The sequence below is a fragment of the Mytilus edulis genome, chromosome 7, assembly GCF_963676685.1.
Source record: "Mytilus edulis chromosome 7, xbMytEdul2.2, whole genome shotgun sequence".
Lineage (NCBI taxonomy): Eukaryota > Metazoa > Mollusca > Bivalvia > Mytilida > Mytilidae > Mytilus > Mytilus edulis.
In genome coordinates, this window is record NC_092350.1 from 4,437,938 (window position 1) to 4,510,026 (window position 72,089).

Here is a 72,089-nt window from a genome sequence, read left to right on the forward strand (position 1 = left end):
ATGCAAACATTTTTAACTTCTTATTTCGGAAAATTATTTCTAATTCAAATCTCAAGTTGTAACATACGAATGCAAAGCCAGATCTAGAACTCATGAAAAAAAAAATTAAGCCACGTTGCAAATGTTGCTAAACCCATTCCTAATGTAACTGATAGTGTCACGTTTTTTAAAACTTTAAAGGCGTATGAAAGAAAACATGACAAAGATAGAATAAACCACCACGTGAAGCCCAACTATAATTATATTCTTAAAAAGGTAGAGGATAACGTGTGTTTCAAGGTTTTAAAGGAACATTTTATATCTACTAACTTTCTTTAATCAAAAGTTGACATTTCTTATAGGCATATAGCAGAAACATATTAAACTACTGGGAAATACAGGTATAAGAATCCTGTGTATTGGAATTGTTATACAGTAAATATATGTATAATGAACAGTAACCTCTTGTCAGAATCGGGACGTTTAAATTCGACCATTGTCTCTTATTGAAAGCCAAATTTTTGCGTTCCTTTTTCAAAATTGCTCCAAACGGTCAAAAAAAGGGGGCCCTGATCGAAGGCAAAGTGTGTGATCCCAATAAACACGCCACCATTTCCCAATGTTTGATAGTTATTGACTCGTCTTTTATAATTTGAACTCTTTATACTAAAACGTTTAAATATGTACTTTATCATTCCAATTTAAAACAGTACCCGGGATAGGACATTTAAAACTACAAACTATTTTTGTTTACCACTATAAATGTAAAAGTAACGACATCTAGATTCAGATTAGTATCTGTAATGGTAAACACTTCCCTTTAAAAATAAATTATATTTCGACTTAATTTTGTTGATTTTATCTGATAATTTGGTTACATGTAAAGTTAACCCGTCCCGTCCAGTAAAGTATTTTTCATTTCTCAAAACTAAGGGGTAAAGGGAACTCCCGAATGGTTGTAGCGGATAGTTAAACTTGGTTAATGAGATACGTTTCCTAGAACATGACGAATTTGTAACATTTACTTTTAAATTGCAATCGAATATGCTGTAATATGATATTCTTCAATGTAAAATTATATCTGATAATAATTTCGGTAAAAACCCTTTTCTTTTACGTATTGTATTATTTCTATTTAGACCACTCTGACTTAGTTACAATATGACAATGAGCTTGTCTTTTAAAGTTTTAAACACTATGATGATAATTTGTAATTTTCTTTAACCAAATAATCTACCCTTTTGGAAAACTATTCGTTTTATATTCATTTTACTTGTATATAAGTACAAGGGAAACTATTATGTTTGTCACCGGTCATTTTAATGTAGTGACAAAATGTATTAAAACTGGACTTAATAGTATTACGACGTTTATATTGTGACATTTGTAGTCTTTGACTTCGGTCAACGTCACTGTGCTTAAACGGCTGTGGGTAACTTACCCACAGCCCAAGATGGCGGACTCTAAACTCGTTGATATTTAATTCATACAAAATGTACCTTTTGCGACGTTTTTCATGCAGAATGTAAATATTTATAGGATTATTGAATAAAGAAATAACTAACAATTACCATAAATTTGTTAATATAGAGTTCACTAAAGCGCAAGGCCAACTTTAAAAAATGCATAAGACGTCCGTAACTTTTTGATCGAAACTAAGCAGACTGTCCGTAACTTTATTTTCAGATGTGGGTAACTTTTGATTTAAAATTTTAAGAATTATAATTTCAACAATTAGAAGACAATTAGCGTCTAATTTGTAACCTTTACGGCCGTTTATACTACTCATTAACCACCAAATGTGATTTTATTAACGCATCATACTTACACCACAGAAGTTTTATGTGGGGTTTGTGGTACTCGATCCTGGTTATTATTTGAACTATTATTAACTGATGTGTGTCTTATCGACGTTTACGATTCGCACCATGGCTTTGTCATACTCTTTAATTTTTTTAGTTTAATTATCTGTTTGCGGTTTATTTTCACCTCTGTTTCTTTGTATGTGTATTTTGATGAATACTCTTTGACGCGGCTCGGTATTTATACATCCCACCAGTAAGTTGTAGTGTTATGTTTTTTTGAATACGTTTCCTAGTAGAGTGGGGTGCTCATTTTCGCCGGGGACACAATTTCGCCGTTTAAGGATTTTGAGGTGTAAAAACTTCAAAGGATGGCTGAAATGAAAGAAATGTACCCGTAAATTATATTTTTATAACAAATATAATATTTTTTTAAACTGAGACAAAATTGCGGCTCCTACCGAAAATGACCGAAAAACGGACAACGATTTTCGGACAATTTCCTGATTAAAAAACACGATTTCAAAGAAGTATTTCTAAGTAAATATTTGACTGAATGCCCTAATTTTGAATTCTTTATACCTTTGAAATGTCTGCTATTCATCTATAATGCAATTAATTTGATAAAAATTGTTAAAAGCTGCGGTTATTTGGTTTGAAATAGATATGTAAAAACGGCGAATATGTGTCCCCCATTGACAAAACATCCGGAAATTTCAAACACCCTTTAATCTAACTTTTCAGATGATTTTCTTAAAACAAACCGGTTTTCAAGCTTAAGTATATTTTGCATTTGAAGTTATCTTCATATAGAAATATCAGTATACTTCAAAAACATTTAGACCTGAACATAAACTGTAGAAAACATGGAAAGATGTGGCGAAAATGAGCACCCCACTCTATGTTTTTTTTTATTTCTCTTTGTATGTTATTAGGGATTGTTAAACTATTAAATTACCCTGTTGTCTTAGTTATTTATATTTTCATATACTATTTCTAATTGTTACACTATGTTGATTGCTTTATTCCTTTTATGTCACTGAATTCTAACTATTGTGTCTTTTAGTTAAGTTCAATTTAATGATTTACGCATGGTCTACTCATGTCATTGCTGGCAGAAAATCAGTCAGTGCATACACGCCACATGCATGTGTAAAAAATACTTGTGTAGTCTACTGGTTCAAAAATAAAAATCAACAATGATGTTTCAACAGATTATCTGCAATGGTAGGAAACCACCCTCCGAACTGGGCGATTTGGGTATCTCGACGTTATAAAAAATCAGACCCGAGTTTAACGGATTTATCGTTATTTTTTTCATATTATTCCCAATTTTGTCTTCCATTCTAATTCAAATGAATTATATCATACTAGAGATCTACTTCATTTCTGATTATGTATTCGATGCAATCTCTATCATAAGTAAAACATTACATCCACGTATGTCGATTCTTTGAAAGTTACGGACATTCCTATTGGTATAATGAAAAAGTTACGGACAAGTTGTTTCTAAGTTACGGACAGCCTAAGCGTTTTTTCAAATCGTGCTGTGATCGTTTATTTTGTAGAATTTAATCACCTGTTAAGTTTAGGGGCTTCCCTAAACGATTAATACAACTTTTTAATTCAGTGGTTTAATTGGTGCATCCATGGTATTGTTATTCTATAGAAGAGAAGTCCCTAACCGACGCAAGGCGGCTCCATCTTGGGCTGTGGGTAACTCACAACCGTTTAAGTTATACAAATGAATTATACAGGTCATTCAAGAGCGGCAAAAATGAAGGAACGTGATCAAATTGAAAAACAAGATAACATTTCTCGGGTGTTTTTATCATTTAATTATTTTTCATCATTATTTTCTTCTTCAGTTTTGTTCGTTCTTTAGAGTTCAGTGATTTGATTCTAAATTAGAACTGTCTTTTTGGTTAAGAAATGTGCTAATAATTAATTACGTATACATCATGTTGCATGCAGATGTATTTTTTCAAAATATTTTATTTTTCATAGAATGATATTTCGATGTCTATTATTATTTAAGGACTCCAAAAGATTGGATTCAAGCTTATAAAAGGTGCATGGTATAGATGTATCGATAACTTCAGTATAAGCTTGTTAAAAATGTGTATTTTAATTGTTAACTTAAGTGGCTGTTTGCTTTACATGTGAATGATGTTGAATTTTAATGTGCGTAGTTATGCGTTTACTTTACTACATTGGTTAGAGGTATAGGGGGAGGGTTGAGATCTCACAAACATGTTTAACCCCGCCGCATTTTTGCGCCTGTCCCAAGTCAGGAGCCTCTGGCCTTTGTTAGTCTTGTATTATTTTAATTTTAGTTTCTTGTGTACAATTTGGAAATTAGTATGGCGTTCATTATCACTGGACTAGTATATATTTGTTTAGGGGCCAGCTGAAGGACGCCTCCGGGTGCGGGAATTTCTCGCTACATTGAAGACCTGTTGGTGACCCTCTGCTGTTGTTTTTTATTTGGTCGGGTTGTTGTCTCTTTGACACATTCCCCATTTCCATTCTCAATTTTATTGTTTCATCAGAGCTTATGTTTATATATATATCCCTTGAAGTTTTGTTATTAAGTTTGCAGCCACATCTGTTAATTTTGGAACACATATATATACTATACCTTTATTCAGAAGGAAACAAATATAAATTGATTGATATTCAAGCATAATTCTTTCATTTGGAACTAACATTAAGTCAAAGTCAAAGTCAAAGATTATATTGATATATATATATAACATCCAAAATCTGGGTTAACATTATGAGGCACCTTATTTTCCAAGACATGTTAACCCCTTAATTATGTGTCTTTATAGGAGTTTCGTTGGGTCGATGTCTTATTGACATTTAAATCAATGTCTATTTTCATATCAAAATTGTAAAAGGGTAAACAAATAGTTACGTTTGAATAAAAAATAAACAGAAAAGGGATTTTGCAAACGTATAATCAAACTGTCGAAATAATATCCAATTTAATTTTGAGAAACAGATTAATCATGTTAATTGCAAAAAAACTTGAATTTTGGTGATGGCTCCGGACATGCATAGTTGTATAGAACGGGTATTAACTGGTCATTACAATACTGTTCATAACTCTCTTATTAAAACTAATGTGAGTATAATCAGTCTTAAATACGTGAATTAGTTCCCGCGATGAAGATATAAATTATGTTATTGACCTAACACTAAAAACTTTTATTACTTATATATTTATTTGTAAATACATTCATTAATAGTATTCCAAAATATTTGCTTGCATGATTATCCTTTTATAATACTAGAGTTGTTTCATATTCAAGATTAATTTTATTGTTTTCTTTTCTCTCAGAACTCGGTTAATCCTAATAAAAACAAACATCAAAAGTTTTCTTTTACAAAGAAAAGAATATTTGGAAGTATGAATTATCGATTTCAAAAGTGATACAACTTTTATTGCTGACTTGTGTGTGGGCTCATGATATCAAAAGTTCAACCATCCAAATCGGCTGCAAATATTCAACACCGAATCATGATTGACCAGCCCATATCACTTCCCATCTCTTTATGAACGATAATAAAAGTATAAACCTAGACTGGACAAGCTATTATTCCGTGAATCATGAGAAAATTTTATGACTTCAAGGGTACTTGAAAATAATGAAGCCGTCAGTAAAGACAACATATACGATAGGTACAAGCTATATCTGTTAATTTTAGTCGTTAAATATCTATAATTATAATAAGATGAAACGACCTTACATGTACACGTGTCGAGTGGCGCCAATTCGACCTTGGAGGTCTTTGGACGTAAATCAGTTATGTCTTCACCGGCGACTGACCACATGTCAACACTGTTTAAGCAATGTCAGTTTCTTATATTTTGATCTATTAGTATTACCAATTTTACAATATTTCGTATAATACTGTTATTATTTCAGTTCATCAACATTTCTATACAGTATTCCATCGAACTTAATCAGTAAACCAGGATACAGTACACACATAGGCAGAAACAGTGTAAGAACAATTCGACAATGTTTTGAGACAATAGCAAAGTTGAGACAGGTAATCCACATTGACTCCTAGTAAGGTTGGGTGAAAGAAAAAATCACTACTAATATTCTTCGCCATAATGAGAAGCTATTCTATCACACAGTACTGTACCAGCTGAGAGTTATAACTACCATAATCTTGAGCAGACGATTTTGTTTTACTCAAAAAAGGGAAATTGACAATAGAGAAAATAAAGTATCATCGAGTTTGTACAGTCAATTCCAATGCAACAATACGAAGATTGTAATTTGAAGCAATGGTATGTTTTCAGTAATGCAATTCTTCTGCTCATTTCTAACGACTAATTAAAACAAAAGTTTTGTAGAGGCCAATATAGTCTTTGATAACACAGACGTATCTAAACCATATGTCAATCTATAAATATTCAGAGTCTATGAAGTTGTTAATAAATTAAACTGAGTTTTTTAGTGTTCGAAACAAGGAAATCAGACCAAACAACAACAAAAATAGATAACAAAAACGCTGACGACATTTCTTTACATGAACATGTGGCGGTGTGAATAATCTCGTTGTTACCAATATCAATACTTGTCCTCCCTATTTTAGTATCGATGACTGTAGCGATGGGGTATAAAACAGCAAAAAACTAAAAGTTTAGGTCTGATAGTTCCAATAGATATTAACAACGAGGTAAAGACTAAACGTTTAGGTTTGATAGTTCCAATAGAGATTAACTAAACGTTTAGTTTTGATAGTTCCAATAGAGATTAACTAAACGTTTAGTTTTGATAGTTCCAATAGAGATTAAGTGTAGGGATGGGGTATAAAGCAGCAAAGACTAAACGTTGAGGTTTGATAGTTCCAATAGAGATTAACAACGAGGTAAAGACTAAACGTTTAGGTTTGATAGTTCCAATAGAGATTTAGGTCTGATAGTTCCAATAGAGATTAACTAAACGTTTAGGTCTGATAGTTCCAATAGAGATTTAGGTCTGATAGTTCAAATAGAGATTAACTAAACGTTTAGGTCTGATAGTTCCAATAGAGATTTAGGTCTGATAGTTCCAATAGAGATTAACTAAACGTTTAGGTTTGATAGTTCCAATAGAGATTAACAACGATGTAAAAACTAAACGTTTAGGTCTGATAGTTCCAATAGAGATTTAGGTCTGATAGTTCCAATAGAGATTTAGGTCTAATAGTTCCAATAGAGATTAACTAAACGTTTAGGTTTGATAGTTCCAATAGAGATTAACAACGAGGTAGAAACTAAACGTTTAGGTTTGATAGTTCCAATAGAGATTAACAACGATGTAAAAACTAAACGTTTAGGTCTAATAGTTCCAATAGAGATTAACAACGATGTAAAAACTTAATGTTTAGGTCTGATAGTTCCAATAGAGATTAACAACGAGGTAAAAACTAAACGTTTAGGTTTGATAGTTCCTATAGAGATTAACAACGAGTTAAAAACTAAACGTTTAGGTCTAATAGTTCCAATAGAGATTTAGGTCTGATAGTTCCAATAGAGATTAACTAAACGTTTAGGTCTGATAGTTCCAATAGAGATTTAGGTCTGATAGTTCCAATAGAGATTAACTAAACGTTTAGGTTTGATAGTTCCAATAGAGATTAACTAAACGTTTAGGTCTAATAGTTCCAATAGAGATTAACAACGATGTAAAAACTAAACGTTTAGGTCTAATAGTTCCAATAGAGATTAACAACGATGTAAAAACTAAACGTTTAGGTCTAATAGTTCCAATAGAGATTAACAACGATGTAAAAACTAAACGTTTAGGTCTGATAGTTCCAATAGAGATTAACAACGAGGTAAAAACTAAACGTTTAGGTTTGATAGTTCCAATAGAGATTAACAACGAGGTAAAAACTAAACTTTTAGGTTTGATAGTTCCAATAGAGATTAACAACGAGGTAAAAACTAAACGTTTAGGTTTGATAGTTCCAATAGAGATTAACTAAACGTTTAGGTCTAATAGTTCCAATAGAGATTAACAACGAGGTAGAAACTAAACGTTTAGGTTTGATAGTTCCAATAGAGATTAACAACGATGTAAAAACTAAACGTTTAGGTTTGATAGTTCCAATAGAGATTAACAACGAGGTAAAAACTAAACGTTTAGGTCTAATAGTTCCAATAGTGATTAACAACGAGGTAAAAACTAAACGTTTAGGTTTGATAGTTCCAATAGAGATTAACAACGAGGTAAAAACTAAACGTTTAGGTTTGATAGTTCCAATAGAGATTAACAACGAGGTAAAAACTAAACGTTTAGGTCTAATAGTTCCAATAGAGATTTAGGTCTGATAGTTCCAATAGAGATTAACTAAACGTTTAGGTTTGATAGTTCCAATAGAGATTAACAACGAGGCAAAAACTAAACGTTTAGGTCTAATAGTTCCAATAGAGATTAACAACGAGGTAAAAACTAAACGTTTAGGTTTGATAGTTCCAATAGAGATTAACAACGAGGCAAAAACTAAACGTTTAGGTCTGATAGTTCCAATAGAGATTAACAACGAGGTAAAGACTAAACGTTTAGGTCTGATAGTTCCAATAGAGATTAACAACGAGGTAAAAACTAAACGTTTAGGTCTGATAGTTCCTATAGAGATTAACAACGAGGTAAAGACTAAACGTTTAGGTTTGATAGTTCCAATAGAGATTAACAACGAGGTAGAAACTAAACGTTGAGGTTTGATAGTTCCAATAGAGATTAACAACGAGGTAGAAACTAAACGTTTAGGTTTGATAGTTCCAATAGAGATTAACAACGAGGTAAAGACTAAACGTTTAGGTTTGATAGTTCCAATAGAGATTAACTAAACGTTTAGGTCTGATAGTTCCAATAGAGATTAACAACGAGATAAAAACTAAACGTTTAGGTCTGATAGTTCCAATAGAGATTTAGGTCTGATAGTTCCAATAGAGATCAACTAAACGTTTAGGTTTGATAGTTCCAATAGAGATTTAGGTCTGATAGTTCCAATAGAGATTAACTAAACGTTTAGGTTTGATAGTTCCAATAGAGATTAACAACGAGGCAAAAACTAAACGTTTAGGTTTGATAGTTCCAATAGAGATTAACAACGAGGTAAGACTAAAAGTTTAGGTCTGATAGTTCCTATAGAGATTAACAACGATGTAAAAACTAAACGTTTAGGTCTGATAGTTCCTATAGAGATTAACAACGAGGCAAAAACTAAACTTTTAGGTTTGATAGTTCCAATAGAGATTAACTAAACGTTTAGGTCTGATAGTTCCAATAGAGATTAACAACGAGGTAGAAACTAAACGTGTAGGTCTGATAGTTCCAATAGAGATTAACAACGATGTAAAAACTAAAAGTTTAGGTTTGATAGTTCCAATAGAGATTAACAACGAGGTAAAGACTAAACGTTTAGGTTTGATAGTTCCAATAGAGATTAACAACGAGGTAAGACTAAAAGTTTAGGTCTGATAGTTCCTATAGAGATTAACAACGATGTAAAAACTAAACGTTTAGGTCTGATAGTTCCTATAGAGATTAACAACGAGGCAAAAACTAAACTTTTAGGTTTGATAGTTCCAATAGAGATTAACTAAACGTTTAGGTCTGATAGTTCCAATAGAGATTAACAACGAGGTAGAAACTAAACGTTTAGGTCTGATAGTTCCAATAGAGATTAACAACGAGGTAGAAACTAAACGTTTAGGTCTGATAGTTCCAATAGAGATTAACAACGATGTAAAAACTAAAAGTTTAGGTCTGATAGTTCCTATAGAGATTAACAACGATGTAAAAACTAAACGTTTAGGTCTGATAGTTCCTATAGAAATTAACAACGAGGCAAAAACTAAACTTTTAGGTTTGATAGTTCCAATAGAGATTAACTAAACGTTTAGGTCTGATAGTTCCAATAGAGATTAACAACGAGGTAGAAACTAAACGTTTAGGTCTAATAGTTCCAATAGAGATTAACAACGAGGTAAGACTAAAAGTTTAGGTCTGATAGTTCCTATAGAGATTAACAACGATGTAAAAACTAAACGTTTAGGTCTGATAGTTCCTATAGAGATTAACAACGAGGCAAAAACTAAACTTTTAGGTTTGATAGTTCCAATAGAGATTAACTAAACGTTTAGGTCTGATAGTTCCAATAGAGATTAACAACGATGTAAAAACTAAACGTTTAGGTTTGATAGTTCCTATAGAGATTAACAATGAGGTAAAAACTAAATGTTTAGGTTTGATAGTTCCAATAGAGATTTAGGTCTAATAGTTCCAATAGAGATTAACAACGAGGTAGAAACTAAACGTTTAGGTTTGATAGTTCCAATAGAGATTAACAACGAGTTAAAAACTAAACGTTTAGGTTTGATAGTTCCAATAGAGATTAACAACGAGGTAAAGACTAAACGTTTAGGTTTGATAGTTCCTATAGAGATTAACAACGAGGTAGAAACTAAACGTTTAGGTCTGATAGTTCCAATAGAGATTAACTAAACGTTGAGGTTTGATAGTTCCAATAGAGATTAACAACGAGGTAGAAACTAAACGTTTAGGTCTGATAGTTCCAATAGAGATTAACAACGAGGTAGAAACTAAACGTTTAGGTTTGATAGTTCCAATAGAGATTAACAACGATGTAAAAACTAAACGTTTAGGTCTGATAGTTCCAATAGAGATTAACAACGAGGTAGAAACTAAACGTTTAGGTTTGATAGTTCCAATAGAGATTAACAACGAGGTAGAAACTAAACGTTTAGGTCTGATAGTTCCAATAGAGATTAACAACGAGGTAAAAACTAAACGTTTAGGTTTGATAGTTCCAATAGAGATTAACTAAACGTTTAGGTTTGATAGTTCCAATAGAGATTAACAACGAGGTAGAAACTAAACGTTTAGGTTTGATAGTTCCAATAGAGATTAACAACGAGTTAAAAACTAAACGTTTAGGTCTAATAGTTCCAATAGAGATTAACAACGAGGTAAAAACTAAACGTTTAGGTTTGATAGTTCCAATAGAGATTAACAACGAGGTAAAAACTAAACGTTTAGGTTTGATAGTTCCAATAGAGATTAACAACGAGGTAAAAACTAAACGTTTAGGTCTGATAGTTCCAATAGAGATTAACAACGAAGTAAAAACTAAACGTTTAGGTCTGATAGTTCCAATAGAGATTAACAACGAAGTAAAAACTAAACGTTTAGGTCTGATAGTTCCAATAGAGATTAACAACGAAGTAAAAACTAAACGTTTAGGTCTGATAGTTCCAATAGAGATTAACTAAACGTTTAGGTTTGATAGTTCCAATAAAGAGTAACAACGAGTTAAAAACTAAACGTTTAGGTTTGATAGTTCCAATAGAGATTAACAACGAGGTAAGACTAAAAGTTTAGGTTTGATAGTTCCAATAGAGATTTAGGTCTGATAGTTCCAATAGAGATTTAGGTCTGATAGTTCCTATAGAGATTAACTAAACGTTTAGGTCTGATAGTTCCAATAGAGAGTAACAACGAGGTAAAAACTAAACTTTTAGGTTTGATAGTTCCAATAGAGATTAAAAACGAGGTAAAAACTAAACGTTTAGGTCTGATAGTTCCAATAGAGATTAACAACGAGGTAAAAACTAAACGTTTAGGTTTGATAGTTCCAATAGAGATTAAAAACGAGGTAAAAACTAAACTTTTAGGTTTGATAGTTCCAATAGCGATTAACAACGAGGTAAAAACTACACGTTTTGGTTTGATAGTTCCAATAGAGATTAAAAACGAGGTAAAAACTAAACGTTTAGGTTTGATAGTTCCAATAGAGATTAAAAACGAGGTAAAAACTAAACGTTTAGGTTTGATAGTTCCAATAGAGATTAAAAACGAGGTAAAAACTAAACGTTTAGGTTTGATAGTTCCAAAAGAGATTAACAACGAGGTAGAAGACACCAAACGTTTAGGTTTGATAGTTCCAATAGAGATTAAAAACGATGTAGAAACTAAACGTTTAGGTCTGATAGTTCCTATAGAGATTAACAACGAGGCAAAAACTAAACGTTTAGGTCTAATAGTTCCAATAGAGATTAACAACGAGGTAAAAACTAAACGTTTAGGTCTGATAGTTCCAATAGAGATTTAGGTCTGATAGTTCCAATAGAGATTAACTAAACGTTTAGGTTTGATAGTTCCAATAGAGAGTAACAACGAGGTAAAAACTAAAAGTTTAGGTCTGATAGTTCCTATAGAGATTAACAACGATGTAAAAACTAAACGTTTAGGTCTGATAGTTCCAATAGAGATTAACAACGAGGTAAAAACTAAACGTTTAGGTTTGATAGTTCCTATAGAGATTAACAAGGAGTTAAAAACTAAACGTTTAGGTCTGATAGTTCCAATAGAGATTTAGGTCTGATAGTTCCAATAGAGATTGACTAAACGTTTAGGTTTGATAGTTCCAATAGAGATTAACAACGAGGTAAAAACTAAAAGTTTAGGTCTGATAGTTCCAATAGAGATTAACAACGAGGTAAAGACTAAACGTTTAGGTTTGATAGTTCCTATAGAGATTAACTAAACGTTTAGGTCTGATAGTTCCAATAGAGATTAACAACGAGGTAAAGACTAAACGTTTAGGTTTGATAGTTCCAATAGAGATTAACAACGAGGTAGAAACTAAAAGTTTAGGTCTGATAGTTCCAATAGAGATTTAGGTCTGATAGTTCTAATAGAGATTAACTAAACGTTTAGGTTTGATAGTTCCAATAGAGATTTAGGTCTGATAGTTCCAATAGAGATTAACTAAACGTTTAGGTTTGATAGTTCCAATAGAGATTAACAACGAGGTAGAAACTAAAAGTTTAGGTCTGATAGTTCCAATAGAGATTTAGGTCTGATAGTTCCAATAGAGATTAACTAAACGTTTAGGTTTGATAGTTCCAATAGAGATTTAGGTCTGATAGTTCCAATAGAGATTAACTAAACGTTTAGGTTTGATAGTTCCAATAGAGATTAACAACGAGGTAAAAACTAAACGTTTAGGTCTGATAGTTCCAATAGAGATTTAGGTCTGATAGTTCCAATAGAGATTAACTAAACGTTTAGCTTTGATAGTTCCAATAGAGATTTAGGTCTGATAGTTCCAATAGAGATTAACTAAACGTTTAGGTTTGATAGTTCCAATAGAGATTAACAATGAGGTAAACACTAAACGTTTAGGTCTGATAGTTCCAATAGAGATTAACAACGAGGTAAAAACTAAACGTTTAGGTCTGATAGTTCCAATAGAGATTAACTAAACGTTTAGGTCTGATAGTTCCAATAGAGATTTAGGTCTGATAGTTCCAATAGAGATTAACTAAACGTTTAGGTTTGATAGTTCCAATAGAGATTTAGGTCTGATAGTTCCAATAGAGATTAACTAAACTTTTAGGTTTGATAGTTCCAATAGAGATTTAGGTCTGATAGTTCCAATAGAGATTAACTAAACGTTTAGGTTTGATAGTTCCAATAGAGATTTAGGTTTGATAGTTCCAATAGAGATTAACTAAACGTTTAGGTCTGATAGTTCCAATAGAGATTTAGGTCTGATAGTTCCAATAGAGATTTAGGTCTGATAGTTCCAATAGAGATTAACTTAACGTTTAGGTCTGATAGTTCCAATAGAGATTTAGGTCTGATAGTTCCAATAGAGATTTAGGTCTAATAGTTCCAATAGAGATTAACAACAAGGTAGAAACTAAACGTTTAGGTTTGATAGTTCCAATAGAGATTAACAACGAGGTAGAAGACACCAAACGAAAAATAAAAACTCATCAGTATACTAGTAATTAAAATGTGTGCGCACAAAAAAAGTTTTGCACTTGTCATGTCGAAACCTTTTATGCTTTTTATGAGGTAAGAATTTTGCTCATTGTTAAAGGTGACTTTTTAATACGTCAGTTTGTCTCTCATGAAAACTAATCTCAATGGAAATCATGCACCATCTCCTTATTTTCACCACAATATAAGCCTAAGATAAAGATGAACCGTATAATACTTGTGAAGCCATGAAAAGTTGTAGGAGTTGAATACGGATCATTTGTAATATTTTATATTATGCAAGGTTATATATTATTAAATATTGTCGTAGGATAAATGGGCATTTTCTTCAATAGTATGTAACAAATATACTTACAAGAAACAAGACCTATCCCGTATTTATATTTGATGTAATTATATATTTTACACCTTGGTGATAATGTGCTCGTGAATATATAATTTCTTTTTTACGATATTAAAAGGATATTTTTAACCACTAGTAATTGTACAATCTGTCAATTTTGAATCGGATCAACTGAAAAAAGTTGAAGGGTATGTATACTAAGCCTTGTTCCGAGTAGTAAGGATGGTTTCCGAAGTATTTTATCAATGATATGACAAGTAAATACAATGTAAATCACTGTTCATATAAAGTTACTTTGGACGTGAGAGTTTCTTTATTATATATCATGATAGATAACCTCTTATGTCCTTAAAGCTCTTTATCATTCATAATGTCTTTTCATACAAGTACCAAGTACGTCATAAATAAGGTCACAATATAACCCCTTATATGTAGTATCTTATATGTACTTTGTTTGTTGGGAATCCATTTTATATAATTATTGCAGAAGCTTTAACCACGCCTGTTCTACCTTCCTTCTTGGTTGTGCTATTTTTGTACTTTTGCTTGGTCTTGTTTGTTATGGAATGTCTTCTGTAACTGCTTAATCTTCAAATCGGTTCAATCTTCAGCTGTGTTGATTTTCTGAACTGCTTATATTTGATACTTTTCTTTTTACCCGTTGTTATTTCGGTGATTTATATTAAAATCAGGAGAATTGAGAATTAAATCAAAACTGTCCTTCATTCACAAGTCGTAATGATAATGTTCAATCATAGTAACTGTTGTACATAAAACAAAATGTAAACCTTTAGTTTAATTGTTTGATTTTTGTTATTGTTTTGTTGCTGTATACCCAATATATTTTTTTTTATTTAATAGATATAGGAAGATGTGGTATAAGTGCCAATGCGACAACTCTCCATCCAAGTAACAATTTACAAAAGTAAACAATTATAGGTCAAGGTACGGACTTCAACGGCCATAAGGAATGTATACAGTGAAATCATACTCCTGAAGATCTGCCATCCCTCCACACTGATATAAACAGATGATATGGTATATAATTATGGTGATTGCCAATGAGAAACTCGCCACAATAGACAAAATGACACAGAAATCAACAGATGTAGACACCGTACGACCTTCAACAATGAGCAAAGCGTATGTTTTTTTGTTTAATATTGAAAAAATTCGTAATATGTAGTTATTTATCATATGAATTTATTTTCATTCTCCGCCATACATGTATTGTGTAGAATCATATTCAAAACAGTGTGGTCCTGGCCATTGATTGACGATCTAAAGTATCCCATTGACTGGGACAGATTAGGTGAACGTTTGTCTGTAACGACCATTGCTCACTTCTTACTTATTATTGAATTTAAACTGTGGGGTCACCAAAGGTTCTTAACGCCTCTAATAATAAAAGAATTCGAAAAATTATTCAGGAATAACCTTTATGTTTTGATTTATATTATTGATATAAATCAACACATTGTATTATTCCGGATTCGTTTTTCGAATTGCTTTATTTAGGTGTTGAGAACCTTTGGTGACCCCACAGATTCAGTGTCTTTAACAAGTACACAGTGAGCAGTGGTTGTTACCGACAAACGTTCACCTAATCTGTCCCAGTCAATGGGATAATTTAGGTCGTCAATCAATGGCCAGGACCACACTGTTTTGAATAGTCTTCTATATTTATTGTATTTATATTTCACTGATACAAAATATTGTAAAATTGTATATTCTATAAGCTGTATTGCTTCTGAATAAAGTATTATTATTATTATTATTATTATACCGCATAGTCAACCACAAAAGGCCCCGAAATGACAAATGTAAAAAATACAAACGAGAAAACTAACGGCCTAATATATACATACAAAATAATGAACGAAAAACAAACATACATCACAGCAACAAACGACAACCACTGAATTCATGCAGACTGCTGACTTCATGTTGCTTTCAGCGTGAATTGCAAATAATAGTATTTGAATCCTTATGATTTTGTCAATTATAGCTGATTATAACAAATAAGCTGCCTGGGGACAAACAGTTAAACCAGGGAGACAAAAACACATGTTAGACCCTATTATCTTTATGTGCACAAAAGTGCATATAATTTGGAACTTGTTAGATGTGTAAATATTAAAGTGCAGGATCATATCATTTATATGTGCATTTTTTTAGGCCAATCGTTTTTACACGCCAATCTAATTAGTTTTTGTCGCATCAGTCACTTATGACAAATACCATATGTCGGTATTATATTGTACAAATTTGAAAGACAATTTAATTTGTTTTCTTTCAAATATGACAATACATAATAATCTATGACTTATCAACTTTCCTGTTAGTTACTGAATTCATCCTTTAAATTCTTACGCAATTCAGATAACATTGTATGTTTTATCTTATACCCGATAAATTCGGTGATTTATAAGTTGGGACTTTAACAGCCCCACAAACTTTCATTGAAAAATTAAAAAAAAATATTCTGCATAAATCACAAATGTCAACCCAGCGAATATTCATTCATACTCTGGATTTGTAATGTGAACTGTGTGATATTGACGTATACTCTTTACATCTACTTGTATACGTTAATGTAAGCACCAAAATATGAGTGCAGCCGTGAATGTTTGCACTACTTTTATGTGAGCTTTAAAAAACAAATATTTAAACTAACTTGATTATGTAGTCAATCTTTAAGCCCTATGATGCTTGAGTAAAAAAGTCTACACTTATATCGTTATAAAATTAATAGTTTACAGCAAATATCGCAATGCTGTAGCATTGAATATTTCCATACGCTTGTGTCCTTGAATCTCATATATACCTCTTACTTTAAGCAGAGTTACTTGTCCTTGGCTCCTGTCTGCATGCAATACTTGCAGACCTGTCACATTTTAGAAATATGGTACAAATATACACATATGTGGTTTCGTGGGCAATTTTGAGGATCTGGATGGGGGTACAAACTATAAATTTCTGTATCTATTCTATTAAACGAGAAGACCTCATTGTGTGTGTCGCTTCTCTTCCTTCCACAATAAATCTATACTATTAAACGAGAAGACCTCATTGTGTGTGTAGCTTCTATTCCTTCCACAATAAATTAATCATCATGCCTCTGTGTTTAATAGGTACCATGCATAGCCGCATTTGTAATCTATTCTTATGCCTATTAAGTTTATGTTATTTTGGGAGAAAAACGAAAATAAAGGCGTCCGGATATTGTTTTCGTCATCAGACTAACTTTTAAGTCATACAAGACATCCGGTTTTAAAATTTCAAATACTTTTCATAAGAGTACTCTGGGACAGGACAGTACTTTTCGCGTTGATATAGACTCTATATAATACAGCAGTTATCGTAGTGGTGACGAAACATGAAATTGCCGATAGTTTATGGCAAATACACTATATTTATAGTATACGTATGTTCACAGTATATAGAAACGCGAAAATAATAGAATTTATTAAACAGAAAACAAAATTTAAAAAACCGGACATTGGAAAAAAGGGAGAGGGCTTTAAAAAATTAACCTGTCTCCAAGTACCTATGAATTTTGATACCTTTCTTAATATTCTCTAGACATAAAATCTTTTTCAAAATTCTTCCAAACACCAGTTTACATACTGTCAACTAAGCTCTAAATGACCGCGATTTCGCGGGTGTGTTCTAGTATCTTTTAATTGTACTTCCTTTATTTTTTGTTCTGTAAACCCACTCCTAGATTAAATCCTTATTTAAGCATGCTCTTGGGTAAACCATTTTACTGATTTAGGAGAATGCATTAGGATTAACATTGTTGACAAATATCACAGGTTGTTTAAAAGCTTATAAAATAAAGTTAATCTTTCAAGAAGGTGTGAAGTGTACGTCAATGCAATAGTCACCAAACAACAAACGCAAATGACAATAAGAGGTCAACACATGGTCTTCAACAATAGACAGGTTCCAATCACTAAACAGTCCGGAATCCTAGCTTTAGAGGAGTGTTTTTGTTCGTGGAAGTACGTTTATTAACTATTGCTAAGCAGACGTTGATTCGCACTTCTACACAATTATATATCATATTTTTTTACAACCAAATATTATGTGAGAATTGAGAATACAGGATTACCCCATATCCTGCTTATTTGTAATTAAGATTTTTTTCTTCTTATTGTACTGACGTTTAATGTTGCGATATATATCCCGTGTGTGTGTTTTTTTTCACACTCAGATATAGCCTAAACAATGTGCAAAGCCAAAACCGGATAGTCAGCTATAAAAGGTCCCGAAATGACAAATGTAAAACAATTCAAACAAGAAAACAAATATATAACACGGCAATAAACGAAAATCACCGATTTACAGGCTCCTGCTTTGGAACAGGCACATATATATATATAGAAAGAGACGGGGAAAAACTATAAAAATCAGTTGAAAAAGGCTTCACCCATTAAATGGATTCAAATAGAGAAGTTCCTCTAACAAAAAAACGCTGAGTGGGAGTGGCAGCTAACTTGTACATCCCAACAACAAAAATGGAGTCAGTTTTCTTCTTATGCTTTTACGAGAATTATACACGTCGTATTCAGAATCCATTCTTTATTGTCACGTGCTAGATAACTTATAAACAAGATAATGCAGTTCTTAAATTACAGGAAGTCTTTTTGTACTAAACAGTATTTTAAACCAAATGGAAATGATAAAGATATATAGATTGAACATGTAGACTTTATCCCTGTTTAAACATTGTAGACCAATATGTTCCCACTCAAGAGATTTAAGTACTTTGTTTTTCATTTCAATTATCTACACCCTACTTTATCTTTTGTCATTACGGAAATTTCCAAATTACAGTTTACTAGATTTTTTTATACGCAATTCGGAGTTAGTAAAAACGTGATCACAGTTAACATATCTAGACATTATAAGAAGATGTAGTATGAGTGCAAATGAGTCAACTCTCTTTCCAAGTCACAATTTGTAAAAGAAAAGCCATCATAGGCAAGTACTGCCTTTGCACCGAACAGCAAGCTATGAAGAGCCTCAAAATCACTAGTGTAAAACCATTCAAACGGGAAAACAAACGGTTTTGTAACACAGTCTGTTCGACACCGTTCTATCCACAGTCTGTTCAACACTGTTCTATCCACAGTCTGCTCGACACGGTTCTATCCACAGTCTGTTCGACACAGTTCTTTCCAGTCTGTTCGACACTGTTCTATCCACAGTCTGTTCGACACTGTTCTATCCACAGTCTGTTCGACACTGTTCTATCCTCAGTCTGTTCGACACTGTTCTATCCACAGTCTGTTCGACACTGTTCTATCCACAGTCTGTTCGACACTGTGCTATCCACAGTCTGTCCACTATTTGGATCTACACTTCTTGATTTGTTTACCTTGTTCGGTTCTAGTACTAGCTACATTTTCTGTATCGTATTGAATGTAAGGACATACTGTCGTCTATAGTGTCATACTATCCTATTGTACAGGATAAGGTCATGTGATACTTACCCATATAGTACTCAGCGACTGATTGGCATAAGGTGATATGTAACAATTAGTATATAAAGCAGATTCGTAAAAAATAAATTAGAACTACATTTTTGCACATGTATTTGCATATAAATGCGTTTGTTGACACTTTTGTAGTTTGAATAAATAGAAGGCGTTGGTTGTTTCGTACTCAAATCATATCAAAGCCTTTCATCTTACTTCATGTTCTTGTTCTTTAATAGCAGAAGAGATGAGAGGACACCCAGCTCTTCTGTTATTAGTCAGACGAGGTGAGAGGACACCCAGCTCTTCTGTTATTAGTCAGAAGAGGTGAGAGGACACCCAGCTCTTCTGTTATTAGTCAGACGAGGTGAGAGGACACCCAGCTCTTCTGTTATTAGTCAGACGAGGTGAGAGGACACCCAGCTCTTCTGTTATTAGTCAGACGAGGTGAGAGGACACCCAGCTCTTCTGTTATTAGTCAGACGAGGTGAGAGGACACCCAGCTCTTCTGTTATTAGTCAGACGAGGTGAGAGGACACCCAGCTCTTCTGTTATTAGTCAGACGAGGTGAGAGGACACCCAGCTCTTCTGTTATTAGTCAGACGAGGTGAGAGGACACCCAGCTCTTCTGTTATTAGTCAGACGAGGTGAGAGGACACCCAGCTCTTCTGTTATTAGTCAGACGAGGTGAGAGGACACCCAGCTCTTCTGTTATTAGTCAGACGAGGTGAGAGGACACCCAGCTCTTCTGTTATTAGTCAGACGAGGTGAGAGGACACCCAGCTCTTCTGTTATTAGTCAGACGAGGTGAGAGGACACCCAGCTCTTCTGTTATTAGTCAGAAAATATATGCTTAAAGATGCACTTATCTATACTTAAACATACAAATACATAGAATTAGATATACCAACATGAAGATGTTTGACATGGATTCAGTGCTTGGGAATGGGTGTATCAACGAAGAGGACGAATTTGATTCCATTTCTGATGTCACGTTCACCTCCACCATCTTATTGTGTTAAATCAATAAACATTTAAAATAACTGTTGTTTTTTCTATGGTCGGGTTGTTGTCTCTTTGACACATTCCCCATTTCCATTTTCAATTTTATTTATTTATACTGATCATTGTTTGCGTAAATGGTATTGTAACACCCAAATATTAACAAATAAGACGTGGAGCAAACGCCAACAAGAAAGCTAAAAACGCTTTAAAATATAAAACACTTTACTATGCAAATACTGTTTCTAAACATCAGTTTTCGAAAAAGAGCGGCTAATGCTGCTACAAGGCAGCACTCGCACCCGCAAAGTGAAAAGGGATTAAAACAAGTTGTAATAAAATTGAAAATGGAAATGGGGAATGGGGAATGTGTCAAAGAGACAACAACCCAATCATAGAGCAGACAACAACTAAAGGCACCCAATGGGTCTTGACTGCAGCAATACTCCCGCACCCGGAGACATCATGCAGCTGTCCCCTAAACAAATAACTTGTGTCCCAACCACTATAAATAAATATGTTTAAACTAAACAATAAAATAGTTCTTAAGTAAAATCTTAAAGTCGATTCACACTAAATAGTAGAAACTAAATAAGCCAGCAAAAGGGAAAATGGAAATCAAAATTCGTTTTACGCGTTATCACTAGAGTGTAATTGATCTTTTTTGTCAGCTCATCGTATACAATAGTATTATACAGCAACAGACCGAATCTTAATGAAACAAAAAGAAAACAACAATTTATCAAACAAAAATAGAAATGTCGTTGTCAACACATGACTGTGTAATACCGCAGTCCCACTAGGCCACGGTCGCACTACGATCTGTGAAAAAAATGAAAATTTTGACGATCGTAGTGCGATCGTGCATGCAGATCGCAGTAAGGTCGTAGTACGGTCGTGGTAAGGTCTTCGTGATCGTGAGAGCTTGGCCAACTTTGAACATGTTCAAAACAATTGTGGTGCGGTCGTGGAGAAATCCGGTCGTAGTAGAAGCGTAGTGAGAGCGCAGTAAGGTCGTGGTAAGATCGCAAAGGTCACTGTACCATCGTAGCGACAGCGTAGCAAAAGCGCGATTCTATTCGGGGAGACTGTGCTACGATCTCACAGCGACTTTACTACGACCATCACGTTCTTACCGCGACACAAGCACGCTTCAACGATGACTATACCACGTTTATACCACGCTTATACCACGCTGTTCAAGACCATAGTACGATTTTAGTACGCCCATGCCGTCCTCATCACGCTGTTCTTACGATCATACTACGATCATCATGCTCATTGTCATTGTCATATAAAATTTATAAAAGCTCTCCAGGTTTTGTTTGTCTGTATGTTATTTGGACCTCTTGTCCTTTATCGCCAACGGCTCAATCATTCTTGACACATCTGTGTCACCCCTACTATCGTTCACTGAAGCATCGTCATTTGATCTTGATGGAACAGCAATAAGTTGTGATTCAGGTTGTATTGGTCGGTCCGACATATATCTTCTGGATCAAGATTCGTTACTATCAGATCTCCCTCTGTCTCTACCTCTACCCTTACATTTACGTAGATTTTGGTAGCATGACTGGGTTGTTTTCGAGGAACTCTACGTATCAATGAGAAATAGAAGGAATGATACAGTATTTATATATATGGAACACGATATTGACGTTTTTACTGGGAGCGAAGTAATATCGCGGTATGAACGTGTTATGCTCGTAGTATGATCGTGGTAAGCGCGTGCTATAATCGCAGTAGAAGCGTGGTAAGATCGTGTTGCAATCGGATGAATCGTGGTATGGTCGTAGTGAGGACGTGATGAGCGTAGAAAGATCGTGATAATCGTAGTGAGGTCGCAGAATAAGCGTAGTGAGAACGTGGTATAATCGTAGCTAGTCTGTTTCCCGGCCGTTATTGAAATTCTTGACAATACTTAATATTTGTATATTCCGAAGGCATACTGAATGTTTTACGGAGGGGACCAACCTAAATCGTAGCGGGATCGTTGTAGAATCGTAACGAGGACGTAGAAACAACGTGATTGAAACGAAAATTTACATTTTCATGCCGCTCATACTGCGACCTCACCACGATCTGAATTTATTTTAGATCGCGGTGAGCGTGGTGCGATCGTGGTCTAGTGGGACTGGGGCTTAACAGACTTTAAACAATTCGAGACTACACAAATGCAGAATAAAACGCAATGCTGTCCTGAGAAATTTCGCCAATTCGATTTGTTAACAAAATGGCTTATTCTTATACTCAGTGTGCACTTGGATTAATTTTTACAACGTAAAACATTTTTATATATAATTTTCCTGGGATGTGTAGGTAATCTACCTTCAAAATAAAATGTGGTTTAGAATTGTCCATAAAAGGCTGATAACACTATATACTTTTATCTTAGTACCCTTGATAAAACTAATGATTTATATGTTGAAAAGTCTTCGTAAGCTTGTAAATCCCACTGTAATAAACTGTATACAAACCGTACTTCATTCATAAAATCTATGTAAAATACATTCATAGAAAAAAATATCGGTCATGTTTTAAATAAGATTGTGTTTGATCGTTTAAGTAAATATTAAGTTTCTCAATGTTACGGGATATTTACTCGTTCATTGTCGACCACTAATTTCAATAAGGACACTTATATCTCGACCTATTTGATAAAAAAAATATTTAAAATCTGTCGTGTTTTTAAAACTATACAGGTAAAAACATTGCAGATATATTTCTTTAAATCTATGAATGAACTATACGAAGAGTGGTTGTCGCCTACGTTAGGTAAAATATATATACTGGACTCGATCAAGCGTGCGCTTGATAGTATGATTGACATTCGGAACAAGGTTCGCTTCCGATATATATGAGAGGGTCTAACTAGACAGAAATTAATGTTGTATCAGCCTTCTCAGTGTCGATATGGGAAGATGTGTATACTTTATTGATAACATATAAATTATTTGCATATTAACTGGGAATTAAATTAGATGTAATTAATATAGTCTGAATTTTTCATGGACATAAATTTAAACTGTATATTTAAAATGGAATTACAACGTTGCATTTTAGCGCTTATCATACCTATTGTCTTCGGATACAGTACCTACCCTAGACGTTATACCCGGGATAGCGACTGGGGGGATTGTCCATCACAGTGTCAGTGTGTAACATTAAATTCTAGAGGCCCAAGGGATTTGTTTTCAGACTGGGCAAGTGATGAACCCTGGTATACCAAGACGTCTTTAGATATAAATTATCAGCAGGATTCTGGCTCAGAGACCACAGGACGTAGTATGATCTGTCAGGGTCTACGCCAGCTTCCAACACCACTTCCAAAAGGTAAGAAAAAACAGAAATTTCATTTTAATATGTATTCTTGTCTTTTATTTAATTGAACTGCTTTTTCTTTAGTAAACACTGCCATGCAAGTATTTGATTCATATATAGTTGCCATTCCTATAGCTGCCATTGATAAAAATAAGCCTGTTTGATTACTGTTTCTATACGCATTTTACCACATTTTGGGCTTTTTATGTCCTCATTGAAGGTAAATCTGTGGGAAACGTTGTTAACAGAACTGAAATCGTCTGTAGTCACATTTTTCACAAAGACAACTTAAATGTAGTTATTGAGTTTATAAGTAACCCATAATAATTATATTCCTATTAGGATAATTGTTTTTCTTTTTTGTTTTATTCAACAACTAATAACTGCCACATAAATGCTTTGAATCATTTTAATAAACAATCATTTATGATAACCGCTGAGATCGTTTCTTTTTTTTTTTCTCTCTTTGTTTTCTATTCTAATATACGTTCATACGTACAACATTTAAAAAAAAAAACAGAAAAAAAAGCCCATTACATTAAAGGATAACGTTGTTTGTGTCGTGTCTTAGAAGTATATATATAAACTCTTTTCATTTCGAATTTCCTTAATCAAGTATCAGTGGGCTATATATTAAGCCTTATTACGTTCGTTTAGGAGAACTAAAGAAAAACCAAAAATGTGAATTAGCAAGCTACTGATGAAAACAAAAGTGTAGATTTGTTACATAGAGTATGCAGTTATATTATACAGTTTTGTCACTTATAATTACTACATGATTATATAACATACCTACAACATTTCATCATTTATAATACTAACAATGCCAGTCATTCTTGTTGTCCTATACAGAAGAAATTCCCTTCAACGTTTTACATTCTTATACATGATCGCTAAATACACCTTCCGAGGGGAGGGGGATTTTATCAAAAAAATTAGAACGCAATAATAAAATAACGAAATAAATGCAAATTCTTGCGTTGTAAATGTTTTCATATCCCCCTGGTATAAAATGACTTCTTTATTCGCAACTGCCATATCGTTACAAAGTATCTGCGATTCTAAAGAGTTACGTTCAGTCAGATAACTTGTTTGTAATATTCAAAGTAATGAAATGATTCAACTTGATTGAACGACATGTAGCTAGCAACTAATCGAATCTGTGAAATGACAATTAAACAAAGTGAAACTGTTAACGTACAGTAAATCAAAGTCTCAACACTGCCAAAAACCTACATTCTTCAACAGCTATCTTGTAGCCCCGCAGTGTTCATTGGCAAATGGTGTTCGTGTACAAATCTTTTGTAACATTTCGTAATTGGTTGTCATTTTCATTGCATAAACAACATCATTTATTAGATCAAACAGTTAGGTCATGACCTTTATATGTTTATAACCATTTATTGCAATTAAATTCATTCTAAATTACAGTATAATGTGCGCTGCCAATATATTCCATTGATCATTATTGTGTTTGACTGGTCCAGCCATTTCCGCCAATTAACTTGTTAAAATAAACTTTACTTTTGGGAAAAAATATGTATAAAGTGTGTCAATATTAAAATTTTCCTATAAATCTATGCTAATTTTCGAAAATATATTAGAAAGTTCAAACACCGGCAATCTGAACGTATGTCTCTTTTATATATTTGATATAATAGTAATGTAAGACACATGCTGTGTTAGGCTCTGATCCTGTGCATAACGTTATAGTATGGTATTAGCCAATCATATTGTTGTAAAATGATGCCCTTTATGGGTTCTTGATTAGATTATTGTAAAACACTATTTTGTGAACGCGCATGAACAAATCATTTTGTCCTTCAATTGTGAAACAAAATCAGCCATGAGACATGCTTATATAGGATGTTATAGGGTTAAACGTGTATTGAGGCTGAATCCTCATCATGAGACAGTGATATAACAACACAGCATAACAAAAAAAAAGTAAAAATAGTTCCAAATGGCTTTCACTCATCATCGACATGAAGCTAAAAAAACAACGAACAAAAAGACAATAGACACAACGAAAGGTTCGATGACAGAGTACTTTCGGTATCGAAAAGCAAGTAAAAAACTGTGCCATTTGGTCTCTTGTGGAGAATTGTCTCATTGGCAGTCATACCACATCTTCTTTTTATATATACAAGCACACAAACAAAAGCAAGACTTATTATTCTAAGGGCAATATACTTAACTTCTTCAAGGGAGGTAAATTGTACTTGGAGATGAGGAAGTGCATCATTATTGATGATTTGTGGTATTTTTATTAGATGGTATCAGGTTGTATGTCAAGGCTAAGGAACGGTGCAGGTTCTCGGCAATCAGTAACTGTATCTTACAAATTATTCCTCATCAATTATTGCAGAATAAATTGGTCTGAATCAATTATTGCAGACTAAATTTTATAAAATTTACCATTCGAAAACACTTAATAAATTATTATAATAAACATCGACTTCAAAAAAAAAAGAGTGTTCATATAATAACTGGTGTAAAGTGGTTTTTAACATGAAACTGACATGATTATAAACAGGATAAAGTATTAGCATTTACAGTTTTAAAAAAAATAGTGTCAACCGAACGTTAGAAAAAACCTACAACATTATGCATGAATCATTCTTTTTTTATGACAATTTAATTCAAACTTCAATTATTGTACAAACATTTTATTGCATAATCGCATTGTAAATTGAACAACGGAGAGTAAAGTGTGATACATTTATCAGATAATCAGTGAGAAAACGTATCTAAATATGGCCCCCTGCTATGGCTGTAAGCATAGACCTGCATGACAAATTAACATTGACATCTAGTTTGTTTTCGTTTGTAAAATATAGGCTTCCGCTATGTAAATAATAATTTGTGATTTTTTAGTGTGCATGGGGTCCGACATTTGGAAAGCTTCTTTCTTTTTAAATTGATATACACCATCGAATTAGGAAAACTTGGTGTAAATATAGTCAATTAAAGGGTCAGATTTATTGTATAAAGGTTATCAACGGGGATTATCTAAAACTTAGGAAAGTTCACACGATATAAATTAGTCTGAAATAGCAAGTTACTGCTTATAAGGAAGTTACTAAACAAATTTTACTATAATGGCGAAGGTTCGTCGTGTGTATAAAAGTTAAGGCACTGCCTATGATATGGCGTGACCGTAAATGATTATATTTTTTCACGAATGAGGAAGATTTCCCTCTTAACATTTGTTGGGGCATACAATAGAGAGAGAAAAGTGCCTCCATACGCTCGTTGCTATTTTACTATCTTGCAAAAATACGACCGTTCTTTTTTCGAATCTTTCATCCGCCACTCATGTATTCTCTTTTTAATAATAAAAAAAACAACAACAACACCACATGACTTCACCTCCTCAGACCTCATATTGAGGCAACATGTTGTAAACACATATAGTGGCTACATGTTGTAAAATACTAATAATCATTTGTGTAATCATTGCGGTAATTTGTAAGATCTATGACATTAATTTTGTCAATTTAAGTGAATATAAAGCACCGCACTCTATGTGAGGCATAGTCATCGATCATCCTAACTATAGTGTTGATTTTATAAACTAATCGTACTTAAAACCACAAATTTATGTTAACCGCAGCGCACAACCGTGACAATTTCATTCTGGATTGATGTATTGTTTAGGGTATAAAGTTATGGATAAAACTCAAACAGAAAGCAGGGGGTTTCAATAGTTCAACGGGTAAACTGATATATACAAAGAACTTAATTCTTTTACATAAAAGTGTCATATATTTGGTATAAAATTACATTTCATTGGTCTCCTAAGGTCTACACGTAGATTTGATGGGTCAGTTCTTTGTTTTATATTAACTGACAGAATCCGTTTCAAACAATAAGCATGTCGTTAATTTGCACCTGTACAGGTAAGACACAATTAATCCCTGTCTACAGGTGAGAGAACTAAATCCATGTCTAAGTCCTATGTTTGACGAATGTTTCCTTTCTATATAACCGAGACCTCTTGAAAGTGTAAATATCCTGTTGTTACTACTTATACCAAGATCTTTTTAACCTATAATTATAATGTATTAAGGAGATATATAGGAGCGTAGGCGTAGGTGTAATTATAATAATTCACCAATCCTGATACATGTATGTAATGAAATGTTTTAGACAAAAATAAACAAAAATCAGACATCTTACATGTATTGGTATGCAAAGCAAGGTACATGTAGCATATCAATTTTAAAATGCTTCATATTAACTTATTTTGTTGTAATGAATAACATATTAATTATACATTGTAAGGTTCAGATTGAAATAAGGTACTTTATTTACTTTTTTACATGTCTACAGAAACATTATCAGTGGCGGATCCAGAAATTTTCATAAGTGGGGGCCTACTGACTGCCCCGCTTAGGTCATGCTACAGTGATTCTCTATATAAGCAACCAATATTTTCAAGAAAAGAGGAGGGGGCGGGCCCCCTCTACATCCGTCTCTGATTATCATTATTTTTGACAGATGCGTAATCAACAAAGTTAGCCCGTCAAGCATTTATCCGTTTGGTTCAGTTTAAAAAGCTACGTTGGTACACGGTGCAACTTTTGAAGCAGGAACTCACTATTAAAATAAAACATGTAGGAGGGACACTTAAAATTGTTTTACTTCGTATACATCAGATGACTTTTCTTTGTTAAAAAACTTCTTAGGAAATGTATATATGTCTAACAAATTGTAACATTTCAACAATTCATACAGACAAAAAAGCGCCGTCTAAAACCCGAACAGACAAAAAGTGCCCTCTAAAATACCCATATCAATTCGACATCCGTTTGTTACAATACACTGACAAAAAGTGAGTTGTCCAGTTATAAGTCCAGAATCTCTTTTAACCTCTTGTTGACCTTTAATTTGAATATTAGTCTGTTCATTTAGACAATACATGAATCACTAGGCATTGTTCAGGAGTGTTGTTGTTTTCAATTCAGCACAAAACAAGAAGGACGACGTTTTAATGTCTCGGCAGTATCAACAGCTTGAAGGTCTCGGCGGTTAACTGTTTACGCAGCTTAGTCTTTCTATAAACAATACCACATTAAATGAAGAGCGGGCTTTGTTCCGTTTCCAACACGACATCTTAAATCTCACCAACCACTTGATCTTGACAATCTATATCATAAATATTATCCTTTCATAGCTAAGGAATGAAAAAACTTGACCTCTTAAACCGTAAATTAATGCCTCTTATAAATTAAATGATTTTTTTAATCACTAAAATTACAAAGAAAAAAATAATTTCATTTAATAGAGTAAAAGCTTGTAGATGAACAATCATTACCATTGGAAAAATATTGTATTAATGGCTAAGCAAATGAACTGAATCAAATAATAAGTTTATAAGATCGTGAAATTAAAACGGCATTTTTATAATTTTTATAATGAAACACAAACTTTAAGAAAAGTAGCGTCTGCTATACCCGTCGGCATGCTGTAACAGAACGTCTATAATTAATAATAATTATTACGGTAAACGGATGCATGGTCTTCATGGGAGGAGTTGGAATTTTATAAATGAAATAACTTATGTGACAAAAAGCGAAAATAAATAATCTGACAAAAGTTAGTATGATAGAATGAATATCCTGGCACCTAAAGTATAAATAATTCTAAATGAAACGAAGGGAAAATATTTCTTCCCAGTGTCATTGCCTTAGACAAACGAACTAAAAGTATGACTTATATGATCTTGTCTTAATCAATATTGATCGTTCCTCGCAACAGCTCAATATCAATACTCGAAACAAAAAAACTTACAAGTTTCAAATTAATTAGATAATTCCCTAAACACCTTACAACAAAACAATTTGAATATAAAAGGATGCAATTAGACATCATAGATCGTGCATGGACTGACACAACTGTTGCGTAAAGAAAGGGACAAAGTTATTATCAGAATAATAAGACAGATTCAGATTCAATATTTTATTAAAGTCTCACTACTTGCAATACATAAATATACAGTACATACAGAGTATATACACAATATAAAACAGACAATACATAAATATACAGTACATACAGAGTATATACACACTATAAAACAGACAATACATAAATATACAGTACATACAGAGTATATACACAATATAAAACAGACAATACATAAATATACAGTACATACAGAGTATATACACAATATAAAACAGACAATACATAAATATACAGTACATACAGAGTATATACACAATATAAAACAGACAATACATAAATATACAGTACATACAGAGTATATACACAATATAAAACAGACAATACATAAATATACAGTACATACAGAGTATATACACAATATAAAACAGACAATACATAAATATACAGTACATCCAGAGTATATACACAATATAAAACAGACAATATACAAATATAAAATACAAGTACCATTCTATTAAGAATTATGAGAGACTGTAAAACAATTTCTATATAAAACTAGTTAGAATACATACGATTATTAAAACAAATAGTAAAATTGAGCGATATGACTCTCATATAAAACCGGATGTTGGTCAATGTTGGTCTTTATGACTGTCTGGTGACTTTGAAATTGATAAATTTTGGGTGAAATTCGATGATTTGTAATTATGGTGGGACGAAAGATAAAATTGGAACTCCTGCTAAAGGAACACACTATCCGAGTTAATATATACGTATCAAGAGAGGCGGCACAACGATTACATTCACCGACACAACGATTACATTCACCCACACAACGATTACATTCACTGACACAACAATTACATTCACCGACTCAACGATTACATTCACCGACACAACGATTACATTCACCGACACAACGATTACATTCACCGACACAACAAAATCAAAGTTGTAAGGAACCATGAAATTGAAGACTTTTTAAAGATGAAAATATATTTGATTTCAGATATATCTTCTGAACTACAGAAAATTCATTGTTTCCACAGTTTTGACTACATGATGTCGCAACTTTATTGTTTAACAATTTCTAAAAAGTGAACGTTTGGTTTGACTACATTGTTCATAATAAGTTATAACAAGGACACATTCAGTACAGACGACGATGAATCACGGATTTGTATTTAGACTATTATACTAGACATAGGAAATTAAAGTCAACCTTCCTATGTAGAAAAATTCAAAATACAACTTCTACGTAAAAATATTTCGTTCCGATAAAATGTATACGAGGTATGACGACCTTGCATGGGTTTCGTTGAATTCTAGATCAGCTAGGTCACATGGCATATATACCTTGAGGTTTAACATCTCGAGAGCCAACCTTTTTCTTGCGAGGTGTTGATCGTAAACAAAAGATGTCAGTGCAGGGCTCAGTATGATTTTCACCAAATCTTTTCAACTAAAATCCTGCATTGTGTGTACTAAGCCCCTCTGTGACACGTTTTACAATACAATGTTTATACCCCTGTATTAACCGATTTAAAAAGTAAATATATGAAATATAACAACAAAAGAAAGAAAGTTAAAAATGAGGAGACGGGTAATTTGTTTTTTTTTTATTACGGGTGCCAACTTTGATGCCACGACCAGACTGCGGTTTTCGGAACTTATCTTAATTATATATGTTAACACCGAGCATCGTATTTTTACAGATTTAGCCGTTTTAATTAGCAATATATTTTTTTGATATTCTCGTAATGATTTTAATCAGCCTTACGATTGCTTCTGAGTGTTTTTTTTAATGCAATTTGTATTTGTAATAGTTAGAAAAAGAGTTATAAGAATATATAAAAAGAAGAGATGGTATGATTGCCAATGAGACAACTCTCCACAAGAGACCAAAATGACACAGAAATTAACAACTATAGGTCACTGTACGGCTTTCAACACTGAGCAAATCCCAAACCGCATAGTCAGCTATAAAGGGCCCCGAAATGACAATGTAAAACAATTCAAACGAGAAAACTAACGGTCTTATTTATATAAAAAAAAATGAACGAAAAACAATATGTAACACATAAACAAACGACAACCATATAATTACAGGTTCCGGACTTTGGACAGGCACTTATATTTTAACATTATTAATTTTGTCTTTGGTGAAGTAATCTTATAGGCAGCAATACATTGACATCTCCCCTGTTTTAAGATTGGTACAATGTATAGGTGCATGTTATTAATTATCATTGACAACTTATTTACAATGAGACGGAATATAACCAGAATTCAAAATAAAACGATATGCCAAGTGTATACATACTACCGTCACTTCATCTTTAAAACACCAACCTTGATATATAGGGTATCTAGTGTAGATATGGAAATATATCTGATAAAAAACTTAAAACTATTGACTGTATGTCTGTAAGTTTACAGTCCACAACCTCACAATATAACTAAATAAAAGATAATTATTATATGTAGTATAGTTTTAATTCTTTGGAAGGCCACTAAAACATTAAAATCAAAGTACAGAGCAAAATAGAAATATACAAATCTAATTGATATCATGGAATCAGTTTTGTTTTATATGCGCTGACTTTAAGGATTTCAACACCTATACTGACATCGTAAATTAATCCATTAGGATTAGTATTGTAGTTGCATTTATTAATTAAGAATTATTTATGAGCCCCAAGTTAGATTTTAACTAAGTTAGTATATTAAGATATATGAATTTCATCCGGGACTAATACATGATCATATAAAATTAAAACCAATACACCTCTGGTCAATGTTTTTCACATATTTCAGATGGAATTACAAGAGCATATAATAGAATTATTTGAAAATTAATTTACAATTATTCATATTAAGATAGGCGGATTAATTAAATGACAGCTTTAAGAGAAAGAAATACTTTAACCTTTAAGGGTTACTTTAGACATTTTGACTTTTAACAATAGGATTAAGGTGGCAGGTAGAAGGTTTACCTTACAGAAGCCGACACATATTGAGCTGCCAGGGAGAAATTGGTGTCAGCTCTCATCTAAATGACAGTTAAACTGTAAAAAATGAGGACACTTTAACATGGAGAAAATTAATGTCCGGCGCATTCTCTATTCTCCATGCACTTAAGTAGTAAGCCTTTGACGAGCTTTCAAAAATATGCATAAACTGTCTGGATTTTATTTCTGTAGCTATAAAACTGGATATCATTTGACATAGATTGTTTTCTGAACTGGAGTGTTGCCTTTTAGGACTATAAAAGACTCTTTAAAATATAGACAAGGACATTTTTATGTCATTTTGAAATATGAGAAGAAAATATTGAAATGAAATTAATATTAGTAAAACTTATTTTTCTTTATATCCCAATAAAATGATAAGAAACCGACCATAAAACCTGGTTTAATTAAAGTTTTCTATCATTAAAAAATAATGTTCTTTCGAAAAGCAACATTAATAATGATATATGTTAGAAAACAAATTAAATCGTGAAATAGGCTTTCGAATTCAATTTTGTTACACATTACAAATCTACCCCTTTAATAGTTATCACGGCAATCTTAACGTACTTTGTCACACATATTGTACAAAAACTAATTTATGAATGAAAATTTACATACTATTCATATACATTTTTATGAATGAAACTACCGTATAAAAATTGTCATTCAAGCGATTATTTGGTCGTTATCGTTGTAAGTATCAGATTTCAGAAGCCTTGGTACTTAGACAGATCATGTTAATGCCGTTGATTGTCTTGAGAGGCATGTTATGATTGGATGTTCCCACAAGATATAACCGATTACAGAGCTTATTCATATCTATTTACTCTTATCATACAAAAAAGTTGACATCCTAAATAAAGGTGGCGATAAATATGACAAAACAATTTATTTTAACGATACAAACAACTGAATAGAGTTCTGGGAGCTTATTCACAAAGCATGCGTTAGCTAACGGACCCATTAACTTAACGGAGACGTTAACGGGTACGTCCGTTAAAATTTAACGTGGTATTCACAAACGTTTGCGTTAAAATTGTGATAACGGGTGCGCTATTAACGAGTGCGTTAGTATGCAAATTAGACGTAATTGATGAGTCGGGTGTTTTGATTGGTTTATAGAATAAACGGGTAAATACAGTAAAAAATTAATATTTACATTTTTATCATAACGGTTTAAATCAAGTGTTGTTTTAAGATTTGTGTAAAAATAATATTAAAAAGTATGCTTATAAAATTTGCTGCAAGACGTCTAAAACAAAACATAATCAACAATTTAACTGATTTAGTCTTGGTTAGCTAGTGTAAATAGTGTGGTCCTGACGGTTATAATTTCTCAAATCTTCTCAATTTATTATTTACTGCTATTGGTTACAGTATAAACAAAAAGGGTTACATGATACACCTTTATATATTGGATTCATGGTGATATATCATTAACGTACTTTCCTGTTACAAATGAAATAAGGGAAAAAATAATCCAACATGTGAGGGAATATACTTGATGTTGGGTTCACAAGAAAGAGGACATCTTATAAAAATTATTGAAACCTTAAAAACAACGAAATTTCAATTATAAAAATGATAATAGAAGAGACAAAATATTGACTTCATATACAAAAATGTTTCAGTATATTCTTGTATGACATTATCAAAGTTGCATCTCTTATATGTTGTTCCAAAAGTACTGTTTGTTTTTGAATGGCTTATCCAAAACTGTTGATCGGTCACCAACTTTCAGTTAAAACCTCAAAATAATAGTTGTTCCATGTACATCCTTCACTGTATCATTGTTCGTTTGGAACATAGTAAATACAACGAATTTGTACAAATAATGTTTTCACGAAAGAGACATGCACGAATATTCACGTTCTTGTACATGACGTCATGTATGACATGTATGACGTTTTCATAACGGAGAAAACAATGGAGCAGGACGATAAAAGTTTAAAGCGAAAGCCAAGATTTACAGAGAAAGAGGTCGATGCTCTCATTGCTAAAGTACATCAGAATTCAGAAGTTTTATTTTCGAGATTTAGTGACACAATCACCAACAAAAAGAAAAAAATGGCATGGGGTGAGGTACAAACCTCTGTTAACGCAACTTCAGTTGTACCAAGATCTGTGGATGAAGTAAGAAAGAAATGGGATGATGTCAAAAGACTCACAAAGAAAAGAGCAGCTGGTGTTAGGAAGGACCAAACTCTAACTGGAGGTGGAGAGAGGAGTATTTTGCCGTTGACAAATACAGAAGAAATTGTAGTTTCCCTTATTGGGGAAGAGAGAATATACGGCATTCCAGATGGAATATGTGCTTTTCAACAGCAGCTCAAGGTTGGTTCATATATTCTATAACTGGTACAGTAATTAATCCATAAAAGATATCTCAGTTGTAATATAATGGCGTATTTTTTTTTGCTTTTACAACTAAAGACCCTGAAACCTCAATACTATAACATATAAAAAAATATTGACTCTCTAATCTCACTTTTTATACGACTCTCTAATCTCACTTGTCTTACGCCTCTAAATCTAACGTTTCTTACGGCTCTCTAATCTAACGTTTCTTGCGACTCTCTAATCTCACGTTTTTTATGGCTCTCTAATCTCACGTTTATTACGGCTCTCTAATCTAACGTTTCCTACGGTTCTATAATCTCATCTTTCTTACAACTTTCTAATCTCACATTTCTTACAACTCTCTAATCTCACGTTTCTTGCTACTCTCTAATCTCACGTTTATTTCGGCTCTCTAATCTCACGTTTATTACGGCTCTCTAATCTAACGTTTCCTACGGCTCTATAATCTCATCTTTCTTACAACTCTCTAATCTCACATTTCTTGCAACTCTCTAATCTCACGTTTCTTGCTACTCTCTAATCTCACGTTTCTTGCGACTCTCTAATCTCACGTTTATTATGGATCTCTAATCTCACGTTTATTATGGCTCTCTAATCTCACGTTTATTACGGCTCTCTAATCTCACGTTTATTAAGGCTCTCTTATCTCACCTTTCTTACGACTCTCTAATCTCACCGCTTTCTAACGTGGGCGCTATACAGTCAGTAGAGATAGTTTTTGAAACTTTAATAAAAAATCTTGCTTACATGATGTATTTGTGCACCACTTATTTCATATCTGCATCTGAATGATTATGATACCTCGTTCACATGTATAATTAATTCAAACTAAATTAGAATCGAATGCGTATCGAATTCGCATATTTCGTTCAATGACTCTTCGTTATATATAAAATCGCATTTTAATTTGCTATAAAGTCACATTATCCGCTTTAATTTAGATTAAACTGTGGTGTGGAGAATTTTTAAATTGTTATTCTGATATCCTGAACCAGTGCTTTGACGGAAAAATTCAAACACTATAATCATTTCTCGATTCTTTAAAATTAAAAACGTAACCTGAATTCGTGTCCGCAAAAATATCAAAAGGGCAAAACCGTAATGACGTCATAGATATATTGACGTCATATATATCTTACATACATATCTATATTTCAAAATTGTTTCTTTTAATTCTATAATGCCGAAAAAAACTCATAGAATCGCAAAATGAAACTTTTATAGCCTTTTGAGATAGTTTCGAATGTGAGTTAACCTTCTCGAGTTAGATATTGATAGTGCGAATCGAATTAAAATTCCGTGTGAACTCAGCCTTACTTTGCAATGATCTAGTCATATCTGCACATTATACAATATATCGCTTTTTTATTAAGTCTCCCAAACAAAGTTTGGAGACTTATTGTTTTTGCTCAGTTCTTATTATTTTTATTATTCTTCTTCTTCTTTTTTTTTCTTCTTCTTTTTCTTCCGCCACTTTTAAAAATGAACTTGTCCGCAGCGTTTCTCCAAAACCGCTTGTCAGATTTACTTAGGGGTTCATAGAATGTTAGACTAATATGTCTAGGTGAGCCATCAATCTTTCGTTTGTGCATTTGGGTCTATTAAGGGGTATTTTGGGGGGCAGAACGAAGGGAGGGGTTTACTATAGAACCCTATGGGATTTTTTTTTTATAAATTTTTCAAATGAATATAACTTGAAAACTGTAAGTGATAAACACACGCAATCTTCAGAAATGATCATAGGACAATAAAACAAATCACATGAAATATAGGGTGAGTCCCTGGGGGGTCATCCCCACGCCCTTCAATTTGAGAATATGCTATTATCTTGTAAACAGTCCTGATTCCCACCCCTAAACCATATATATTCTTGAATAGGACGACAAAACAAATCAAGCGTAATTAAAGGGAAGTCCCTAGGGGTCACCCCCACCCCGTTCAATTTTAGAATGTGCTATTATCTTGTAAACGGTCCAGATCCCCACCCCTAAACCATATATATTCTTGTAGGGGACAATAAAACAAATGAAATGAGATAAAAGGGAAGTCCTGAGGGGGTCATCCCACCCCCTCTTGTTTGAAAACTTGTAAACGGTCAACATCCCCACCCCTAAACCATATATATTCTTGTAGGGGACAATAAAACAAATAAAATGAAATAAAAGGGAAGTCCCTAGGGGGTCACCCCACCCCACTCTTGTATGAAAACTTGTTAATGGTCAACATCCCCACCCCTAAAACATATATATTCTTGTATGGGACAATAAAACAAATCAAATGAAATGTAGGTAAAGTCCCTGGGGTCACCACCACCCCCTCCTGTTTGAATACTTGTAAATGGTGGAGATCCCCACCAGTAAGCCATATATATTCTTGTATGGGACAAAAAATCAAATCAAATGAACATGGGACCATATGAATGGCGAGTTATAGGAGCTTTGTTTGGGAGACTTCGTAACAGCATCCTGTTACAATTACTTCTTGTTATTTCAATTATTTTTGGAGGTTTATTCAGTCAATTGCTGACTTTACAAGGGTCTAGTTATAATTCGTTTAAATTTGCTCGCAGTACCACTTTTTTTTTTAAATAGGCGGATTGTATATTCAATGAATTTTTTTGTATATCATGTCTAAATGGTACTAAAATCATATTTATTGAAATGATACATGTCTTTTCTCAGGCAACAGAAGCAGTTGAATTCCCTACCAGCAGTAATGAATGTAGCTTACCAGTGGGAACCTCCATGACTACTATACCTAATAGCGTACTTGTACCGTCAGAAGAAGTTACAATTACTACGGCTACTACGCCTGGTTCTGGTAAAAAAAGGAGTTCCACACCAATCAAAATTGACAGGTATATTCACACATAAGATAGATTAAAATCAATAATTAACAACGTGTGCGCATTCAAAAATTACAAAGGTTGAAATATACCCGATGTAAAAAAAAATGAAATAAATTCACAAGTTACTATGGTGGAGTTGAACAGTGCGTCGAAAAAACGCCGCTCAGTCATTTTGAAATTCATATCTTTACAATAACACATTGCTTAGGCTGACGATGACAATCATGACACCTTCAATGCGACATAGGATTGAGCAAGAACGTATTGACTTCTATTTCACTATTCCACCAAACAGAAATTAATACTCTATAGACTATCATGAAAAAAGTTCCACGGCAATATTATTTACCTACGAAAACAGGTTCAATCCTAAACGTCCCAGCTTATTTTAAAATAACATAGCTGAATAATGATCTACAGTCAGTATGAGCTCTAGCTATATTTTAAGTCTAAGGTACGAACCATTTGATTTGAGGAGACAGTCTGAGATATTTAAGAGAAAAAAATGACTTTGATTTTTGCCTTAAACAAAAATTTTGGCCGTAACTGGACTGAAAACAATAATCTAAATTCTTGTCCACTGTTTTTGCTATTAGAAACGAAAATTTCCAACAGAATTGTTTAGCATTAAATGAACATGATGTAAAAAAAACGGGCACATTTTTTGGTGGCAGGGGTTTGCATGTGGTTTCACCGAACTGATATATTAATTTTTTTTTTAAGACCAGACTGTAACCTGCCTGCTGGGTGTGGCTTTTATGTCTCAATTTGTCGACCGTCATTCATAAATTCGTTGTCATTTCAGACCGTCATTCGTAGCTTTTGGTTGATTTGGAAACCCTAACTTATCTTAAATTTGGATAAAAAATGCTTGTTTGTCTTTTTAAACTGGTGTCGGTCGTATTGTAAGTTTTACTGAATAGCCCGGCGTATATCTTGTTTACAACAAGAAATATGTGAGGTCATGATAACTAAACATAAAACAAAACGGCGAGAATTTTCAATGTCTATTTTTTACTGACAAGTCCCACATCAAATTTATCAGTACATAGCTTTGGATCCATACTATCATTTTATGATAGACAATTAATAGAGAGTACAGCATCGAAAATGTCCAACCCTTATACTTTACAGCAACTACAAAATATACATGCCCCACGCCAGGAACCTTTAAAAAAGTTCATATTACACATATTTTATGTTTTTATCCCCAAAAAAGATCCCAAAACTTTAAAAAATTCGCCTCCCTTTCAAAAATCCTGGATCCGCCCCTGAAACCAAAATCATATATCATATCTTTATAGCTACTACACCTATACTACGCCTGGTTCTGGTAAAAAGGGGTTCCACACCAATCAAAATTGACATTTATATTCATACATGTATAAGATAGATTACAATCAATAATTAACAACGTGTGCGCATTCAAAAATTACAAAGATTGAAATATACCCGACCTAAAAACAAAATGAAATAAATTCAAAAGTTACTAACTGCAAGTTAAGAAACCAACACCATATATCATATCTTAGTTGTAACATTTCACTAAATACAAAAAAGAAGAAAGAAAAAAAGTAGCCAGTTGTTCCACATGTATTTTGATTACAAATATGTTTAACCCAGTCGCAATGTTGAGCCTGTCCAAAGTCTTGTGGTTTATTTTTAATTCTTGTTCATTTAGATGTTTTAGAGTTTAGTGTGACGTCCATTTTCACTAAACTAGTTTATATTTTTGATAAGGGGTCAACTGAATCCCTAAACGTTGCGTGATTTTCTCGCTGTGTTGAAGACCCCATGTTGGCCTTTGGCTTATTTCTGCAATATGGTCGGGTTGTTGTCTCTTTGACACATTCCTCATTTCCATTCTCTATTTATATGTGCTCATACAAACAAGCTGATTTTACATATTTTTCCTTTTATCATTGTAGTATCCAGTGTGAACTATTATCTGTAGAAAAAGAAAGACTGTCAACAGAAAAGAAAAGATTAAGGATTGAAGAAGATAGACTAAGGTTGGAAAGGGAAAGATTTGAAGAACTAAAAAAAATATCTGGAATTCTGCTACGAAGAAACACAAGACCTCAAATTGATTCACAATTGGATGTCCCTAGTACACCACCAACAACAGACAGAAGCAGCTCCCAGTATCAATCTGGGGAACCAGATTATAGTTATATGTATGCCTCGCTTCTGCTAGACTAAACATTCTCTTAAGTTTTATTATTAAAATAAACGTTGACAGTATTGTACACATTTATTAATTTATATGATACTGATTTGACTTTATAACTATACTCTTGTTTGAACTTATTTTTTAAAATCTTTCTCTAATAAGTCGAGATCGAAAGACTTCCCCATCTTCAACAATGTCACCATTATCATACATTTCATCATTGCCCTCATAATCAGTGTTTATCAGATCTTCATTCGGAAGTGGTATGCCTTTTTTTTCACAAATATTATGTAGAACACCAGTTGCAACAATTGCTTTGATGGCATTTCTAAGTTCAATGGTAATTGCTCCACCTGTAAACAGAGTTTGGAATCAGTTTGATATATACTCAAAGGTAAATATAAAAAAATGCAAGGTGTTATTCAAACTATCATTCTGTATCAACCTCCCGTCATGATATATCGATACTATAGGTGCTTGTCTTGTCCGATCTTGTATTGTCTTGACCTACTTTTTCTTCCCGGTGGAGTTTTCGGATGAGATTTTTTGTCATATTTTAATAATTCAGGTTTATAGTTACAATAATTTTATATTTTGAATTGTATTATACAGATAAAACAACTCTTATCTGCATGTTTTCATTATTGTGTTTATAGATAATATGATATGGCTATATTTGTATCAACCCGAGATACCAATATAATACCGAGGGTTGTCATGGTATATTATATTGAACTGACTGGAACACAGGATTGAAAATACTATGCGAATAAGGAAGTACAGAAAAAATTGTACAGTTCAGTTGCGATTAATGCCTGTCTGTCACAGATAACAAAGATAATCAAAAACTAACACGAAATGGAAAAGATATTTCAAGACAATTTAGGCATTGCTATATACACAGAAACACATATTGTTCAACATACTTAACGTGAAAATGCTTTTTGTAAACCTTTTCAATGTGCAAGAAAGGTCAATTTCAAATCTATTTTTCAGTTAATGATGCATATAGCCATCTGTGCGGATTAATCTTTGGTACAAACTTTTCCGAATTTTTGTATATAGTCTTTTTGTAACTGTTGTTTTATTGGCAATCGTATTTTTTTTAATTTTAAAATGTTGAAGAAAAAATCATACTGATTTACACAAATTTTAATTTGATCGATGAAATAATGAAATTTAATTTACCCTTACCAAATTTGTGAAGCATGAGCCATCTGCATTTCCATCTCCCAAACGTGTCCTCAATCAACTGCCTTGTTTTCTGATGAAGTCTGTTGAATGCGTGGTCAGCATTATTTATTGGATTTCTTTTAGGAGTCAACAAGAACTGTTTAAGCGGGTAAGCTTGATCCCCAAGTAAGTATCCAGCGTTGGGATTTTCATTCAAGTAACTGTTTATTCCACACTCACTCCAAATAAATGCATCATGGGTGGAACCAGGCCATTTAACTACTAAGTTCAAAAACGCCTTTCTACTATCACAAATGCCTTGTATATTTAAGGCGTGATACCCTTTTCGGCACACATACGCGTCTTCTCGTACGGATGGGGCTTTGATCTGAACGAGGGATCCATCGACACACCCTAAAACATTAGGAAACCCGAATCTTTCCATGAACCCCTCTTTGACAGATTGCTGTTGTGGTGCAGTGACTGGAAAGGTTATGAATCGTCCAGCATGTCTTGATATTGCGGTTGAAACCTGCTGGACAATCCTTGAAACGGACGACTGACTTATGCCCATTATGTCCCCAGTAACTTGTTGAAAAGATCCAGTGGCATAAAACCTTAAAGCGGCAAATGTTTGTTGCTCTGGAGATATAGCAAACGACCTCATTGTTTCGTGTGAAATATCGTCTCTGATAAGGTCTATAACTTCCATAATACACTGTCTGTTCATCCTAAATCTGCAAAGAATTTCTGCATCGTCATATGCATCAAGGGGATTTAGTCTATCTCTAAATATCCTATTTTTTCTAACTGAATTTTGTCCGTGAAAAAATGCTTCAATCAACGCCATTACGAACAGACAAATGACGTCAGATAAGAAACCGTTACGTCAATCCTAAATATTACTACAGTTTGGAGCCATTTTTCATTGTTAATACAGACCTTGCACCTTTGTACATCTTGGATGATAAAGTAGTAAAACACTATCGGTCTAAAATGCGTATTTTGGCATTTAGATCCCCTGTTACCCCTCTAATGGTCATTACGGGACATATTGGTTTTAACCATTTTGTTCCTCTATCAATAAGCTTTCAAATGGTGTATAAAGTTTCCCTTAGTTATGCGTTACGGAACATATTGACTATATACGTTTTGTTTCTCTATTTATAAGCTAAGAATGAGATACATGTATAAGGTATATCTGAAATTTGGGGCTGAAGGTTTGCAGCAATCCATTCCAATATTCAAAATAAGCTATTTATTAATTTTCACGCGCGTATTTTGTCATTAAGGTCCTCCGTAATCCCTCGAATGATCGTTCCTGTGCAATCGGCATGTTCTATCTGTACCTAGTGAATGAAGAACAGGAATGATAAATTGAAAATAAGAAAGGACAACTTAGAGTATTTTAATTTTTATTCATATGTTTTGGTATTCAGGTCGTCCATACATTGAACCAAGACGGGAATTTCTGTTCTAAATAGGTAGGGAAAAAATTTAAAAAAATATATTCAAGACTGTACTATAATTTTTTGTTATGATATTAATTAAGTATGTGTTAAATAACATCAAAATGACCCGAAAAACGGGATATAGTGTCACAATCCAAAATTATTTTTTTTATATCAATATTCATTTTTTAACTTTGAATACTGAAATATAAACTATTTCATTATTTATCACTTAATATTGAATAGTGAATATTAAACTATTTTATTATTTTATTATTGAATTTTGAATAATGAAAAATCACAAATGGACGTACTTCAGCGCGGACTTAAGTGATTATATATAGAAAGGGAATTTGATATTTGATGATTATGGTTAATTTCAAAAGTATTTTATGGCTTTCTTTATCTTTTTCGCATTGCTGTTGTCTTCTGTGATATATTTGCCGTTTTAGTCAGAAATAGCAAACAGTTTTGGCAAATATAGTTTTCGATGTACATGTATTTATTGTATAAATTTAAGGCCTCACTTTGACATATTATGGTTAAATTTTGTAAATAATGATGGAGTGTTGTTTCATAAGCACTTATACCACATCTTCTTTTATCTAACGTATGTCCATTTTTAACATAGTCGTTATCCCATGGTACGAACAAATGATAATATGAACAGAAGAATTAAAAAAATAAAGCCAAATAAGATACATATACAATATATATACATTGGTTTATTTCCGATGACCAATTTACATAATAAGCAAAGTGCCCGATTAACGGGTACGTTAACATACCCGTTAATTATCGGGTTTAACGCAACATTTAACGGAGACGTTAACGGGTGCGCTAATTAACGGAAGCTTTGTGAATACGAAATAAAATTAGCGGAAACTTAACGGGGATATTAACGGGTCCGTTAGCTAACGGATGCTTTGTGAATAAAGTTTTACAAATAAATTCATATTAATTGTATTAATGCAGCAGCAGACCCACAAACAATTAGATATGTAATGCGAATACACCATAATATGATTTTTGATTCACTAAATAGTATCAATTCATAGCATATAAGTAGAAAAATAACTGACTAGCCTTTTAAAATAAAGAACACCAATTAAAATATGTTCCCTAGTCGTTTGTTTGTTTTACGCTGAACTTTAGTTGATTCTTATTTTACTCATTGCGAAAGGTCACACAGTCGGCTTTAATATTTTTACATCCACTCGATTTGACTCTAATGGATAGTTGTCTCATTTCCGATCATATCAGATATCCTTATTTTGCACTACGTTAAACACATTCTGTCATGTATTTTTTATATTGGTCACTAAATAAGCTTTCAATGTATCAATCCCGGCTACTATATTTGCTCCTTTTGTATTCAAAGCATGAATCCTAGTCTATAATATTGGTGGCATGAATCCTAGTCTATAATATTGGTGGCATGAATCCTAGTCTATAATATGTGTGGCATCAATCAATGTCTATAATATTGGTGGCACCAATCACTGTCTATAATATTGGTGGCATCAATCCTTGTCTATAATATGTGTGGCATCAATCACTGTCTATAATATTGGTGGCACCAATCCTTGTCTATAATATGTGTGGCACCAATCACTGTCTATAATATTGGTGACATCAATCCTTGTCTATAATATGTGTGGCATCAATCACTGTCTATAATATTGATGGCACCAAATTAATCACTGTCTATAATATGTGTAACTTTTTGTTTCAGACGTCACTAAGATGGTCATCTACGGGGATAGCAGTCACGTGGCCGAGCAATCAAGACAGCGCGATTCCCCACGAGATCAGCAATCGAAGACGATATCAGATACCCAGCTCCGATATATCGACAGACATGCGTTCCGTGCAAATGCATTGCTTCGAGAATTAATCTTATCTGGGAACAATATTGGCGTTCTGTACCCATTCATTTTCCATGGATTAAGAAACCTGAATATATTATCCATTCAAAACAATAATGTTCAACATTTGTCGGCTGCTGTTTTTAACGGACTCAGTCAACTACAGGAATTGAAACTTAGTGATAATAAGATCCGCTTCCTCCCATCTACTGTATTTACATACCTTGTCGATATGAAGGCTCTATATCTAAATGGAAATAAGCTCAGATCCGTACAAAAAGAATTGTTTTCTTCCATGACAAAACTAGAAAAACTTGATTTGTCCAGGAACAACATATCTGATTTCTATGACGAGGTGTTTGATCAGAACATGGCTTTGAAAGAGCTGTTACTTGATGGTAACCGGCTATGGATGATCAGACCGAGGTGGTTTAAGAATTTATACGCCCTTCAGAGCTTGTCAATAAGAGGTAACGAAATAACACAGTTATACCCGGATTCCTTTATGAACTTGATGAACTTACAGGACTTACTGTTATCTGCGAACCATATAAGTCTAATTCATGCAGGTGCGTTTAGAAATTTACAGGATTTGAAGGTTTTAGACTTGTCAACAAATGATCTACCGGAAGTGTCGAAAGCAAATCTTCTCGACTTAAATGCACTACGGGAATTATACCTTTCCTCGAATAGACTAACAAATCTCGGGAACAAAACGTTTGAAAAGATTGAAACTCTTATCCGATTAGATGTTTCTAGGAACGACATAGGAGGAATAGAACAGAGAGTCTTCTCACCCCTACGACAACTTCAATATCTAGACATATCACATAACAAATTACAGAAGATCGTCAAGGGTATATTTACAGGATTAAAGGAGATAAAAGAATTAAAAATAAATGACAATTTCGTCAGCGTTATAGAAAATGAGGCATTTAATTTCAATGAGAAAGATCATTTATCAAAACTCTCCTCACTTAACCTGGCTAACAATAATCTCAAGAGATTATCAGCATTTACTTTCCGAGGTATTCCGAATCTGAAAGTGTTAAATGTAGAAAATAACAAACTCAGACGAATGCATAGCATGGCTTTTGTGGAATTCACTAAACTCGCCTCACTTTCTTTACGTAAGAACAAGATTAAGAACCTAAATAATGGCATTTTCCATAACCTTAAACACTTAATAGATTTAGATATTTCAGAAAACAAAGTGAAACAAATAAGCGGCAACATGTTTATCGGACTTGACAATTTAGAAGAACTAGACATTGGTAAAAACCAAATTCGATCAATTGATAAAGATGCATTCAAAGGTTGTCCAAACGCCGTAGAAATTGACGTTCAACATAATATGCTGATTAGTTTTAATTTTACAATCCTGGAACATTTGCCTCAGATTGCTACACTTGATTTGAGTAATAACCAAATCTTCTGGGTGGACGTGAAAGCTAACTTGTTTTTAAGACTGAAAGACTTAGTCCTATCCCATAATAATCTGCAGACGATGAGTAAGCGAGTAGTGAACCTGCTGGGATCGTCATCCTTAATGTCTATCCAGGGGAATCCATGGAAGTGTGATTGTAACCTTGGCTGGATAATGGATCCCTCCATTAATAAACGGGTGAAATTCGACATGTTAGACGAAGCCATGTGTAAGACTCCATCAAAACTCCATGGATGGAAGGTATACGTTGTTTTTATTATTATCATATTTTAAACATGCCATTGTTTTTTTCTTCTTTTGATTCATTGACATTATGTGCCAGCAAATTATGGCCCTTAGTAGACAAAGATTAGTTGAACTTAATATACGTAATATTTCTTACATATAAATACGTTCTAGCATATGTATATATATTTCTTAACAAAAAAAACCTCTTATTGTTACCACACACGTGCAAAGTATCAAAATTTTGTTTTAAGCATGGTGTTTTTTTTTATCCGTGTATTGAATTTCTAATTAAACTGTAGTACAATATAAGTAACGTTTTGTGAATATAGTATAACAGACAACTATTTTACAGATTTCAGATCTTACCACCAAAGATTTCACGTGTAAACAACAAAGTAACGACAGAGCACGAGTAGATGTCACGTGCAGTGATGGACCATTCAACAAAAAGACGTTCAATGATAAAAAGTAAGTTTCTATTTAGCATAGTAACAATAAATAATCCACATTCCTCCTGAAATCCTTGGATAAGTTGCCATTTTCATTGCTGTACTGTTTGTTGTGGTTGTTGTTCCATTGTTGTACTGTTTGTTTTGGTTGTTGTTTCATTGCTGTATTGTTTGTTTTGGTTGTTGTTCCATTGCTGTACTGTTTGTTTTGGTTGTTGTTCCATTGCTGTACTGTTTGTTTCGGTTGTTGTTCCATTGCTGTACTGTTTGTTTTGGTTGTTGTTGCATTGTTGTATTGTTTGGTTTTTTTTTAGTTGTTGTTTTATTGGTGTTTTGTGTGGTTCGGTTGTTGTTTCATTGTTGTATTATATGTTTTGTTTGTTTTACTATTTATTTTGTTTGTTGTTTTATTGTATTGGTTTTTTTTCAAGCTGTTGTTTCATTGTTGTACTATTTATTTTGGTTGTTGTTTAATTTTTGTACTGTTTGCTTTGGTTGTTTCATTTTTGTACTGTTTGCTTTGGTTGTTGTTTAATTGTATTGTTTTTTTGTTGCTGTTGTTTCATTGTTGTACTATTATTTTGGTTGTTGTTTATTTTTGTACTGTTTGCTTTGGTTGTTGTTTAGTTGTTGGTTTTGGTTGTTGTTTCATTGTTATACTATTTGGTTTGGTTTGGGTCTTGTTTCATTGTTATACTATTTGGTTTGCTTTTGGTCTTGTTTCATTGTTTTTTACAATATAGTTCATTATATATCTATTTTGGAATTTTGGTTGACATTCTGTTGATCCATGAAAATAAATGACCAAGTATACTACATTGAAGCTCCTTATTAAACCCATATTTATCTTTCCTTAGTATTTTATTATTTTGTGTATTTAAGTTGTAATACTTTTATGGCATATTACTATTTTCTGCTTCGGTGACAAATTAGTAATGTTGTTTTCAGTTTGATAATTTGTTTGACCAAGAAAACTGTGACATACATTGATTAAACAACCGTTTACGTACGATTAGGTCGGTCCATTAAGTCTAATTAGTATTTTGTAAGGTCACCGACCTGATCAGGCGTAAGACGTCAATTTTAATTTTAAATAAGTACTTTTAACCTATTTACCTAAAATACAAACTTTAAACTCCCTCTTCTTGCTAATCTGTTCGTACGAAGGTGGGTCGAACGCTATCGAAACAACTAACTAACTATCAAATCGATGTATAAGGAGGCAGACAGCACCTGTTGAACAATCGAAATGTATGACGTCACTTATAGACAAAACAAGAACAAAAATAATCAACAATCAACCTATATTTGAAAATTTAAAGTTTGGTCGAACTGCAAACGTCAACTAGACGTTATATAGTTATATAGGTGTGGAATGCACTACCAGGACTACTAAGCTTAATCATTAAGTCTAATCATACTTTTGTAAGGTCACCGACCTGGTCAAGCGCAAGGCTGCATTTAAAATAAGTATGTTTAACCTATTAACTAGGGAATTAAAATACAACCTATAAATTATAACTGTGATGTGGACTGCCTGGTCGATATTCACTCCATACATTCCGTATTTGACACAATTTACTTTATTTTTGTTGGACTGCTGTCTTCTTCCAATCACATCTTCGCAAATTAATGTTAAAACATATTCAATTTGATACTCTAAATATAACAGAAGACGGTTTTGAAAAGCAGTAGGGATTTTTTTCCAGCTTACATACAATAGTAAAAATTCGAGTAATCAGTATAAGACAATTATTCTACCGAAATGCATGCAATTTATTTCAAATTCTTAGGTAAAGAATCATTGTAGCATGTGATACAATTAATTTCAGTCACTAGGACATCATACTGTACTTTAATGACTAATATTAAATATAGTTTGAAATATGAAACCAAGTTCTATTTTAATTATGTCTTTATGTAATTTTATAAGACTAAACGTGAAAGACCGTTATTATTAAACCAAACGCTTGTAAGTTTGTAAAATGTTAAAATGACTGATCGCTAACTATATATTTATGAACTGTTAAGATTTCTTGTATTGTTATCTGCATGTATATTATCTGTCTAAGGGACATAGTTACGTTGTTTCGTCTAACTGTTTAAATAACTTTATTCAAATGACAAATTTTGATATACCACTTCTAGTTTACTCCTCTCGGATATGTATTGTCATCTTCCTTTATTAATAAACCCAAATTGTTGCCTTGGATATAGAACTATGTTTATCCGTGGACTAACGACAGTAAAACATTTGCTAAACTTGGATGACTATTTGGCTGTGCGCGGGATTTATATATACGCAGCCACGTATTTAAAAATAAAAAGGGAAGCTGAATCCAACGGCTCGTGTACAGAGATTTCTACGTTCACTGCACGTCGAAGATTATTTGCAATCTCTAAGGAATTTGTAGGTGTCGTGTTAGAGTCCGTAGATGACCTCTTTCAAGACAAATTTTCTGGCCCTATCTAACATATCCTTCTTTCCTGTGGCAAATTTACACCTTTTATTCCGGTCACTGTACCTTACAGAATTCACATTTACCTATGGTTTTAATTGCTTATCTTGTTCTGAATATGCATTAAATGAATGCCGCTGCATGGGCATTTAGGAATGAAAAATAAAAACAATAATCTATCAATTCATTATTTAGTTCTAGTCTCTGTACGCTATAAGGGTGTAGACATCTCCGCTGTTTTCAATGTTTTTATATTGTGTTAGTTATCTTTGAGGAACATTCAGGTACTTAAAGTTACTCAGAGTCCAACGAGAAACATGCCGATGTTCCCTTATCTTATTTGTCCTTCGCTATAGAAACGGCGAAACCTTCACTAAAAACTTAAAGATATCAAAAAATCTAACAAGAGTGTTTTCCTGTTCAAAATGATTTATCACTTTAAATCAAACTAACATTTTAAAGCATAAGCAAATACCTTTCTACATGATTGTAAGTCATGTGACATTATTAAGTTCACAAACGTTAGGACTAACCCATTCTTCTTATTTTATTTTTCAGAGCAATGAATCGAAAGTTGATAAATAAGCACGTGACAGTTTACGACTGGAGAAACGCTCCTGTTTCCAATGGCATTCTCGTAGCTGAAAACTGGGCGCTAGTTGGAGCAACAGCTTTAGATCATGTACCAGTTAATGAAATAATCGTAAAAATAGGCCATGGCAAACTTAAGGCCAAAGTAATGAGCGTAATCAAACATCCATTACTATCTCTGAAAATGCAGAATTACGACATTGCTTTACTGCAGTTGGGACCAGATAAAATTAATGACTTTGATGGAACAATTCCGTGTTTTCTTACACAACGGCAATTTAAAACCATTACAAAAATAATTCCAAGATTTACTGTCACAGCACGAATAAGAAAAGGCGCCAAATCAAAACTAAAAATACGAAAAGGAAAGTTAGTGCGGTCGTGTAAAGAAACTGACTATCTGTGTTCCTATTTAAAGAAACCAAAACAGAAAACAGATATGTTATTGAATGGATCACCTCTGTATGTTGGACACCAGAACAATTTACAACTAGCCGGTATAGGTTTACAACCATCATTGTCCCATGATATAAATCAAGCTAAATTCATTCCGTTGTGGAAGATATCAGACTGGGTTAGTACTGTGATGCAGGAGTACAATAAAAAATGTCATATTGACAAGAAAAATAAACTTGTATGTTCACAACTTAACCTACCACACGCTAATGATTTATACGCAAAAATGCAACACAAAGAAATCCACTGAGAAGTTCTGCATGGTAAACAGAGTTCGGTAATTATCGGACATTCCATTCAAGCATTTATTGAGTTACTTCAAGCTTGAGAAAGGACATGGAAAGTCATTTTCTGATTGAACTCGTGTAGCATTTATCCATGCAATGCATTTACCTGACAACGCGAGGAGCAGAATCAGAAAGCATATGTGATAATTAGTTTACAATGTCACAGTGTAGTGCTATGCAAAACAATGACGATTTCAGCGACATGTTCGTTATGTGCAATGGTTCATTTCAAAGCGTGAAAACAACATTATACATAGTGAGAGCGAGAGCGAGACAAGTTTCCCATTTTGTAAATACATGTATGCTCTTCGTCTCTATTTCTAATTTGGAAAGAGACGTGCTATTAATAAAAAAACATATAATTGTCAAGTCAATAAGCATGTGTACATATATCATCGTGGACTATAATTTATTTTGTATATACAAGTGATGAATGTCAATATATATACCAGACAATGTTTAGGTTCTCTTAAATATTCTTTATTGCTTTTTTTCACAAATGATTACACCGAAAATAAACTTCAATATTCCAAATCGTTCAATCAAAAGGTAAACACACTCAAAAGGTGAAATTGAAAGTTTTGAATTCGGCAATAATACATAGAACTATTAAAAAAAAAACACAAAAATAAAAACTCAACTACGTACACGGTTGTCGAGACAACTTACATTCTAAAATGCCCCTTTTTGACATTCTGTTATGATCTTTTTGTATGTATATTGTGATAGCGCTAGCATTGTTCTATTTTGTTGTCTCATTTGTTGTATTTTGTTACAATATTTTTATATGAAAAACAGTATTTGTAAATATTATTTTTTTTACATCTGTTAACATTCAAAATGAATGATTTATTTATTAAAATTAGAATTTATTAACATGTGTTTTCATTTTTACTTGTGATTCACGAAGCATGTAGACTTGAATTTTGTCTGCGTGTTCTTTATCAATGTCATTATATTAAATCGACTCATATAAAGTCATTTCTGTTTCTGGTAATATTTTCTGCCAACTAAAGCACACCTCCTGGAAACCTCTTTACTCTAACGAGATTGCAGTTCAACGACACACACGAAAAAAAACCCACTTCCCAACATATATGAAAATGTCTGGGAAGGTCATTTAAGTTGAAGGTTGTACGATGACCTGTAGATGTGTACATATGCTCTACCTTTTGGTCATTATTGAAGTATAAAAGTATTGACAAAAATACCGAACTCAAATTCAAACAGGAAAAGTCCATAAAAAGTCCATAAAAAATAACAAAAATCGAATTTGAAACTTTATGAACTAACAGAACGAGTGGAATAAATGTCATACTCCTAACTTGGTACGGACATTTCCCGGAGAAAATGGTGGGTGAAACCTGGTTTTATAATTAGCTAAACCTCCCACCTGTATGGCAGTTGTATACAGTTACGTTTTAGTGATAACATTTGGTGAGCAACCCTATTACTAGTACTGGTTATGTGACAAGAATTTGGAGAAAGCAGCTAAAATTGTGTAAAAATACATTACAGACATACGACTTACGTCAACTGACTAAAAATTCATACAAATAAATGTAACGAAGACACCAATAAAAAAGTTGTATTTAATTGTACATTTGACAAAGATGTCAACAAAAAAGTTTTTGTAATTGATAGTACATACAATATATAGTATGAACTTTCTCTTGATAACATACAAATTAGAAAACAATATAAAAACAAGGAAAACATCAATATAATAAAAACCTCTTGCGTCCGAATCGCAAATATGAACCCACGTGCACCAGGAACACCCAAAGTCAAGATATAAAAAAGAAGATGTGGTATGATTGCCAATGAGACAACTATCCACAAAAGATCAAAATGACACAGACATTAACAACTATAGGTCACCGTACGACCTTCAACAATGAGCAAAGCCAAGACCAAAGTCATACGACCAAAACACATAATAGCACAAAGATAAATAAATGGTAAACTATAAATTAATTAAAAATAAAAAGATACACAACATCAGTGTTGACCGGTTAGTGATAAAGTAGTTTTCGACTACTTAGACCACTCGATTACAGAGGCCATAAGGGGAATGACAAAAGGAACATTATGAAAAACTAGAGGCTCTAAAGAGCCTGTGTCGCTCACCTTGGTCTATGTGAATATTAAACAATGGACACATGGATTCATGACAAAATTGTGTTTTGGTGATGGTGATGTGTTTGTAGATCTTACTTTACTAAACATTCTTGCTGCTTACAATTATCTCTATCTATAACAGTACTTTCTGTGGAAAATGTTATTGAAAATCTTCAAATTTTAAGAAAATTGTTAAAAATTGACTATGAAGGGCAATAACTCCTTAGGGGGTCAATTGACTATTTTGGTCCTACTGACTTATTTTTAGTTCTTACTTTGCTGTACATTATTGCTGTTTACAGTTTATCTCTATCTATAATAATATTCAAGATAATAACCAAAAACAGCAAAATTTCCTTCAAATTACCAATTCAGGGGCAGCAACCTAACAACCGATTATCCGATTCATCTGAAAATTCCAGGGCAGATAGATCGTGACCTGATCAACAATTTTACTTCCTGTCAGATTTGCTCTTAATGCTTTGGTTTTTGAGTTATAAGCCAAAAACTGCATTTTACCCCCATGTTCTATTTTTAGCCATGGCGGCCATCTTGGTTTGTTAGCCGAGTTACCGGATGCATTTTTTTAACTAGATACCCCAATGATGATTATGGCCAAGTTTGGTTAAATTTGGCCCAGTAGTTTCAGAGAAGATTTTTCTAAAAGATTACTAAGATTTACGAAAAATTGTTAAAAATTGACTATAAAGGGCAATAACTCCTTAAGTGGTCAACTGACCATTTTGGTCATGTTGACTTATTTGTAGATCTTACTTTGCTGAATATATTGCTGTTTACAGTTTATCTCTTTCTATAATAATATTCAAGATAATAACAAAAAACAGCAAAATTTCCTTCAAATTACCATTTCAGGGGCAGCAACCCAACAACCGATTATCCGATTCATCTGAAAATTCCAGGGCAGATAGATCGTGACCTGATCAACAATTTTACTTTGTCAGATTTGCTCTAAATGCTTTGGTTTTTGAGTTATAAGCCAAAAACTGCATTTTACATCTATATTCTATTTTAAGCCATGGCGGCCATCTTGGTTGGTTGGGCGGGGCACCGGACACATTTTTTTAACTAGATACCCCAATGATGATTATGGCCAAGTTTGGTTAAATTTGGCCCAGTAGTTTCAGAGGAGAAGATTTTTCTAAAAGATTACTAAGATTTACGAAAAATGGTTAAAAATTGACTATAAAGGGCAATAACTCCTTAAGTGGTCAACTGACCATTTTGGTCATGTTGACTTATTTGCAGATCTTACTTTGCTGAACATTATTGCTGTTTACAGTTTATCTCTATCTATAATAATATTCAAGATAATAACCCAAAACAGCAAAATTTCCTTAAAATTACCATTTCAGGGGCAGCAACCCAACAACGAAATGTCTGATTCATCTGAAAATTTCAGGTCATATAGATCTTGACCTGATGAATTCCATGTCAGATTTGCTCTAAATGCTTTGGTTTTTGAGTTATTAGCCAAAAACTGCATTTTACCCCTATGTTCTATTTTTAGCCATGGCGGCCATCTTGGTTGGTTAGGCGGGGCAGCGGACACATTTTTTAAACTAGATTACCCAATGATAATTTTGGCCAAGTTTGGTAAAATTTGGCCCAGTAGTTTCAGAGGAGAAGATTTTTGTAAAAGTTAACGCAGGACGACGACGACGACGGACGACGGACGCCGGACGCCAAGTGATGAGAAAAGCTCACTTGGCCTTTCGGCCAGGTGAGCTAAAAAATAGTACAGGAAAAGAACTTAGTCTATGTATCAAATCAGTGTTGTTTAGTTGATAATAAATTGTAACATAAAACTTTTATTATAACAATATTTAAAAAAATTAACAGACAAGATGAAAAATCAACTGCTTGCATTACATAATACAATGCATATTCAAAAAGACCTTGTTTATCTGTGTTCCTCATCAAGGAATTGTAGTATTTAATCTGTTTGAAATACAAATCCAATGTCAACACTCTACATACAAGTATTGCTTTCCATGTAAGCGGAGCCCTGATAAAAGATACATGTACTTTATTCAAATTGGGTTGTTCTATAAATCCGAAACAACATATACGTATACATGTATGTATCCTGAATTTGAGAACTTGGCCTGGATGTTCCCGACAATAGAAAACAATGATTGAGTTCATAATTGATATCGACATTGTTAGAAATTGACGAGAACGTTGTCTGTGTGATATTATATAGAGATTGCGTGTCTGACTATGATTTCATGTAGAAAGCACGACGTACAAATAAGATTATTCAAAAACATTGGTATTAAATGTCTTATAGCAAATCGTTTGGATGCTATTATATAAACTATTACAATTATTTGTGTCCCCTCTGTTTCCCTGGCGCCTAAAATCGGCATATATCCCCATCGGTCTTTAGACTTCTCATATATAATGTCAAATGAGTTTAGACACGCTAGCTACATATAGGGTGTATATTGTTTAGAAAAGAAATGATGATACAGAAAAATAACATTTCAGCTTGATGATAAATCATTTGATGCAATTATATCTTCATTTTTTATAATCGTCCATTAAAATAATAATAAGAAACAGTCAATCCAAGATATATACATTACCCTTATAATATAGGGCGAATGTGTCAACAATTCGAAATTTTTCAATAACATTTTGTACTGTTAAAATACAAATTCCTACGTATTGGCGATTTTTCACAACACATAAACATATGTTTGTATAATTCGGTTATACCATATGTAACAGATATAACCATAGCCAATTAATATAAGATAAATGTATAACACCTTTCTCTTTCTATCCGTCAGATTAACTTTCAGTAAGCTTATTAATTACAATTTTTTCACTCCTAACTACAGATTTCCTGACCATAAGTTTTACGTTTATGTCTGGATTTGATCGCTAGCCAGTATATACGTACGTTGTGTTTCACGTTGCTTCGATGTATGTCATGTGGTTTTGGTCCCTAGCCAGTATGTACTTTTAACTGCTTTATCAAAGTAAGAATCTTAAATATGAATTATGATGACATAACAAGTACTTATTTATAATTATGACAACAGTAACTGATAACAAGACGCGCACCTGTCTAAAATCTATAAGTGTGATCGTATAGATAGAAGTCCAAAGTTTTTGTGAGATAATTTATTTGTTACATGCAAAACAACATAATTTATGCTTAATAGACAGATAATTTAAGATGATGTAGTTGTCATTATTTGATACGCATGAATGTTAGAAAATTAGTTTACATCTATTTATTGTGATTAATTGTGTACTAGACAAGTGATAGCAAGCTTTAAAAGTCTGTATTTTACGTGACTGACAATGCTATGACTGTTTTAATTGGATTATACTTTTTTTGCATGTAATATATATATTAATTAATTGTGCTACCGCCATTGATATGTAGAGTATTGTCAGGTACGGAGATCCCAGCATAACACAATGACAAGAGTCGCACTATAAATGGCATATAGTAGACACATACATACGAGTCATCAACCTTCTTATCGGAGAAAGTTACACATGATGACCTTCCAAACAGAGAATGATAAACGCGATAACCTTCTAGTGGGAGAAAGGTACATACAATAACCTTCTAGTCAGAGAAGGGTATATGTGATAACCTTCTTCATAGATCGATAATCTGTCGATTCCCGTATCTTGGCATTGCACAAGCTCATGTTTTTCTCAGACTGTTTATAAACGTTTTTACACTAAATCTATTGGTTGTTGGATGTGAACTGATTGATAACTTAGATTTAGTTAGTTTTAGATGATGAATTTTCATAATTAGTTATTATTAGCTTAGACAAGCTGTCAGTAACTGCGAGTACTCTCAGATTTGTACTTCGTGGTTTTTTTTGTTTGGATGTACAAGTACCTGGCCACGGGCGCTCTTTGTTTTTATTAGATGTATTTCTATATGTATCCATCTCACGAGTTAAGCCTTTCCAACTGATTTTTAAAGTTGGTTCTTATGTTGTTCTGTTACACCACTGTCCCAGGTTAGAGAGGGTGTTGGGATCCCGCTTACATGTTTAATTCCACCACATTCTGTATACATGTATGTGCCTGTCACAAGTCAGGAGCCTGTAATTCAGTGGCTGTCGTTTGTTGCTGTGATACATATTTGTTTTTCGTTCATTGTTTTGTACATTAATTAGTCCGTTTTTTTTCTCTTTTGATTTGTTTTACATATTTGTTGTCGGGACCTTTTATAGCTGACTGCGATATGAGCTTTGTTCATTGTTGAAGACCATACGGTGACCTATAGCTGTTATTTTTTGTGTCAGTTGGTCTATGGTGGAGATTTGTCTCATTATATATAGCAATCATACCACATCTTCATTTTTATATTCTACGTAGAGAAAGATACACGCAATAACCTTCTATTCTGTGAAAGGTACACCCACATAAAGGTGTACATGAAAAAGCTGCTGTTCATATTTTTCTATTTTAAGTCTACGATACTTTTCACCAAATAAGGATGGCAACGTCGATTTCCGAGATATACTCTGATATAAAGAGATAACTGATTGTAATAAATGTAATCATGAAATACATTTTATGTATGAGTATTTCAGTCTTCCAATTCGTAACATACATGTATGTAACACAGTTATAACTTAAACCATGTATACCATCATAAAGGCTCGGACAGATATTAAGTACTTAATAATTGGATGTTTGCATCAAATATACCAGGTTCATATTTAATAAAAAAAAAATATATGTACCCAGTCTCTTTTACCGAAGACTCCAAGGAGGCGCTCAAATCAAAACAGACGAAAGGCGAAAAATGAAATATGACAAAGTTGAAGAGAAATTTGCTTTTAAAACTGTTTTTTTTTTATTGATACAAAAAAAATAATACCCTCAGATGTATTTTGTTATACTGTTTAATAAAGGCAACAGTAATGCAGTTTACCCGACTTTCAATAGTCATAAATCGATTTAGCGAAAAAATAAATCACGGTTACAAACTAAAACAGAGGCCACAAAAACAAACGCCAACATACATGTACTGCCGCAAAAATGTTTTTGCTGCGGTCTTCATCTCATTTTTGTCGAATGAAATCGATGATTTTATTTTAATCACCAAGGTTAAATTGTTTGTTCAATCACTCCTCATGAAAAGTTATACCAGGATAAGGAAACTCCAACTTCGTCATCCTCGTTCGTATTACACGTACTTCCGGCGGAAGTGTTTGCCACGCACCTGATTAATACATTCAATTATATATAACCTATTAACGGAAGATGTCATATACTTCAGAAGTCGTGATTTAAATCCAATTGTCTTATTTGTAGCACACATTAAATGTTGACGCTTCATATTGTAGTATGTGTCATATTATACTTAAATCAAGTAAAGACACAGGAACTCGGTACAAATATTTTTACAATGTAAAATGTACCCGTAACAAATATTTTAAGATGTGTAATATCATGTATTCAGTACACTGTTAGTAAGAATATGAATAGTTTTGTTTAAACATGATGTGACTACTAAAATACTACAAATAACCAAAAAGGTCGTCTCGTAAAACGACATTTTCTCACTTTACAGTTTTGACTATACCACACTGTGAGTTAATTTTCCGATTTTAATACTGATCAGACTTCATTTCTTCGAGGACGTTTTCGATGATTGAAAGATTTTCAAAATTTAAAAGAAAAAATGGAAATATCAATGTAAATGTAGAAATGTTTGTTTTCCAATGATATACCACATACATTAAATGTTTGTTTCCCAATGATATACCACATACATTAAATGTTTGTTTCCCAATGATATACCACATACATTGCAATGGAAAAGTATTTGGACATCAGTAAATTAAAGGAAAAGCTAAAGGCAAATACATTTCTGTTGATGCATATATGTTCCACGACTGTGTTTCTTTTATTAAAAGTACTGAAAACATGAAGTGTGGTTATCCTTACTTAGTTTTTCCTTAAGAGTGTTTGGTTGTCCGTTGTTTCTCGCACTGTTATTGGTGGCGTTTCATCGTTTTATTATGGGAGATGTGTGCGTGTTTATTTCTGTTTTTGGTGATTTATTTTCGATGCGTCTTTGAATGATTTTCTAGTTCACGCTCGATGTAAGTAGTATATATTGTGTGGCAGCAGCAAATATTTTTGCCACGTTGACAAAAATTTGTTCCCGCTAGCAAAATTGTATAATATATTTGTTGAATAATATCAAAATATTGGATTTTAAAATTTGTAGAAATATAAAAGACTGTTTTGATTTTTTCACACGTTGCATTTTGCAGACGTCAAGAAAATTACATAATATAACTGTTGTATAATATTAAATGAAAATTTTGTTTTTTCACTTATAAAAGAATGTTTTGATTTATTTTCCATCGCATTTAACATATAGACAATTTAAATTGTTAATATTTTGGATAAAGAAGTTAAAAGTAAAACTGAAAAAATAGAAGATTAAATGACTTCGCGTTGAGAGAAGAAATTTTATAAAACTTTTAAGTTTCATTTGTAACAAAAATGAATAAGAATTGAAAATATATTAATTAACCCTAACCCTAGCGTATATTGTAAAAACTATTATTATTATTTATTAAAACAATCCATACTCAAACATTAATTAAACCTTATCCATCTACCACTCTTATCCCAACCATATATCACGGAATTAATTACCCCTAATTTATTCCCTAATTAGACTATTGTTTTTATTTCTCATCCGGGTATTTAATTCCTCAAAATATTTGCAAAATGTCACCCATCAACACCATGTTTATATTCATCATCATTTGTTTCACAATGTCAGCTGTTTCATGCTCGCATGAATTGAGAGATGTATGCACAGTGGAGGGGGATACTCTCCATTGCAGATGGACTGGAGCAGGGCTCTACAACACCAGAATCCGACTAGATGTAAAGAAAGTCGTATTCGAAAGATTTTTTGTTGCCGGACAATTGGACCTTGCAAATAATAGAGACCTGCATTCAATTGAGATCAAACAAGGAAATTCTAAATGCAGCAATGTTTTAGCAGCACCAGAAACAATAACAATTGTTAATGGTATACATTGTGATGTAAGTATATAGGAAATTAGAAAAGAATAACAGAATAATAAGAGCTTTAAAGTAATCACGTAGTATTGTCTCTATATGTAAAGTGACTAGAAACAACCTAAACTATGAGCAGATCTTATATATTATTTATTAATTTTATTGTGTAAAACATTTCTTACATTATGTATATTTTTTTTTTACAGAATGGAGTCATAGCTTCTACAACAACAACAGCAGCAACAAGAGTAACACCAGGATCCACATTGTCAATCGGCACCACTGATAAACAACTGGTAAGCATTTATCTGATATTTTTTTAATTAAAACGTCCGTTTTGTTTTCTATTTTTATTAGGAAATACATGTACATGAACGAGTCAATTTGTATTCTCTATAGTATAGTGCTTAAAAACAAATTAAAATGTGAAGGATAAGATTTTTTAATATCAACATTTTCATGAAATACATGATTTTATTTCTTTATTTCAGAAGTCAACACCACATGCACAGGAGGAAGACAAGGGTCTAGATAATATTAAGATCATTCTTATAATGATTTTTGGTAAGTATCTAAATTTAATTTATTTATTTGATTGACAAACAATATAAAAATAAAATAAATAAATAAAATAAAAATATATACATGTTCTAATAAAAACACTTATTTATAAATAAGAAAAAGATGCGGTATGAGTGCCAATGTATTATAGATCAAAGTATGACCTTCAACACAGAGCAAAAGCTCACACCAAACAGTAAGCTATAAAGACAATTCAAACAGAAAAACCAATGGTCTAATCTATTTATATATATCAATATATTTTATAATTTTTAAAGTAAGTGACATATTCAAATTTATCTTTACAGCATCTCTAGCATGTGTTATGCTCTTGTCGCTGATGTTATTTTGCATCTGCAAAAAGAAGAGAACTGCAAAAACCAATTTCCGCCAACACCAATTCTCCTTCAATGTCGATGCAGATTCACTATCCGAAATAGAAATTGCAGATTTTGTTAATACACCAAAAAAAACTGTTTAAGTTAATATCTATCTCTGTATTTACTACTTTTTAATTTGTAGAATATATCCTCATCGCAATTTATGAAAGGCTTCAAGAAATTATAAATTATTTTTTTCCACCACGTGAAAATAACAGACGAGTAGCCCCAGCACAACAACAACCACCAAGAATATTGAGAAGATCAAACAGGATATCTATTCGGCCACAGAGACTAACCTATGATTAATTTTCTAAACTTTTAAATTTTATGAAATTTTTTAAATTTTTTTTCTAAATTTTATATTTTTTTTATTTTTTTTTTTCTAAATTTTATAATCTTTTTTCTAAATTTTATAAACTTATTTATACACTGTTATCTAAATTTTAATAATCACTGATGAGGATGTATTCTACAAATCTACTTATATTATGAAAAATTATATCACCAAAACTTTTCAATTTTCTTTCATTTGATTTATTTGGATTAGTTACACTTTATTTTAATTAAAGAAAAGATTTTGATTATACTCGCATTTCTCTACTCTCATTTTATTATATTGTAAATAGTAGTATACATGTAGTTTGTTTTTATAAATTCACCTTAGTTTATATGTTTCATGCTCATTCAAACCATAAATTTCATTATAAATCTATTCTTTTCATTAAATAATCTACTTTCTCTGGTATTAAAGTTCATTATTAATCTATTCCTTTCATTAAATTATTCTTTTTAGTTTTCCATTTACATATGTTTAGTTTTGTAATAGAAATAAATTAAATTAAAAAACAAATATGATTGGTATTATTGTATATATGTAAATAATATATATATGTATATAATGTTTGGAGAACTTTTTGTTTTTATGTTTACTTTATCATCATTTTCATCTTTGGAATTTTTTCATATGAGAATTTACAGCATCCAAATTTAATTACAACATATTATCGCATATTTTATCATATTGTGTTTGCTTAAACTTTTTTTCTTTTGTTTTTATTACTTTTTATAGTGCTATATGATTAAGTTAAACCTAGAGATAAATATATAAAAATTCTTGATTTGTAACCGCTGTCATGGTGCTTTCTATAACATGTTTTATGTGAAAAAAAATGGTGCATTACAAATGATGTAAGTTTTTTATAACCAAATTTCATTTGATAGTTCTCTTGTTTATATTATTTACAATTGTTATATAAATAGTGCAGAAAACTTGATTTGTTTTGAAACTTACTATGTTGTTTCATGGAATAAAGTATTTGTATTTGATATGTGTTAATAAATTAGACTTTTCTTAAACTTTTCCCACTGCATTGCTACCCCAATCAATGTGGATGATTACCAGTTGACACCATTTGTATATCATCTAGAAATTTGCAAACAAAAACTTTGCTTAATTAATTTTTATCTACTTTAAATTTATTAATTATAAAAGAAATATGGTTTAATTGCTGATGAGACAACTCTTCAAAGAGGTCAAACCACAAGCTTCAATCTCAAATCTTGTCAAGAAAATGAAATATTTACACAGGAAAAAAGAAGCTAGCTGAAAAAAAGTCATGAACAAAACAAGATTCACCATTTACAATGATCCAAAGAAAAGAAAAGAGCATATCTAGAAATTTGCAAAACAAAAACTTTGCTTAAAACATTTTTATCAACTATTAATTATAAAAGATGGTAATCCACAAGCTTCAATCTCAAATCTTATCAAATGAAATATTTACACATGGGAAAAATTAGCTAGCTGCAAAAAAGTCATGAGCAAAACAATTAACTACGATCCAAAGAAAAGAAAAGAAAAAAGTAGCATGTAGGGGGAAAAATAGAGAGAGAGAGAAAAAGGAGATATGATCCACCATTGAAAATATGATCCAAAGAAAAGATGATCCAAAGAAAAGAAAAAAGTCGCTTATGTTCTAACGAAGGAAAAAATAGAGAGAGAGAAAAAGGAGATAGGATTCACCATTGAAACTATGATCCAAAGAAAAGAAAAAAGGTGTTTTAACGATGAAAAAAATTAGAGCGAGAGAGAGAGAGAAAAAAAAGGAGATAGTAATGAGATGTAAAAATAATCGTCAAAATCCAACTCGATTTACCATTGAAAATATGATCCAAAGAAAAGAAAAGAAAATAGGTTTTGTTTTAATGAAGGAAAAATTATATATAGAGAGAAAAAATAGTAATGAGATGTAAAAAATAACCATCAAAATCCGGTTCGAACAAATCTATAATATATAATTGATCTTAAATAAAAACAATCAAAATTTATTGAGTAATGATCACTTTTCAAATTTGAAAGGTGATAAACACTTTATATTTAAACTGATGAACTAAGATTTAATGTAAACAGAAGGTGTATTATCCAAATACTGCCGCAATATTGGAGATCAATCTGACATGAAAAATCGCGATCGGGACAGATCTACACTGAAATTACATATGAATTAATAAAATGGTGTAACATGGATAATGGAAGGTTGGCGAGCCTTTAGGAGTAAATAAGTGTTGGAAACTATTATTCATAATTTAATGAAACGGAAGCTTTATTCCTTTATTAACGCGGTACACTCAATTCTATCATAAAGCGATAAAAATGATGAACCAGGTTGAGTACATGAGGGGATTTGGTGGAGAAGTAGAGCGGGCTGAGTTGAATTTTGGAAGAAAGAAGAACATTGCGGTTACACCGTACAAGGGATATGTTTATATCCACATAGGCAGTTTAACAAGTAGCAGAAGCATAACTCTTGGGACTGATGAGTTTAAAGAGCTATGCAATCTGAAGCCAGTTCTTTTAAAAGCTGAGGCAGAAATAAAAAAACAGGTTAGTGATTTCTAATATTTAGCAGTAAATATTTACATGAACATATAGCTAAATTATTATCGTTCAGCAGCAAATAGTTGAGCGTGATATATATTTTATTCTCTAAGAAATAGGAGCGATCTACAAAATTATTTTAAAGTAAGATATTGCGAGTGTTTAATAAAAGCACCAGCTGCAGATGTTTCACCTTATATGTTTTTTCGTAAATTTCACTACTGCTAGTAAGTACACATAATTTTCAAAGTTATTGAAAGCGAGTAAAAACTATATGATAAACGTTCTAATTATCCTTCAACAGCAAATAATTGAACATAAATATATACTTTATAGGTTTAATATACAACAAACGTTTTAGTTAAAAGTAAGTTATTGATAGAGAGTATTTACAAGCGGCTTGCGTTCAGCTGCAGATATTTCACTTGTTTCTGGGTTGATTTCACCACTGTTAGTATTAATTTTCAAAGTTATTGATAGCAAGTAAAAAATGTTTTGATAAACGTTCAGTTGCAGATATTTCAACATTTTTGTTTCTAGGTAAATTTCTCAACCGCTAATAAATACGAATTTCTTTCCCACAGCAAACGTTGATTTATATGATTTCTTACACGTTCAATTGTTTTTATTATATATTAATTTTTTTAGCTGCAAAAACCTAGCAGGAAAAAGAAGGTTATAGTTGTTGAAGAGGAAGAAGAAGAAGAAGAAGAAGAAGAAGAAGAAGAAGAAGAAGAAGAAGTAGAAGAAGAAGAAGTAAAAAAAGTTACTTTGAAAAGAAAGGTAAAACAACTTTTGTTTTTTTTTTTCTATGTAAATCAAAATAAGTAGTTATAATTTTCAAGTTTATGAATTTAAAGTAATTATCCAATTAAATGTACCATAAAAAGAAAAAAAAAAAAAAAAAAAAAAAAAAAAAAAATTGAAAACATTGAAATAACTTTAAAATTTTAAGATGATTTTCTATATTATGATATTCTTATTTTAGAGAAAGGTGATTGCTATCAGCGATAGCGATGAGGAGGCGGGAGTGTCAGAGTCGGACGTCAGAAAGGTGATTGTTGCAGCAGAATCTGGCCCGTTCAAGGGGCTAAAGAAGAAAAAGAAAACAGCTGGAGCTGGATTCATACTTTCTGAAGCAGTTGAAGATGGCGAGTGAAGATAACACCAGTAAGTGATCAAATTTTTATTCTGTTTCTAATATGTTCTTATATACAATAGTTAGGATAGAAATCATTTATAACTTAGCAACATTTTTCCAATCAAAGATTGATTTATCAATATGTGAAATACTCGCTTTAAGATAAAACCATTGCCTTTGATTTAAAGCGATCTCATTTCTAAGAGGATCATTTCTCAATAATACAAACAGTTCACTATTCAATATACATGTATTTACAAAAATATCTTCAGATAAAGCAAAAGTGTCCATTTTATTACAAAATAAATCGTTTCCGCTACTGTTTCGTTTAACATCATCAGATATGAATGGAGGATCATTTTCACTGTTTAATGGCCCATTTATTAATATAACTGCTAGAGTTATCGAACAGAATAACAATCCGACAATTTTCATCTTTGCACCAAGCCAGTGCAGTTGTGGAAACTGGTCACTGATTTCAGCTGTATCCATATTGATAAAATTGTAATCATGCTCATCTGTCATTTTAAGTGAATATTCTTCCACATTTGCACTACTCAATTCATCCTTTTCATTTATTTTAGAAATCTCCATTATGAAATCCAATTTCTTAATACAGGTGTCGCACTTTGTTCATTTGTTTTCATGCATGTATCTGTAGATTTATGATGTGAAAACTATTTTACTAGAGTTTATGTATCTTATTTATTTCTTTTAGCCAATCAGAACAGAAAAAGGACAATGGGAGAAGAAGTAGAAAAAAAGACACTGAGTGAAAAACGAAAGCGGTCAGCTCCACCTTCATTAAGAACTTTATCTGTTGCATGTATTTATAATAAATTAACAACAAAATGTGATATTCAAATGAGAGATTTTTTTTGTAAAATTCCCTCACCAATTTTAATTATTTTTATGGATTATGCAGACTTTCAATTTGTTTTAAATCCTGGATTTGCCGAATTAGATGTGTTTAATGCTGCCGAGGAAATTTTTGATCAAAGATATCAATTAAATAAAATGATAAGGGAATGCAGCCATTTCACATCTGAAGAGATATTCATTCATTTAAAGAACGTCCCAGGGTCTGTTTTAAATTCACTCGGACTTTCGTTCAATAGGGAGAACTTTTCCGATATTTTAAGGAAAATATTAAACATGCGATTTTCACGTGTTTAATTTACCAAAGAATATGTCTCATATATTTTAATCTAAAATTTAAGAAATTTATTTGTAATATTTTCATCGTGTTTGAAGGTCTTTTTCCCCATTGCACAATGTATTTCACTGGTGCGTTTGAAGGTGTAATTCCCCATTTTCATAATTGTGTTTAATTTACCAAAGAATATGTCTCTTATATTTTAATCTAAAATTTATTTGTAATATTTTCATCGTGTTTGAAGGTGTTATTCCCCATTGTCCAATGTATTTCACTGGTGTGTTTTGAAGGTGTTATTCCCCATTTGAAGGTGTTATTCCCCATTGACATAATGTTTGAAGGTGTTATTCCCCATTGTTCTAATGTTTGAAGGTGCTATTCCCCATTGTTCTAATGTTCGAAGGTGTTATTTCACATTGTCCTATGTTTGAAGGTGTTATTCCCCATTGTCCTATTGCCTTAATGTTTGAAGGTGTTATTCCCCATTGTCCTATTGTCATTATGTTTGAAGTTTGTTTGAAGGTCCATTTGGGTTTTAAAGTTATGTATTTTCATTGGGGTTTTTAAGTTAAAGTCGCCATTTTACCATGCTACTCCCCATTGCCCTATGTATTTCACTTCCCCAGGTTGATAGCAAACGGATAAAACTTAAATATGTTGATATATTTTATTATAAAATCATATATTTATTTACATGAAATAAAATATTATATAATTATTGTACAGTGTGTTTTCTTTTTCTTGAATTTATTACGGATATGGATTTTTTTTTCAATTTACAATTGTATTAATGTTTTTCTTTTAATTTTCTATGAAAATATGCTAGCGAATGCACATTATCATCCAGCAAGTGTCTCTTGTCATCATATGGTGATAGTCCACTTTTCACAACCTTCACCATGTGAATCTGATGGTTGAAACTTCTCAAAGTGTACATATGCGAGAGTAGTGGAGAACAATTGAACAAGGTGTTTTTATATTGTTCGAATCTAACATTTCGGGTTTTAATACCCTTTGCTACTACAGTTTCCTTGTCGTCTGCGGTGATAAAACTATACATTTTTGCTCTTAGTCCGATATATTCCACCATTTGAATGGACTTGCATTCATCTTTGAATAAACCAATAATCGATTTCCTGTCTTTGGTGTAAAGAGGGTGATCAGCTGGATAATTTGAAAAGTCATATAGCTCACTGTTTAACGACATGTCTCTATATATGTCATCAGTTCTCACATGCATAATGAAACTGTCAGTATCTGTGTAACATAATGTTACATTCTCCTTGTATAGTTTTTTCATGTGGTTGTAGTAGTAATCAACCATGTGCGCCTTTGACAGATCGAGAATCATTTGTCCTAGGTAAATTGGTTTGTTGAAGAAAATTTTTGTTTTGGTTTGTAGCACGCCGCACAAGTGGTCGTTGAATATCTTAAAGCTTTTAAATGATGATTTTGCAGTAAGTTTTTGAAACTTATCCCACCTATGACAGAGAGAGAAGTTGATATGTTTCCGCAACGATTCCATTGATTTACCGAAAATAGCATTGTTGCCATTTTTAAAAAGTTTTTGCTCGAAATTGCTAGTAGCCTTTTTCCTCATTTCGGTATTGAAGTCAATATACTGTTTCAACCATGGACGCTGTTCAAATGAAACTATATTGTGAATCTTCTTCAAAACCAAACCTAGTTTGAGGTATAACTTTAGATTCACATAGTGCAAGATGTAATGCTTTTTATCTTTCAAAGTAGCTAGCAATTTGGTGCTCGGTTGGTATTCTTTCCCATCATCATTTGCTTGCTCATACAGATGACGTGAATGAGGTGAAAGCATTTCATTTGTTATCACTCCTTTTTCAACTGCAAGAGGAAAATCATTGTGAAGATCGTGTAAGTTATCTGGGTAATCCAAATCGCATTCAATGACATATCCGATGTCAGCGTTATTGGATACATTTAAGACATTGAAATCGTTTATTTCCTCTTCTGACAACCACTGGAATTTCCCCACAGCTAATGGCATGCTCATGCTTAAACCGTATAAATTGTTCGCATCTACATACATCAAGTATGAAGTTGGTAAAGCTGGATCATAATTGCTCAAGTAGGGATTGTTTGCTTTTGCATGTCTGCAGCTCACCATTGTTAAACCTCCTCGTATACTCTGCTCAAAGAAGAGCCACATTGTAGGATCTGTCAATAGCTCAAGTCTCACACCAGTCATTTTCAATGCAGATTGCCAGGAAAGCCCTGGAAGAGTGTAATAATTTGCAGGGTCGAGGGAATAGTTCGTTATCCACTTCTTCCTGAAAGTTTCAAATACATCAGCTAATAATAGAACGTCAGTTTTTAGATAAAGATCGTGATATTCGCCTATATTCTTAATATTCATTTGATTCCATACCCGTTGCGCATGTTCATACTCGGTTTGACTAATTGTTTTCTCTGATAAATTGCTGTAGAATTTGTCTATAGAGGGTAATTCAGTTTCATTGAACCTTGCTGCATTGTCAATGTATTCGTAAGGATATGTTCCTTTTTTCAACAAAAGAGCAATCCGCTTATCATCATCAAATTCTTTTGTAAAATGTTTAAATGTTTCTTTCGGATTCTCCTTAGACATTGACGATACCAATTCCTCTAGTGAACAATTCAAAAACTGGTATGAATCGATAAAGCGCAGATTGGATAGGTTGAAACTGATGTACTTTTCTGCATTCGTGGCTATGCAGCCAATTTCTTCACTCTTGAAAATACCTATCGAGGAACAGATTAAATGTGCATCAAACTGTTTCAGGTTATGAAATATAACTGGCACGAATGTGTGTTCTTTAAAATTAAGATTGCAATCTCTGCATGAAGCGCCACGAAATTTACCTGAAACATGTGCATGGTCTCGAACGCGGATAGTGGAATCTGTAAATTCTTCCATGCAAATGTGGCAATGTGTACTTGATTGAAAATCTTCCTCATCTTCAACAGTCATGCACAAGGGTTCAGGATTGTTCAAAATAGCCTTTATACGTTTATTTTCGTCAAGAAGACTATGAAGGAAGTGTTCACTAACATTTTCACCTCTATATATTTTAGGTGGTTGAGTGTATCTGTCATCGATGCAAACAACTTGATAACCGTACCCGCATGGTATCAACTTTGTTAATTTCGTTGTGCTGGTTCGATTATCTTCTGGCTCTTCAGTAACCATAGGTTCGCAAAATGTTTCCATGTCAGCATAAATAACAAATGATGTTTGTAACTGTTTGGCGTGATCTTGAAATGTTAGTATATCGTCTACCCCCTTGGTGGGATATGTCACATGTTGAGCTTCAAATTTTGAGCAGTATTTTATATGTTTCTCTAAAGTATGTTCACTGGTGAAACCTGATAAACAGAATCTGCAATACTTATGACTGCGTCCCAAGCATTTTGTTCGATATAAAAGTCTATTGAGATCTGTAATCAAACACCAGTGACTTTTATTCCCACTTTTCAAATACAATAAGTCAACTTCATGATGAGCTTCTCTTAGACCTGTTACATGGAGGGGGAAAAATTCACCCTCTTCAAATCCTAACACCATTACTGAAATGTTATTCTGCCTTTCAAATTTACTCACAAATGATGGTGCAACGGGCAATTGTATACCTTCCATGTTCAATTCATGTTCATATGGGATGTAGTGATGCACTTTAGAAGGGTCACCTGAACACGTAGGATGTATGGATGCTATAATAGCATATACAAAACATTTTTCATCTAAGTTTCTTATGTTGAGTAACGCTCTGGTTGCAGCAAGAGTTCTTGGTAGGGGTATATACGATCCACCGCCTAAAGGTTTATATTTAGCTGTATTAATCTCAATGTGTTTAATATGATCTAATGACCAACCGCTCCCATTTCGTATATACTCATCAAAACTTTTGAATATTTTTTGATATGTCACATTAATATCATGTTCATCATCTATATTTGCTCTATCAACTAGATTCGATGTCTTCGAGATAAAATGTGCATTATTCTTTAAATCATTACCACCTTCACCTCCATTCGGCTTGATCATTTGCACAAGACAATTCATATACCACTTAATATGACCGAGTTCATCACACATCTCTTGTAAATGAGTTTTTACCTCATGCTTAATTCCAGATAAAAATGCTAGAAGATCATACTTTTCCCCATTATCCTCATTCGGATAAATGAAACGAGCTCGTGCTATTCCCAAGAGAGCAGACTTATCCACACTTTTATGTTTGATTGTAGTATGTGAATTTGAATCAGTGTTTCCTGAACCAGTCTGATAAGTTGTATGATCGATGTTGCTATGTTTAAACAAATTTTCCGCTGAATCAAAATGTCTATCACATTGTCGACATGGAAATGTACAACTGTTTCTCTGGTGTCTCTTCAGTTTGGAAGGGTGATCAAACAGAAGTTTACAATAATAACATGAATAGACCTTAACCGTAAGATTTGATCTGTTGTCATTATCAACACTCAATCGATCATTTAACTCTCGCAACTGCTGTTGATATTGAGGGTTACTGTCAGGATAAAGACGCAATAAATCCTCGCAGAAATGATCATCAGCCATGACAATTGTGATATCAATAGCACTTTCAACGTTTTATATATACTACGCGATCGTGGACTAGAACTAATAGGCGAACATATGTTATCTAAATATTTATTTTATTAATTAAATTTAAAGGTACACAGTGTAAATATACAAATAGACAATATATTATATACATATATAAATATAGACAAATTTAAAGAAAAATACAAGTGATTGATTGAAGTCTCCAATAGTTTTAAATAATCCACTTCTTCATTACAAATGAAATGATAACCATTTACTCTTTAATCTTTTGCGATTTTGCGATTTTTCCACATTTCTTAAGAATTTTTCAGGAGACATCTTGATAGCTTTACCCTCTGCTGCACCATCATATTCATCAACATCCATCCTATTTTCCTCTTGATTGTCTGATTTTGATCGATCTACAGTTTCTTTTAAATTTTTCAATTCTGTTTTTTGCAAAACCTGACCACTACCATGTTGTTTGGTTACATCTTCTTCTAGGTTTATTTCTGTTTTTATACTGTCACTATCTTTACCATCATATTCCTTTTCTTTTTCTTTCACATTAACAATTTCACATTGGTTGGACATATTCATCAATCTTTCATATTTCTCCTTGGGTAATAGTATTAACTCCCGAGTCATAGTATTTGAAAAAAGATGATATCAATGTTGGAATAATAACAATTATCTTCAGTAAACGTTTTCTCCTCAACTGAGGTGTTATATTATTAACTACCACAGCACGAATGAACTTTGCAAAAGTTGAAAGATTCCTTTTAACCCTCTCAGACAATGGTATGACGCTTTTTAGACAGTTGAATACTATTTCTACTAATAGTTGTAATTGTCTGTGGTCCGTGCTTTTTATGATTTGAGCAGATTGTTCAGGTGTAGTGTTCGCCAATAATTTAAGGAAGCTTCTACTTGATTCTTTTAAAATCATTTTGGTTGATAAACAATCGTGTCCTCCCCCGGAAAAGGATTTGCGCGCAACTGATATTCAGGGTTTGAACCTGGTGCTATATCCACTATCAAGCAATTGTATGGTCTGCTAATTGCACGTTGGTAAACGTCCATGAAAAAGCGAACTTGACCTGGAAACATTTGTCGAGCTAAAGATTGTATTTGCAGTGAATCTCTACCATTTTTGAAAAGAAAAAAGACGTGAGAATTCAAACTGATTGATCGCATAACCTTCCCCTTCTGATATAAATTTTGTAGTATAAAAATAATTGATGTTAAGGTGTGATGACTTAAAACGCAATAAATCTTCTGCATCAGTTTACAGTCCACTACTTCATCCATTTTATCATCAATGATCCATAATGTGTGTATATCCTTATCAACAAGAAAATCACTTTCATCAGGCAGTTCCAGTTGAAATGAAATGTTGGAGACAGTTTTTTTCAATTCATCGAAGACATCTTGCCATATGCTGTAACAGTAGTATATCTTCTGAGGTGGTATTGTAAACATTTCCTGAGCGTTCTCTAATAATCTTTTAATGTATGTAGTTTTTCCTGAACCCGTTGGACCGACACATATTGAAGTCATGGGTGTTTGAAATTTCACCAAACTCATGATGATCACCTCTTGCTCGAATGATGATTGTTACCATGTGTCTCATCATTTTAAACACTTTTTCATATGCAGTGTGAATAGGTTTTACCAATCACATTGAAAACAAAGATGTCGTTTGCTTGATGATTATCACTGAAAAAATCGTGAA

The 72,089-nt window shown here is 32.7% G+C and overlaps 5 protein-coding genes across 6 annotated transcripts; 4 read left to right on the forward strand and 1 right to left on the reverse strand.

Annotated features, from left to right (window-relative positions):
• The first annotated feature begins 23,169 nt into the window (after positions 1 to 23,169).
• Positions 23,170 to 51,348, forward strand: LOC139529766 (slit homolog 2 protein-like). Its single transcript, XM_071325643.1, has 4 exons — positions 23,170 to 23,770; positions 44,427 to 46,246; positions 46,587 to 46,702; positions 49,701 to 51,348. The coding sequence occupies exons 1-4, from the start codon at positions 23,446 to 23,448 to the stop codon at positions 50,437 to 50,439; spliced, it is 3,000 nt and encodes a 999-aa protein (XP_071181744.1). The 5' UTR covers positions 23,170 to 23,445; the 3' UTR covers positions 50,440 to 51,348.
• On the forward strand, positions 34,524 to 40,186 carry LOC139482751 (myb/SANT-like DNA-binding domain-containing protein 4). The gene is made up of 3 exons (XM_071266820.1): positions 34,524 to 35,019; positions 37,728 to 37,903; positions 39,823 to 40,186. The coding sequence occupies exons 1-3, from the start codon at positions 34,573 to 34,575 to the stop codon at positions 40,094 to 40,096; spliced, it is 897 nt and encodes a 298-aa protein (XP_071122921.1). The 5' UTR covers positions 34,524 to 34,572; the 3' UTR covers positions 40,097 to 40,186.
• Positions 51,349 to 59,356: 8,008 nt separating the features above from the next.
• On the forward strand, positions 59,357 to 61,926 carry LOC139529768 (uncharacterized). 2 transcript variants are annotated; one of them, XM_071325644.1, is made up of 4 exons: positions 59,357 to 59,680; positions 59,863 to 59,952; positions 60,148 to 60,220; positions 60,526 to 61,926. In XM_071325644.1, the coding sequence occupies exons 1-4, from the start codon at positions 59,357 to 59,359 to the stop codon at positions 60,696 to 60,698; spliced, it is 660 nt and encodes a 219-aa protein (XP_071181745.1). In that variant the 3' UTR covers positions 60,699 to 61,926. The 2 variants fall into 2 exon arrangements, with proteins under 2 accessions (XP_071181745.1, XP_071181746.1); XM_071325645.1 differs by having other exon boundaries at positions 60,740 to 61,926.
• A 286-nt stretch (positions 61,927 to 62,212) lies between these two features.
• LOC139529769 (ABC transporter F family member 4-like) lies at positions 62,213 to 65,484 on the forward strand. Its single transcript, XM_071325646.1, has 4 exons — positions 62,213 to 63,484; positions 64,127 to 64,261; positions 64,467 to 64,648; positions 65,338 to 65,484. Exons 1-3 carry the CDS (start codon positions 63,254 to 63,256, stop codon positions 64,635 to 64,637), a joined length of 537 nt encoding a protein of 178 aa, XP_071181747.1. The 5' UTR covers positions 62,213 to 63,253; the 3' UTR covers positions 64,638 to 64,648; positions 65,338 to 65,484.
• A 1,078-nt stretch (positions 65,485 to 66,562) lies between these two features.
• LOC139482609 (uncharacterized) lies at positions 66,563 to 70,366 on the reverse strand. The gene has a single exon (XM_071266522.1). It carries the CDS (start codon positions 70,364 to 70,366, stop codon positions 66,563 to 66,565), a length of 3,804 nt encoding a protein of 1,267 aa, XP_071122623.1.
• Positions 70,367 to 72,089: the final 1,723 nt, after the last annotated feature.

What these genes read in the sequence shown, in the direction of transcription:
- LOC139482609 (XM_071266522.1), bottom strand. Translation starts at nt 70,366, where the DNA reads ATGGCTGATGATCATTTCTGCGAGGATTTATTGCGTCTTTATCCTGAC.
- LOC139529766 (XM_071325643.1), top strand. Translation starts at nt 23,446, where the DNA reads ATGGACATAAATTTAAACTGTATATTTAAAATGGAATTACAACGTTGC. An exon ending in CAAAACTCCATGGATGGAAG is followed by an intron (nt 46,247 to 46,586) that starts GTATACGTTGTT and finishes ACTATTTTACAG; the next exon opens with ATTTCAGATCTTACCACCAA. An exon ending in AAGACGTTCAATGATAAAAA is followed by an intron (nt 46,703 to 49,700) that starts GTAAGTTTCTAT and finishes TTTATTTTTCAG; the next exon opens with AGCAATGAATCGAAAGTTGA.
- LOC139529769 (XM_071325646.1), top strand. Translation starts at nt 63,254, where the DNA reads ATGATGAACCAGGTTGAGTACATGAGGGGATTTGGTGGAGAAGTAGAG. An exon ending in AGGCAGAAATAAAAAAACAG is followed by an intron (nt 63,485 to 64,126) that starts GTTAGTGATTTC and finishes TAATTTTTTTAG; the next exon opens with CTGCAAAAACCTAGCAGGAA. An exon ending in AAGTTACTTTGAAAAGAAAG is followed by an intron (nt 64,262 to 64,466) that starts GTAAAACAACTT and finishes TTCTTATTTTAG; the next exon opens with AGAAAGGTGATTGCTATCAG.
- LOC139529768 (XM_071325644.1), top strand. Translation starts at nt 59,357, where the DNA reads ATGTCACCCATCAACACCATGTTTATATTCATCATCATTTGTTTCACA. An exon ending in GCACCACTGATAAACAACTG is followed by an intron (nt 59,953 to 60,147) that starts GTAAGCATTTAT and finishes TCTTTATTTCAG; the next exon opens with AAGTCAACACCACATGCACA. An exon ending in CATTCTTATAATGATTTTTG is followed by an intron (nt 60,221 to 60,525) that starts GTAAGTATCTAA and finishes TTATCTTTACAG; the next exon opens with CATCTCTAGCATGTGTTATG.
- LOC139482751 (XM_071266820.1), top strand. Translation starts at nt 34,573, where the DNA reads ATGTATGACATGTATGACGTTTTCATAACGGAGAAAACAATGGAGCAG. An exon ending in CTTTTCAACAGCAGCTCAAG is followed by an intron (nt 35,020 to 37,727) that starts GTTGGTTCATAT and finishes GTCTTTTCTCAG; the next exon opens with GCAACAGAAGCAGTTGAATT. An exon ending in ACACCAATCAAAATTGACAG is followed by an intron (nt 37,904 to 39,822) that starts GTATATTCACAC and finishes TTATCATTGTAG; the next exon opens with TATCCAGTGTGAACTATTAT.